The sequence below is a fragment of the Ranitomeya imitator genome, chromosome 4 (assembly GCF_032444005.1).
Source record: "Ranitomeya imitator isolate aRanImi1 chromosome 4, aRanImi1.pri, whole genome shotgun sequence".
NCBI classification, from domain to species: domain Eukaryota; kingdom Metazoa; phylum Chordata; class Amphibia; order Anura; family Dendrobatidae; genus Ranitomeya; species Ranitomeya imitator.
The window spans coordinates 9,960,411-10,032,499 of NC_091285.1; the positions used below are offsets into that span (position 1 = coordinate 9,960,411).

General features: G+C 44.5%; 3 protein-coding genes across 5 annotated transcripts in view; 2 read left to right on the forward strand and 1 right to left on the reverse strand.

Annotated features, from left to right (window-relative positions):
• The first annotated feature begins 16,117 nt into the window (after nt 1-16,117).
• On the forward strand, nt 16,118-46,267 carry LOC138675028 (sodium- and chloride-dependent GABA transporter 2-like). Its single transcript, XM_069762965.1, has 15 exons — nt 16,118-18,009; nt 21,908-22,126; nt 25,821-25,955; nt 26,100-26,240; nt 26,322-26,403; nt 26,663-26,795; nt 27,203-27,337; nt 37,836-37,939; nt 41,432-41,556; nt 42,019-42,131; nt 42,533-42,670; nt 42,985-43,087; nt 44,689-44,789; nt 44,880-45,050; nt 45,658-46,267. The coding sequence occupies exons 2-15, from the start codon at nt 21,913-21,915 to the stop codon at nt 45,763-45,765; spliced, it is 1,803 nt and encodes a 600-aa protein (XP_069619066.1). The 5' UTR covers nt 16,118-18,009; nt 21,908-21,912; the 3' UTR covers nt 45,766-46,267.
• A 2,760-nt stretch (nt 46,268-49,027) lies between these two features.
• Nucleotides 49,028-51,071, forward strand: LOC138675029 (E3 ubiquitin/ISG15 ligase TRIM25-like). The gene has a single exon (XM_069762966.1). It carries the CDS (start codon nt 49,056-49,058, stop codon nt 50,805-50,807), a length of 1,752 nt encoding a protein of 583 aa, XP_069619067.1. The 5' UTR covers nt 49,028-49,055; the 3' UTR covers nt 50,808-51,071.
• An 11,824-nt stretch (nt 51,072-62,895) lies between these two features.
• The window catches only part of LOC138675032 (sodium- and chloride-dependent betaine transporter-like), a 23,390-nt gene continuing 14,196 nt past the window's right edge, over nt 62,896-72,089 (reverse strand). For 2 of the 3 annotated variants that reach the window (XM_069762976.1, XM_069762975.1), the window contains 10 exons: nt 71,572-71,704; nt 71,046-71,180; nt 68,451-68,554; nt 68,162-68,286; nt 67,679-67,791; nt 66,846-66,983; nt 64,760-64,862; nt 64,305-64,405; nt 63,707-63,877; nt 63,255-63,542 (listed from right to left, as the gene is read on the reverse strand). In XM_069762976.1, the coding sequence (XP_069619077.1) occupies nt 63,393-63,542; nt 63,707-63,877; nt 64,305-64,405; nt 64,760-64,862; nt 66,846-66,983; nt 67,679-67,791; nt 68,162-68,286; nt 68,451-68,554; nt 71,046-71,180; nt 71,572-71,704 (1,273 nt within the window). In that variant the 3' untranslated portion in view covers nt 63,255-63,392. Of the gene's footprint in view, nt 63,543-63,706; nt 63,878-64,304; nt 64,406-64,759; nt 64,863-66,845; nt 66,984-67,678; nt 67,792-68,161; nt 68,287-68,450; nt 68,555-71,045; nt 71,181-71,571; nt 71,705-72,089 lie in introns of all 3 variants that reach the window. The other variant, XM_069762977.1, reaches the window with a different exon arrangement.

Sequence of the window (72,089 nt, forward strand, 5' to 3'; positions counted from 1 at the left end):
CGCCTGCATCCACTGTATTGAGTCTAATGTGTCCGAACCGTCTAGTTCAGGACAGGACGATCTGGCAGCAATTTCCCTTTTTCTCTGGAAAGTAGAACAACCCTTGTGTAACCTGGCGATGTCTCACCGGTCTGCTTGGCTGCTTTCTGCAACTTAGATGACCTGTCCTCAGGGTCCGGTGTAAAGTCATCGGAGGACGCGAGTCAGATAAAAATAGCTGTTTTTCTTTTTTTCTTCTTACATTAGTTACCAATCAGGTGAATTTACTTATATATTTTAAAATATCGGATTTTTCTGGGAGCGGCAATACCAGATATGTTTATTATTAATGGAGAAATATATTACTTTTTTTTTTTTTTGTATTCATCGCCTTAGGGGATTTGAACCTGTGATCGTCCAGTCAGTTTTTTTTTTTTTCATATATATAAATATCATCTAATATATAGCGCAATCTCAGTATTGCTGTGTACAGTGTAGATTACGGTCTCTAATGGCGTCAGTGGAGCGTGATTGACCGCGGAATTACGCCTGTGCCATTAGCTGGCACCGACCACGGCCATTAGAGACCGACGCCGGCTATTTATTTTTTTGCAAGGCTAGAAAATGTCAAAATAGAAGACGCAGTGTGAACATACCCTAAGAATTAAAATCTGAGGAAACAGCGGCCTCCGGGGAGCGCCCTACTTATATTGTGTATTACTGAAACGTTATCATTTCATTACATTACTAAATTATCATTTGTCCAATTCTGTCAAAGCTAATAATTAACGCCTTGTGTGCTGCCTGAAGGATAACCAGGAATATAGTTCTATAGGGACACACATTGAATTCTATGCTGATTGTATTATTTTGGGGGGTAGTTCTTGGCTCCTTTCAAACAGAGTAATAGTAACATGGAAATAATTGTAGAATTATATGCGAAAAGACTCTGCCTGACCCAAGACTAGGGTGCAGATTTATACAGCCACCACTAGGGGAGCTCACTGCATACAGATTTATACAGCCACCACTAGGGGGAGCTCACTACATACAGATTTATACAGCCACCACTAGGGGAGCTCACTGCATACAGATTTACACAGCCACCACTAGAGGGAGCTCACTACATACAGATTTATACAGCCACCACTAGGGGAGCTCACTACATACAGATTTATACAGTCACCACTAGGGGGAGCTCACTGCATACAGATTTATACAGCCTCCACTAGAGGGAGCTCACTGCATACAGATTTATACAGCCACCACTAGGGGAGCTCACTGCATACAGATTTATACAGTCACCACTAGGGGGAGCTCACTGCATACAGATTTATACAGCCATCACTAGGGGAGCGCACTACATACAGATTTATACAGCCGCCACTAGGGGGAGCTCACTACATACAGATTTATACAGCCTCCACTAGAGGGAGCTCACTACATACAGATTTATACAGTCACCACTAGAGGGAGCTCACTACATACAGATTTATATATACAGTCACCACTAGAGGGAGCTCACTACATACAGATTTATACAGCCGCCACTAGGGGGAGCTCACTACATACAGATTTATACAGCCGCCACTAGGGGGAGCTCACTACATACAGATTTATACAGCCTCCACTAGAGGGAGCTCACTGCATACAGATTTATACAGCCACCACTAGGGGAGCTCACTGCATACAGATTTATACAGCCACCACTAGGGAGAGCTCACTGCATACAGATTTATACAGTCACCACTAGGGGAGCTCACTACATACAGATTTATACAGTCACCACTAGGGGGAGCGCACTACATACAGATTTATACAGCCGCCACTAGGGGGAGCTCACTACATACAGATTTATGCAGCCTCCACTAGAGGGAGCTCACTACATACAGATTTATACAGCCGCCACTAGGGGGAGCTCACTACATACAGATTTATACAGCCACCACTAGGGGAGCTCACTACATACAGATTTATATATACGGTCACCACTAGAGGGAGCTCACTACATACAGATTTATATATACAGCCACCACTAGAGGGAGCTCACTACATACAGATTTATACAGCCTCTACTAGAGGGAGCTCACTACATACAGATTTATACAGCCTCCAATAGAGGGAGGTCGCTCAATGCAGATTTATACAGCCACCACTAGAGAGAGCTCACTACAGATTTATACAGCCACCACTAGGGGTAGGTCAATACATACTGATTTATACAACCACCATTAGAAGGAGCTCACTACATACAAATTAACATCCCCATTGGTGATCCCCTCTCCCCATCTGCCACTCGCCTTTTATCTCCCCTCCTTCAGATTGTCACCGCTTACTAACTCTCCTACTCATGAAGACGGAAATATGCTGGATTTGATCTTCTCTCGGCTCTGCTGTGTGTGTGTGATTTCACTAACTCGCCTCCTCTGCTTTCAGTGACTGTCATCCTGCTCATGACCCCACCTTTCCACAGTTACAGCAATGTATGCGCTATCAACACGCAGAAACTTATGAAGAATTTGCAGTCATCATTGACCATAATCTCCTCCCTCTCATGTCCTGACTACGCTGAAACATCATGATGAAATACTGCAAAGTGCCCTGGATGAAGCTGAACCTCCTACACATAGAACAACTCTGCGCAGATGACGACAACTCTTGCACTCGCTGCAAACACATTTTCTACAGCGGTGCTCTGGGTCTGCTGAATGTATGTTGAGAAAATCCAATGTGGCTGAAGATTTCGTCCATTATTGGTTTATGCTTAAAACATACAACTCTGCCGTCATCCTCTCCAAACAAACCTACTTCACCGCCCTCGTCACCGCACTCTACAGTCATGGCCAAAATTTTTGAGAATGACACCAAAATTATATTTTCACATGATCTGCTGCCCTCTGGTTTTTATTAGTGTTTGTCTGATGTTTATATCACATACAGAAATATAATTGCAATCATATTATGAGTACCAATAGGTTATATTGACAGAATGAGTTAATGCAGCAAGTCAATATTTGCAGTGTTGACCCTTCTTCTTCAAGACCTCTGCAATTCTCCCTGGCATGCTCTCAATCAACTTCTGGACCAAATCCTGACTGATAGCAGTCCATTCTTGCATAATCAATGCTTGCATTTTGCCAGAATTTTTGGTTTTTGTTTGTCCACCCGTCTCTTGATGATTGACCACAAGTTCTCAATGGGATTAAGATCTGGGGAGTTTCCAGGCCATGGACCCAAAATCTCTATGTTTTGTTCCATGAGCCATTTAGTTATCACCTTTGCTTTATGGCAAGGTGCTCCATCATGCTGGAAAACGCATTGTTGGGCGCCAAACTGCTCTTGGACGGTTGGGAGAAGTTGCTCTTGGAGGACATTCTGGTACCATTCTTTATTCATGGCTGTGTTTTTAGGCAAGACTGTGAGCAGGGTGGATTTGATTTAAATCTAACTGATTTAAATCACGATTTAAATCACTAGTCAGTAAGGCTTGATTTAAATCAGTGATTTAAATCAAAGTTTCTACCTAAACTAGTTCTTGCTACTTTAACATGCAAGTAGATGAAGATTTTTAGAATCACTTTTTATATTACTTTTTTCTCCCCAGTTTAATGGGTTAATCATTCATATTTGGACACCACTGTTCTGTTGTACTTAGGAAGGAGAAAAATAATCCTGACCTTAATAACAATTTAAATAGATTTATTCAACTGAAACAATAACAACATTACAGCATAAGTTATTTGCTTAAACAAACATCCATGTTTGTTAACTAATTTGGCTAAACAAAATATATATATATTTTAAGAAACTTAGACTGTCAGCCCAGCCGACACATGAAAAACTTAAATACTACTGTCCCTGCTGTCCTCTGTAGCTCACTTGTCGTCATCTTCATCACCGCACTTCTCATGATGTTGGTTGCCTCATTCGCGCCACCAGGCCTTGCATCTCTTTGTTGCATCGTTTGCATTTTGCACGCATGCCTGCCTTACCGATAGGCGAAGGAGCTTCATTAATATATTCCCAAACTGGGTCTCTTTTACGGCCTGCTGCCATTATAAGGAAAGAATGTAATAAACCTCAGATCGTACACACAAACAGATCCAGACTTGTCTGTCTGTGGCTATGCTGCAGTATTGTGCTCAAAGTTTCACTTTCATTTTCTTGTCTGCTTGCCCTTCCTCCTCTTCACACTTAGATTCACATTCTTCTTGTGTTGTGCAGATCTATTCCACTCCAAACAATCCGAAACATATTGTCTAACTTCTTGGACTTGGCACTGAAGGGGTTGATTCTGTATTCATAGGTTTGTAGAACAATAGGATTAAGGTCTTTTTCTCAACTCTGTTCATGTTGTAACATTTTTGCCGTGAAGAAGAGGCTGGGACCTCTGCGGAGTCAAATTCAGTTTTGAGAACTGCGTAAGTAAAGCGAGCGTCTGTGATAATATAGGAGAGAAACTGCCCACTAATCCTACAGAAACCTCTGGAAGAGCATGGCATTGTGAATGTTACACATAAACAGCCTTTATTCTACTGAGTTAAACAACTCAGCTTTATCTCATGATGGAAGAACCTTTGGATGGTAAAATATTTTCCTCAAAAAGCAGTTTATTGAAAAAAATCCGATTTAAATAAAAAAAATCCGATTTAAATAAAAAAAATCCGATTTTTTTTTTTTAAAAAAAACATTGATTTTTATCCACCCTGACTGTGAGTGAGCCGATTCCCTTGGCTGAGAAGCAACCCCACACATGAATGGTTTCAGGATGCTTTACAGTTGGCATGAGACAAGACTGGTGGGAGCGCTCACCTCTTCTCCGAATAAGCTGTTTTCCAGATGTCCCAAACAATCGAAAAGGGGATTCATCAGAGAAAATGACTTTGCCCCAGTCCTCAGCAGTCCACTCCCTGTACCTTTTGCAGAATATCAGTCGGTCCCTGATGTTTTTTCTGGAGAGAAGTGGCTTCTTTGCTGCCCTCCTTGAAACCAGGCCTTGCTCAAAGAGTCTCCGCCTCACAGTGCGTGCAGAAGCACTCCCACCAGCCTGCTGCCATTCCTGAGCAAGCTCGGCACTGCTGGTAGTCCGATCCCGCAGCTGAAACAGTTTGAAGATACGGTCCTGGCGCTTGCTGGTCTTTCTTGGGCACCCTGGAGCCTTTTTGACAACAATGGAAGCTCTCTCCTTGAAGTTCTTGATGATGCGATAGATTGTTGACTGAGGTGCAATCTTTGTAGCTGCGATACTCTTCCCTGTTAGGCCATTTTTGTGCAGTGCAATGATGGCTGCACGTGTTTCTTTAGAGATAACCATGGTTAACTGAAGAGAAATAATGATACCAAGCACCAGCCTCCTTTTAAAGTGTCCAGTGATGTCATTCTTACTTAATCATGACTGATTGATCGCCAGCCCTGTCCTCATCAACACCCACACCTGTGTTAATGGATCAATCACTAAAACGATGTTAGCTGCTCCTTTTAAAGCAGGACTGCAATGATGTTGAAATGTGTTTTGGGGGTTAAAGTTCTTTTTCTGGGCAAATATTGACTTTGCAAGTACAGTAATTGCTGTTAAGCTGATCACTCTGACATTCAGGAGTATATGCAAATTGCCATTAGATAAAATGAAGCAGTAGACTTTGGAAAAATTAATATTTGACTCATTCTCAAAAATTTTGTCCATGACTGTACAACAATCTTAAATGACTATTTGAGACTTTTCATTTCCTCTTCAATCCAAGAGTACAGGCCCTGACCTCCAACCTCAGTGCTGACGTTCCGGCCAATTATTTAAAAGAAAAAATTTACCATATCCGACAGGAAATTTCCTTCCGAACCCGTAATACATGCACTGTCCTCCCTCCCCACTGTGTCTATCTCACGCTCTGTCTTTGAACCAGTCCTAGAAGAAGAAGAAGTGATCAAGCTCCTTGGCATCTTCTCACCCTACTACTTTTACTAGTGACCCTATTTACTCACATCTCCTACAGACTCTTCCCGGCTGTCACCACTCACCTAACTAAAATATTAAATCTCTTTCATGTGGTATCTTTCCCTCCTCATTTAAATACGCCATCATACATCCAGTACTTAAGTCCCATCCCTGAACTAGAACTGCGCTGCTAACTACAGACCGGTCTCTAATCTTCCCTTCATCTCTAAACTCCTGGAACCCTTGGGTCCACTCCCATCTAATCCGCTATCTCTCGGATCACTCTATTCGTGACCCTTTACAATCTGGTTTCCGCTCTACTGAAACTGCCCTCACTAAAGTCTCCAATGATCTACTAACAGCTAAATCTAATTGTCACTGCTCCCTGCTGATTCTCCTGGATCTCTGCAGCATCTGACACTATGGATCACCAGCTCCTCCTCACTACGCTCTGCTCCATCGGCCTCAAGGACACCGTTCTCTCCTGGTTCTCCTCCTACCTCACTGACCGCTCCTTCACTGTATCTTTTGCTGGCTCCTCTTCCCCTTATTTTCGGGGTTCCTCAGGGTTTAGTCCTAGGCCCCCTCCTCCCTAAACCCCGCCCCTATTGGACAAACCATGAGTCGATTTGGTTTTGAGTACCATCTCTATGTGGATGACACCCACATATAGACGTCGTCTCCCGACAGCCCCCTGTAGTACTACATATACCAGTGATTGTCTGCTGTCTCTAACATTATGTCCTCCCTCTGTTAGAAACTGGACCTGCCAAAACCTGAACTGCTTGTGCTTCCTCCCTCTAGTAACCTACTGTACCTATTCCTGACATTGCCATCTCCGTGTGTGGCTCCACCATTACTCCCCAGCAACATGGCCGCTGCCTTGGGGTCATTCTAGATTCAGATCTTTCATTCACCCCCCACATCCGGTCACTGGCTCGCTCCTGTCATCTGCATCTCAAAATCATTTGTAGAATTTTACCTTTTCTTACTTTTTTTTATTTTTTTTTTATTCGTTTATTAATCACAAAATGAATCATACGACATACACACTTGCTTTCGTTATTGTTGGATACAGTACAAAGTACAGATGATTGTATACATTATTAAACATACGATAGGATGTGTACTATAACCAAAATATTATTTCTATAGTCTATGAATTCTTTCAAAGGGAAGCAAACTTGTGTACATCGAATCATTCACTGAAATCATGTAAATTATATAGATAGAAGAGAAAAAGAAACATGGAACCATAAATCTTAATTATAACAACAATTACAATAATTAATTGCCAGGTAGCAAAAGAAAAAAAGCAGGATGCACTCACCAATCCTCAAAGTAGCAAATTTTATTGAGTCTTCACAATTAAAACTTCATGGCCGGGGGAGAAGAAAAGGAGCTCGTGCGAGCAGGGGAGACGACGGCCGTTTCGCGCTGTCCTTTCACTTCAACGGGTCTGCATCATGCTACCTGGGACACATATGTTATTTATGGTTTTGCACCCGATATCTTTTTCGCCATGGCTGTTGCTGACATGATATAGCTTTTTAGTACCGGCTTTCCTGAAGATTATGGATTTAGTTGGGGCAGTGCCGTCCATATGCTATTTTCTCTCTTTTATTCGTTACAATAATTAATTCGCTGCTGGAAAAAAACAACCAAACTTTGCATTCCGCTTTCTTGCATGCAATGCCCCCGAGACCAAAAGCCCAACTCCCTGCACTAATGTCTAGTCGATATGGATCTATAGCGTAAGATGAGAGGAATTCCATCTACCCCAGATTTTTTCGAACTTGCCCGGACACCCTCTATTTTGGTATAGTGTCCCTTCATATGGAATAACCGAATTCACCAATTCAATCCAGGCTCTGAGGGACGGATATGAGCCGCCCATCCACCGCATCGCCAGTACCTTCCGTGCCATAAAAAGAGACTCCCGTAGAAAAATGCCGACATAGTGATCCCAAGTCTCCTCATCCCACACCCCAAACAAGCAGGTCAATGGCTCAAGTGGAACTGGAATGGAGAGCAGAGATGTTAATAATGAGGTTACCTCTTTCCAGTAGTGAAGAATGATAGGGCACTTCCATATCATATGGATAAAATCTGCATCCAGTGAGCGGCATCGCAAACATTCTGAAACGTTTTGAAAAGTCGTATCGGTGTCAAGTAAGATTGATATACCATATATAACTGAGTCATCCTGTTATTGATTGATGGGGATACCCTAGTCGGAGATTCTAAAATCTCTTCCCATTCTTCTTCTTGCACATCGGGGAGAAGCCCCTTAATAGATCTTATAGTAGATTCAATTCTCACTGACAGCAGATCGGTGTATAGAGAGGAGATGAGGCCTTGGGGACCTTGCGAATTGAGAATTCCTATTAAAGGTAGAGATGAAATAGCTCGACCTGCATACATACTTCTCATGTGTGATTGAAAGGCCGATCTAAGCTGTAAGTAACGAAAGAATTGAGATCTCGGAATATTGTATCTAACTTGTAATTGTTCAAAAGACCTGAAGGCCCCCTGGTCGTGTAGATCTATTGTGAGATCCAAAAGTCAGTGGATGGGTGATTCAACAGCGCTCGAAAATAGCTATTTCCCCACAAGGGCATCTCAGCCACAGTATCTACAAATCTAATCACTTTCTTAATTTGTCTCCATACTAATCGGGCTAGTCGAAGTAAAGGTAGCAAACGAGGGACACTCATTTTTTCCAATACCAGGAAACTCAACGGACAATCAATTCGGGAAGAATGAAGTAAATGGCTCTCAGAGTTAGGGCTTTCCATTTGCGAGAAACACGTCCGTGTCTTGCATGTGAAAACCGAGCTCTGGCGCCGGCACTCCAGAGCGGAGCGTGCGGCTGCATAGCAACACATGGAGCTGCACGCTCCGCTCCCAAGTGCCGGCGCCAGAGCTTGGTTTTCACATGCGAGACACGGACGCGTTTCTCGCAAATGGAAAAGAGCCCTTAGGAAGAGAATTATTTTGCATCCATTTATTTATTGCTTTAGCCTGACCGGCCAGATAATATATGTAAAAATCTGGTAATGCCGCTCCACCCCCTGTTTGGGCCTCTGCAAAGCGGACAGCGTAAGTTTAGGTTTAGCTTTCCCCCATATAAAGGATGTAATTTGGGAGTTTAGATTCGCGAAGAAGGATTTCGGTACTGGTACCGTGCTAAGTTTAGGGAGTAGTATCATTTTAATCAAGTTAATACGGCCGGCTACAGATAGTGGGAGTTTAGCCCAGATTGCAAATTTAGATTTAACCAAGTCTAGCAATGGATAAATATTAAGTTGTAAATCAAATCTACTGTATTGAGAAGTGTGAATACCTAGATATTTGAAGTCGAAGACAATGGGTAGCGAGGAGAGAGTTTCAAGACGGGGCATTGGAGTATGAGAGAGGCAATAGAGCAGATTTGTCCCAATTTATATATAGTTCCAAGTATTTACTAAATTTATCTATAGTGGCGATCACTTGCGGCAGTGTTTCCTCCGCTCTATCCATAAATATTACCATGTCATCTGCATATAGACCGATAGTATCTACACGGCCTTCTATATCTGTGCCCCTAATATCAGGGGAAGACCTTATGCGTAATGCCAATGCCTCTATCGCTAAGGCAAAAAGAGCCGGGGAGAGGGGGCACCCATGACGGGTTCCTCTGTATAATGAAAAGGGCTCAGAGATAGAGTTATTTACGATTCTACGGGCCTTATATACCAATCCACTTTAAGAATTTATCCCCAAAGCCGGTTTTTTTGTAAACACGTAGATAGAAAGTGCCACTCAAGGGAGTCACAGGCCTTGGCCGCATCCTGCGATGCCAATGCCCAGTTGTTATCTGGTACCAGAGAACTATATTGAATTATCGATTGAACTCGCCTAATGTTAATGGAAGTACTCCTACCAGGCATAAAGCCTGTTTGGTCTGGGTATATTAGATCCGATATAATAGAGTTTAATCTGGTAGCCAGGATTTTAGTGAAAATTTTATAATCTACATTTACCAACGATATGGGGCGATAAGATGCATGTTCCAAGGGGTCCTTCCCCTCTTTCCCGAGCATAATATTTGCCTCATAAAATGTTTCGGTCATAGATCCTCCCTCCCAAACCCCTCGGAACAACTTTAATAGGAGTGGTGCTAGTAGATCTCAATATTTCCTACATAACTCAATGGGAAACCTATCTGGACCAGGGGCCTTCCCAGAGGCCATGTCTGCCATTGCGTACTCCCATCTCCTCCAAGGTAAATTCAGCATCCATAGAGGCTCGCTGGGATGAACTCAATGTGGGAAATGTTACGTCTGACAAATAATCCAAACATTCCAAGACATCAAGGCCGCTCCTAGATTTATATAGCGATTTATAATATTCATAAAAACAATAAAGTATTTTATCAGTCGAGGATACTAGGGAGCCATCCAGTGCTCGAAACCTTTTCTTACTTTGTGCAAAAAAACTTTTACAGTAGCTCGTAATCATTCTCATCTGGACTATTGTAACCCTCTCCTAATCGGCCTCCCTCTTACCAAACTCCTCTCCTCGCCAATCTGTCCTGAATGCTGCTGCCAGGATCATATTTCTCACCAACCGTTACACCGATGCCTCTACCCTGTGCCAGTCATTACACTGGTTACCCATCCACTCCAGAATCCAGTACAAAACTATTACTCTCCTCCACAAAGCACTCCATGGCTCAGCACCACCCTACATCTCCTCTCTGGTCTCAGCCTACCACCCTACCGTGCTCTCCAATCTGCTAATGATCTGAGTTTAATATTCTCAATAATCAGAACCTGCCACTCCCGTCTCCAAGACTTTTCACGTGCTTCGCCAATTCTCTGGAATGCACTACCCTGGACAATTCGATATATATCTACAGTGTTAAGCGTTGCCTAAAAACGCATTTCTTCAGACTGGCCAATCGCCTCAACATATTTATCTATCTCTGTTTGCCCATACAACATGTTCTTTTAAATCAGGACCCTTGTATCTGTTCTCACACTTAGTTCCCCTGTGGGTCTGTACGCACACTGGCCGGTGACCGGTTCATGCAGCGTTATGTGAGCTCCCTATTTATTACATTGATGACTGGACTGTATGAAAGCAATTGTTACCGTCCACCTTCAGTGTCCCCCGTAGCTCCTCATAGATTACAGCTTGGAGCAGCCGGACCCTCACTCCTCTTAATATCTGAGTTATGTCATTGTTATTCTGTAATGTTCTTGTTGTCTGTTCAAGTCCCCACTAAAATGTACAGTGCTGCGGAATATGTTGGCGTTATGGAAAAACATGACTATTATTGTTGTGAAGTGCTTACAGGTTCTTCACCTGCTGCTCCATTCAGTCTCTATGGACTTTGGGGGGAATTTGAGCTTTGTTTCTATCCTGCATCATTATATCTTGTTGAAATTAAGAAGTCTGTGCAGGATGAAGAGGCAGTCTGTTGTACAGTAACTTCCTGTGAGTGATTCTATACACGACACTTTTTGCAGTCGCATAGTAATCACCCAGACAGGAAGTCACGGAAGCCAACCACAGTCTGCGGACTCCACGAGAGGATTGGAAGAAGATCCACGAACATGGAGAAGTATTCTCTAGTCAAAAGAAAGGAAGATTGGCTCACTGGTCAGTATCTGACTGTAAGGCTATGTGCACACTTTGCAGATTCCACTGCGGATTTTTCCGCAGCGGAATTGCAAAATCCGCAGTGAAAACCCATCGCGGTTTTTACTGCGGATTTATCGCGGTTTTTACTGCGTTTTCTTCTGCGGATTTTCAACTGCAGTTTTCTATTGGAGCAGCTGAAAATCCGCAGAAAAGAAGTGACATGCTGCGGAATGTAATCCGCAGCGTTTCCGCGCGGATTTTTCTGCAGCATGTGCACAGCGTTTTTTGTTTCCCATAGGTTTACATTGAAATGTAAACTCATGGGAAACTGCTGCGGATCCGCAGCGGTCAAATCCGCTGCGGATCCGCAGCAAAATCCGCAAAGTGTGAATATAGCCTAAGTGAATGGTGTCCTGAATGATGTCCTACCAAGGCATGCTAGGAGTTGTAGTTCTGCAATAGGTGAATTTATATTAATCTACTTGTATGTTTTTCTTTAATTTGTGGTGTAATCTAAGAACTTTATAAATCTGTATGTAGTGAGCTCCCTCTAGTGATGGCTGTATAAATCTGTATGTAGTGAGCTCCCTCTAGTGATGGCTGTATAAATCTGTATGTAGTGAGCTCCCTCTAGTGGTGGCTGTATAAATCTGTATGTAGTGAGCTCCCTCTAGTGGTGGTTGTAGAAATCTGTAAGTAGTGAGCTCCCTCTAGTGGTGGTTGTATGTAGTGAGCTCTTTCTAGTGGGGGGCTGTCTAAATCTGTATGTAGTGTGCTCCCTCTAGTGGTGACTGTAGGAAGGTAATGTATGTAAATCAGCTGTATGCCAGTGACGCAGAATGTGCTGTTTGGTGGAGACTTTGGCCTTGTGCACTGTGTTTCCAGCCTGCCGCCTCCGCCATGCTCTGCTACCTCTGCTCTGTTCTGCGTTCACATCGGGTCATGCGGCTTCTGTCATGTTTAATGTTAACAGATCAGATGTTCTATAAAGATTTTTTTTTTTATAGAACACAGATCGGGTCACAGCTGCCCGATCCCGAACCTGCAGGAGGACGGGATGAGGACGCGGCTCCACGCTGCGCAGACGCATATATCAACAGCCGCCCACCGAATTCTTTTCTTCATGCTGCGGAGCTGGGGCGAAGATGGAGGAGGATTTCCTTCTATCATATAAAACCCTAGTAAATGTCAGACATTAGTGGGTTAATGATAAAGTTATAGCTATATCTGCACTTTGGAGAGCTTGGTGAGAACTAATATGGCCACTGTTACACCCTTGCTGGTGAACACACAGCTTTCCAAGGCCCCTGACACTTTTGTTTAAATATGACATCGGGATTGCCATTCAGAACCCTGGGAAAGCTTGGTGCCTCCAGCCTGTAATGAGAAATCTGGGTGCTTATCATGTAATTGGAAACATGGGTGCCACTCCTCCCTGTAATGGGAAAGCTGGGCGTCTCCCTGCAGTGCGAAAGCAGGGTGCACACCCTGTAAGCTGGGTGCCCCCTCCCTGTAATGGGAAAACTGGATGTCCCTCTGTAATGGGAAAGCTGGGTGCCCACCCTGTAATGGGAAGCTGCTACCAATGCTTGCTCATTAGAAATTTGCGAGCAGCCCGCGGTACTGAGGGGTTAATGCGGCTCCGCAGCTGTTGGGGGTTGTAGTTCTCTGTCCCTGAGGCTGAGCTTCTTTCCACAGGGCCACCTCTTGTGAAAGCATCTGGATCTTCAGATGTGCAGATGGAACCTGTGAACAGCAGGGCGGCGACACACAGCGAGGGGAAGAGGTCACCACAGGCAGGTGCCGAAATGTGCAGCATAAGCAGAAGATTACATGGAGGAACGTCAGAGGACAGAAAATAAGTATGAGGACCCCACGATACCTATCTGGTGTATGTAAGCCTCAGTACACAGTGTTACAGTCTTATCCAAGATAATGTCTGCTGAGCAGTAGTATCTAAGGCTATTGGTTGTGATATTGTGTGCCGGATGCTGTTTCTAACCTAATAATATGTGATACTGTCTGCTGAGCCGTGTATCTAATCCTATCCTGTGTGATACCGTATGCTGAGCTGTGTATCTAATCCTCTCCTGTGTGATACTGTCTGCTGAGCTGTGTATCTAATCCTATCCTGTGTGATACTGTCTGCTGAGCCGTGTATCTAATCCTATCCTGTGTGGTACTGACTGCTGATCCATGTATCTAATCCTCCTGTGTGATACTGACTGCTGGGCCGTGTATCTAATCCTCCTGTGTGATACTGACTGCTGGGCCATGTATCTAATCCTCCTGTGTGATACTGACTGCTGTGCCGTGTATCTAATCCTCCTGTGTGATACTGACTGCTGAGCTGTGTATCTAATCCTCTCCTGTGTGATACTGACTGCTGGGCCGTGTATCTAATCCTCCTGTGTGATACTGACTGCTGGGCCATGTATCTAATCCTCCTGTGTGATACTGACTGCTGTGCCGTGTATCTAATACTCCTGTGTGATACTGACTGCTGTGCCGTGTATCTAATCCTCCTGTGTGATACTGTCTGCTGAGTCGTGTATCTAATCCTCCTGTGTGATACTGACTGCTGTGCCATGTATCTAATCCTCCTGTGTGATACTGACTGCTGTGCCGTGTATCTAATCCTCCTGTGTGATACTGACTGCTGTGCCATGTATCTAATCCTCCTGTGTGATACTGTCTGCTGAGTCGTTTATCTAATCTGGACCATCCCTTTGCTCAGGAGTCCAGGACCCTTGTCTCCCCGATAATTCAACTGCCACCCTGGAGTCGTGTTATCAGGCAGTCGGGGGGCTCCTGAAGACCCTGTCTCCGCCATATTTCCTCGGTGGTGTCACTATTATCAGGTTTGTACAAGTGATAAAACATCAGAATATTTATCCCGAATGCCAAAAAAACGGAGTGTCAGAATCGCTGTTTTTGTCACCACAGAGCCGTCACCACAGAGCCGTCACCACAGAGCGGTCACCACAGAGCCGTCACCACAGAGCCGTCACCACAGAGCCGTCACCACAGAGCGGTCACCACAGAGCGGTCACCACAGAGCGGTCACCACAGAGCCGTCACCACAGAGCGGTCACCTCAGAGCCGTCACCACAGAGCGGTCACCACAAAGCTGTCACCACAGAGCCGTCACCACAGAGCCGTCACCACAGAGCGGTCACCTCAGAGCCGTCACCACAAAGCCGTCACCACAGAGCCGTCACCACAGAGCCGTCACCACAGAGCCGTCACCAGAGAGCGGTCACCAGAGAGCGGTCACCAGAGAGCGGTCACCAGAGAGCGGTCACCACAGAGCGGTCACCACAGAGCGGTCACCACAGAGCGGTCACCACAAAGCCGTCACCACAGAGCCGTCACCACAGAGCCGTCACCACAGAGCCGTCACCACAGAGCGGTCACCACAGAGAGGTCCCCACACCACCATCACCACAGAGCCGTCACCTCAGAGCCGTCACCTCAGAGCCGTCACCACAGAGCCGTCACCACAGAGCCGTCACCTCAGAGAGGTCCCCACAGAGCCGTCACCTCAGAGAGGTCCCCACACCACCATCACCACAGAGCCGTCACCTCAGAGCCGTCACCACAGAGCCGTCACCTCAGAGCCATCACCACAGAGCCGTCACCTCAGAGCCGTCACCACAAAGCTGTCACCTCAGAGCCATCACCCAGCTTTCCCAGAAGACGCCTTATGTCCGTGCAGTAGGAAGGGTCAGATAGTGACGATGCTGAAGTTGTTTCTTATTTGGCAATTTCTTTTTCTGTTTTTTTACAGGTTTAACGACAAAAGTAAAACATTACAATAATAAAATGCAGTGATGAGTCTGATGTGAATACTCCTAAGAGCATCTACAGAAAATATCAAAGTGCGCAGTGAAGGGCGTTACTGAAAGGGTTTAATGACTTTGGGCCCCTGATCTCACAGCACCATTACACACAGTGACGGCCGCATCACATTCGGGTCAGTCCTGTAACCCCTGGATAACACCAGATACTAATTCACATCTGGGACAATTGTCTATTTGCCCCCTCTGATGCCCAGAACCCATGTGGGCCGGCTGGAGTGACCCGAATGTGATGCGGCCATCACTGTGTGTAATGGTGGTGTGAGATCAGTGGCCCAAAGTCATTTAACCCTTTCAATGAAGCCCTTCTGTGCCCACTTTGATGCCCATTTTTCTGCCAGTTTTATATTTATCGCTTCTTTGTGGGACACAGGAGACCACGGGTGTGTGCTGCTGCCACTAGGATTCTGGCTGTCGCTGCTCTTAGGAGTGGTCACATCAGGCTTCTCACTGCAGTTTATTGTCATTTTTTTATATTTGTCGTTAAACCTGTAAAAAATCTGAAAGAAAAGAAATTGCCGAATAAGAAACCAACTTCAGCATCGTCAGATAGTGACCTTTGTGATGGCTGTTGCTGATGCAGGGGGCGTCTGGTGACCCGACTGGCCAGCCACCTCTGTGCCCTCCTGCTCTGGCTGGACCCAGGAATGTGAGGGCGGAGAAGCTTACAATCCCTTCCTTCATCCTTTAAATAACCCGAAGAACTGTAGAGGCTGGAGACCGAGAAGAGAGGACAGAAGAGAGGACCCTCTGCCACCACTGACCCCAGTCTCTGCTCTCCCTGCACTGACCCCAGTCTCTGCTCTAACTGCTCTGAACCCTATTCTCTGCTCTGCCCCTAGTCTCTGCTCTCCCTGCACTGACCCTGTGTCCCTGCACTGACCCCCGGTCTCTGCTCTCTCTCCACTGACCCTCGGTCTCTGCATGCACTCCCCGCACTAACCCCCAGTCTCTGCATGCACTCCCCGCACTAACCCCCGGTCTCTGCTCTCTCTGCACTGACCCCCGGTCTCTGCTCTCTCTGCACTGACCACCAGTCTCTGCTCTTTCTGCCCTGACCCCCGGTCTCTGCTCTCTCTGCCCTGACCCCCGGTCTCTGCTCTCCCTGCACTGACCACCAGTCTCTGCTCTTTCTGCACTGACCCCCGGTCTCTGCTCTCCCTGCACTGACCCCCGGTCTCTGCTCTCCCTGCACTGACCACCAGTCTCTGCTCTCTCTGCACTGACCCCCGGTCTCTGCTCTCTCTGCACTGACCACCAGTCTCTGCTCTTTCTGCACTGACCCCCGGTCTCTGCATGCACTCCCCGCACTAACCCCCAGTCTCTGCTCTCTCTGCACTGACCCCCGGTCTCTGCTCTCTCTGCACTGACCACCAGTCTCTGCTCTTTCTGCCCTGACCCCCGGTCTCTGCATGCACTCCCCGCACTAACCCCCAGTCTCTGCTCTCTCTGCACTGACCCCCGGTCTCTGCTCTCTCTGCACTGACCACCAGTCTCTGCTCTTTCTGCACTGACCCCCGGTCTCTGCATGCACTCCCCGCACTAACCCCCAGTCTCTGCTCTCTCTGCACTGACCCCCGGTCTCTGCTCTCTCTGCACTGACCCCCGGTCTCTGCTCTCCCTGCCCTGACCCCCGGTCTCTGCTCTCCCTGCACTGACCCCCGGTCTCTGCTCTCCCTGCACTGACCCCCGGTCTCTGCTCTCCCTGCACTGACCCCCGGTCTCTGCTCTCCCTGCACTGACCCCCGGTCTCTGCTCTCCCTGCACTGACCCCCGGTCTCTGCTCTCCCTGCACTGACCCCCGGTCTCTGCTCTCCCTGCACTGACCCCCGGTCTCTGCTCTCCCTGCACTGACCCCCGGTCTCTGCTCTCCCTGCACTGACCCCCGGTCTCTGCTCCCCCTGCACTGACCCCCGGTCTCTGCTCTCTCCGCACTAACCCCCGGGCTCTGCTCTCCCTGCCCTGACCCCCGGTCTCTGCTCTCCCTGCCCTGTCCCCCGGTCTCTGCTCTCCCTGCCCTGACCCCCGGTCTCTGCTCTCCCTGCACTGACCCCCGGTCTCTGCTCTTCCTGCCCTGACCCCCGGTCTCTGCTCTCCCTGCACTGACCCCCGGTCTCTGCTCTCCCTGCCCTGACCCCCGGTCTCTGCTCTCCCTGCCCTGTCCCCCGGTCTCTGCTCTCCCTGCACTGACCCCCGGTCTCTGCTCTTCCTGCCCTGACCCCCGGTCTCTGCTCTTTCCTGCCCTGACCCCCGGTCTCTGCTCTCCCTGCACTGACCCCCGGTCTCTGCTCTCTCCGCACTAACCCCCGGGCTCTGCTCTCCCTGCACTGACCCCCGGTCTCTTGTCTCCATGCTCGGGCCCCTGGTCATCCAGCATTGACCAGATGATCTGTCTCTGCTCTGACCTCCAGGATTTTCTCTTCCCCCATTGACCCCTGTACTCCATTGATCGGATGCTCTGGACTCCATTCACTGACTGCCAGGCTACATTCTCTGTGCACTGACCATCGGACTTCTTCCTATCATGATGGGCTCTCCCTGACCCGACGCTCAGTTCTGGATTTATTGTATTTCTCCACAATCCTGGAAATTGCTGATCACAAAAAGGTAATTATCTCCAGATCATTCTTACTCCACCAGCGAACCAAAACAGTAATAGCATCAATTATATCAGACCATGTCATCCAGAATCACAGGACTGGGACGCTGATACTCAGGGGAAAAGGACAATGACTCTGACACTCGGGGTACAGGATACTGACACTCGGGGTACAGGATAATGACACTGACCCTCGGGGTACAGGATAATGACACTGACCCTCGGGGTACAGGATAATGACACTGACACTCGGAGTACAGGATAATGACATTGACACTCAGGGTACAGAATAATGACACTGACAATCGGGGTGCAGGATAATGACACTGACACTCGGGGTGCAGGATAATGACACTGACACTCGGGGTACAGGATAATGACACTGACAATCGGGGTGCAGGATAATGACACTGACACTCGGGGTACAGGATAATGACACTGACAATTAGGGTACAGGATAATGACACTGACAATCGGGGTACAGGATAATGACACTGACACTCGGGGAACAGGATAATGACACTGACACTGGGGGTACAGGATAATGACACTGACACTCGGGGTACAGGATAATGACACTGACAATTAGGGTACAGGATAATGACACTGACAATCGGGGTACAGGATAATGACACTGACACTCGGGGTACAGGATAATGACACTGACACTCGGGGTACAGGATAATGACACTGACACTCGGGGTACAGGATAATGACACTGACACTCGGGGTGCAGGATAATGACACTGACACTCGGGGTACAGGATAATGACACTGACAATCGGGGTGCAGGATAATGACACTGACACTCGGGGTACAGGATAATGACACTGACACTCGGGGTACAGGATAATGACACTGACAATCGGGGTGCAGGATAATGACACTGACACTGGGGGTACAGGATAATGGGATAATGACACTGACAATTAGGGTACAGGATAATGACACTGACACTCGGGGTACAGGATAATGACACTGACACTCGGGGTACAGGATAATGACACTGACAATTAGGGTACAGGATAATGACACTGACAATCGGGGTGCAGGATAATGACACTGACACTCGGGGTACAGGATAATGACTCTGACACTCGGGGTGCAGGATAATGACACTGACACTCGGGGTACAGGATAATGACACTGACACTCGGGGTACAGGATAATGACACTGACACTCGGGGTACAGGATAATGACACTGGGGGTACAGGATAATGACACTGACAATTAGGGTACAGGATAATGACACTGACAATCGGGGTGCAGGATAATGACACTGACACTCGGGGTACAGGATAATGACACTGACACTCGGGGTACAGGATAATGACACTGGGGGTACAGGATAATGACACTGACAATTAGGGTACAGGATAATGACACTGACACTCGGGGTACAGGATAATGACACTGACAATCGGGGTGCAGGATAATGACACTGACACTCGGGGTACAGGATAATGACACTGACACTGGGGGTGCAGGATAATGACACTGACACTGGGGGTACAGGATAATGACACTGACACTCGGGGTACAGGATAATGACGCTGACACTCGGGGTACAGGATAATGACACTGGGGGTACAGGATACTGACACTGACACTCGGGGTACAGGATAATGACACTGACACTCGGGGTACAGGATACTGACACTGGGGGTACAGGATAATGACACTGACAATTAGGGTACAGGATAATGACACTGACAATCGGGGTACAGGATAATGACACTGACACTCGGGGTACAGGATAATGACACTGACACTCGGGGTACAGGATAATGACACTGACACTCGGGGAACAGGATAATGACACTGACACTCGGGGTGCAGGATAATGACACTGACACTGGGGGTGCAGGATAATGACACTGACACTGGGGGTACAGGATACTGACACTCGGGGTACAGGATACTGACACTGACACTCGGGGTACAGGATACTGACACTCGGGGTGCAGGATAATGACACTGACACTCGGATTGCAGGATAATGACACTGACACTGGGGGTACAGGATAATGATACTGGGGGTACAGGATAATGACACTGACAATTAGGGTACAGGATAATGACACTGACAATCGGGGTACAGGATAATGACACTGACACTCGGGGTACAGGATAATGACACTGACACTCGGGGTACAGGATAATGACACTGACACTCGGGGAACAGGATAATGGCACTGACACTGGGGGTGCAGGATAATGACACTGACACTGGGGGTACAGGATACTGACACTGACACTCGGGGTACAGGATACTGACACTGACACTCGGGGTACAGGATACTGACACTCGGGGTGCAGGATAATGACACTGACACTCGGATTGCAGGATAATGACACTGACACTGGGGGTACAGGATAATGACACTGACACTCGGGGTACAGGATAATGACACTGACAATCGGGGTGCAGGATAATGACACTGACCCTCGGGGTACAGGATAATGACACTGACACTCGGGGTACAGGATAATGACACTGACAATCGGGGTGCAGGATAATGACACTGACGCTGGGGGTACAGGATAATGGGATAATGACACTGACAATTAGGGTACAGGATAATGACACTGACAATCGGGGTGCAGGATAATGACACTGACACTCGGGGTACAGGATAATGACACTGGGGGTACAGGATAATGACACTGACACTCGGGGTACAGGATAATGACACTGACAATCGGGGTACAGGATAATGACACTGACACTCGGGGTGCAGGATAATGACACTGACACTCGGGGTACAGGATAATGACACTGACACTCGGGGTACAGGATAATGACACTGACACTCGGGGTGCAGGATAATGACACTGACACTCGGGGTACAGGATAATGACGCTGACACTCGGGGTACAGGATAATGACACTGACACTCGGGGTACAGGATAATGACGCTGACACTCGGGGTACAGGATAATGACGCTGACACTCGGGGTACAGGATAATGACACTGACACTCGGGGTACAGGATAATGACACTGACACTCGGGGTACAGGATAATGACACTGACACTCGGGGTACAGGATAATGACACTGACAATCGGGGTGCAGGATAATGACACTGACACTCGGGGTACAGGATAATGACACTGACAATCGGGGTGCAGGATAATGACACTGACACTCGGGGTACAGGATAATGACACTGACAATTAGGGTACAGGATAATGACACTGACAATCGGGGTACAGGATAATGACACTGACACTCGGGGAACAGGATAATGACACTGACACTCGGGGTGCAGGATAATGACACTGACACTGGGGGTGCAGGATAATGACACTGACACTCGGGGTACAGGATAATGACACTGACACTCGGGGTACAGGATACTGACACTCGGGGTGCAGGATAATGACACTGACACTCGGATTGCAGGATAATGACACTGACACTCGGGGTACAGGATAATGACACTGACACTCGGGGTACAGGATAATGACACTGACACTCGGGGTACAGGATAATGACACTGACACTCGGGGTACAGGATAATGACACTGACAATCGGGGTGCAGGATAATGACACTGACACTCGGGGTACAGGATAATGACACTGACAATTAGGGTACAGGATAATGACACTGACACTCGGGGTACAGGATAATGACACTGACACTCGGGGAACAGGATAATGACACTGACACTCGGGGTGCAGGATAATGACACTGACACTGGGGGTGCAGGATAATGACACTGACACTCGGGGTACAGGATAATGACACTGACACTCGGGGTACAGGATACTGACACTCGGGGTGCAGGATAATGACACTGACACTCGGATTGCAGGATAATGACACTGACACTCGGGGTACAGGATAATGACACTGACAATTGGGGTTCTAAGCATTTATCTTTCTTGCGGTTCTGCAGGTGCCATGGATAACAAGGTCCCGGGAGCGGTGGGGAATGGGGAGTCGTTTCCGTCTCAGCCGCTAGTGGAGAAGGAGCCTCAGGATGACGGTGGTAAACAGATGACAGAACGGGGTCAATGGAACAATAAGATGGAGTTTGTGCTGTCAGTGGCCGGAGAGATCATCGGATTGGGCAATGTATGGAGATTTCCGTACCTGTGCTACAAGAACGGAGGAGGTAGGTTTAGAGAAAACTTACAATGTTGGTTGCCCCCAGAGTTGAAATACATAGAGGGGGACAGCAGATTGGACTGGTTTCTTTAAGTGACGATCTTACCCAATAATCTGCCCCGGAATTTCTTCAAGCTTAGTTCCTGGAGGATTTTGCTCTTACGGTGGATTTGCATTAATTGTTATGTTTGGTATTAACACTAAAGAAATTAAGTAAACTTAAAGACCCCTTTCCCTTAAAATCCAGAAATTCCCGACTCCTACTTTGCGAGGATTAGTGCTGAATTCTCATGAAAGACAGATACTTCCTTTGCGAGACCCCATACATGTTAGATGGTTGACTGGTCCCACCAAAATGAGGGGTGTAAGCTGTCATCACTTTAAACTGTGTGCAGGGGCAGGTCTTGAGATATATATTTACTGTATATACATGTAACTTTCAGCTGTATACAGTGTCAGTGAACGAAGTGCAGTCGCCATCACCTTTGGGTCACCGCATCACCTTGGATTTTTGGTTGTGTGCTCACTGGTACTGGTAACAGTTTAATGGAGACCTGACCCTGTAATTTATCGTCCCACCAGTGTTTTCTGTTATCAGCCACTTCAGGCCCAGGGCAATGAACCTGTCTTGTACCAATGATGTCTTCCATACACACCCACTGGTGTTCGACCAACGGCTCACATAGGTAGTAATTCTTTCTAGTTTCCTGTAAGAGCTCCTTTTATTCTAAGAACAGATTGAGGCCTGTCTGTGCCCGTCCCATTCCTCCCCCTCTGCTATTGGTCACATTTTTACAAGTCGGTGCCGAATGGGGGTAGAGGAATGAAAGTTGTTTATCCACGACTACTCCTGACGGGTCCAAAGTCTAAGAACGAGGAGATCAACACAAATGTTCAAGTGTTAGTGAATGAGTTTCAGGCTGGAACCGTCCGAGAGGATTAACTTCCATGAATGAAGATATTCATACTGATCCATACTGATCGGTAAACCTTTAGCAGCTGCTTTGTCTAGGTCCTATACAAAAATCAACAGGTCTTCTAAACACTAATCTTTATGGCAAATAGGATGGCACCAGACCTGAGCCAACTCTGTTCTAGGCTTGGTTTGGTTTGAGGCATGAGTATTGTTGGGAAAATCTCTCCCTACCAATTTTGAGGCCATGTCAGTCCTGGTTTTCATGTAGGCATGAGTCTTGTCATTGGAGTTTGATAACTGGTGTCTCCACCAATCTTGAGGATATGTGGAACCTTACTTGGAATTCATAGAGACACAAGCCTTGTTGGTGAAGTCCTTTGGTTACCACCAATCTTGGTTTGATGTTCATGAGAACATGAGTCTTGTTAGTGGCAACTTACAGTTCGGGTTCTATCAGTGATGAAAACAAGAGGGTCCAAGGGTTAATATTCATGGAGACATGTCTTGTTGGTGCGATCTGTTGGCTGTGATCCCAACAATACGTCGTAAAATTGGTTTTATTGGTGGTATGAGACCATGGTGTCGCATGAGTCTGGACACCAAGTGGGTCCTTGTTTTCATGAAAATATGAGTCTTGTCAGTGGCATCTAGCAGTTGCAGTTCTACCAGTCATGAGAACAAGTTGGCCATAGGTTTGGTTTTCATGGAGTATTTTTCTTTGAGATCTGGCAGTTAGGTTGGTCTCTACCAGTGATGATGACGAGAGGGCCATAGGTTTAGTTTTCAATGAGAGATGAGTCTTGTTGATGAGATGGCATCCCTACTACTGATAATGACAAGTGGTATTATGGTTGGTTTTCATGAAGACATATGTCTCCATCTCACCACTGAAATGCCTACGAGTACTTTCTGAAAGATAGGACCCATTCTTCATGAATGATGCACTTACTAATTTCATTGGATGTCGATAGTTTAATTGGTATCAATGCAACTTTCCAATCCACACTATGATGCTGAAGCTACAAAATACTTCTGATTCTGCAACATTAATAGTCCAATACATTTTAGGAAGACATGGGGCAAAAACTTTGCCTTTGTTCACAACAATTGATCCTACACTGACAAGCAAAAGGGTAACAATGTTTTGAACGTTTGACTTTCAGGCTCCATATCTCGTCATCCATTACAGCTTCTAACGTGATACTTCCATCATTTTATAGACAATCATCTTGGTTATCTCATACATAAATTTAACTTGCACCTATTTAGCATGTGATTAGTTATGCAGATTCTTGTGATATGTCATGTCACTACATTATTACTGTTTTGCTCCTGGTGGAAAAATCTTTTCTGCCTGTATGCTACAAATTTACAACCTGTTCTCACATTCCCTAATAGCTCAGTGTATTATTAGATTGATTCCCAAACGAAAAGTCACTGGTTTGAATCGAGGAGCAGCCACAAAGAAGATTGAGTGAGCACCATGACAGTTGGATGAATACGAAATTAAGTCCGTCCATACATTCAGTAGCCAGGAGGTGGATGTCCAGGCAAAATATCAGAATCAACAAGTCGCATCATCACAAGGTCCATCAGTTCCGGCGCAACAAACACAACAGTGGAGGTGGATTATATGCTTTGTATATCATCATAAGAAGTGTCGGCTCGAGTTTGCAACAAAAAAAGGACAAAACATGGACAGTAGAAGATTAGAAGATTAGAAACTGGTGATTTGGAGTGATGAGACAAAAGTTTATTGACTAGGCTCTGATGGGTGCAAATGGGTCCAGAAGAAACGAGGGAAAAATGGGCTAGTGGATCGAGAAATTTAAGGAAATATGAAGTTCGGTGGAGGAAGCCTGATGATATGGGGATGTTTCACAGCCAAAGGAGTTGGATACTTGACCAGGATCGATTATCTCAATACTGAGCTATATGTGAGTTTCCAACAAGATGAGTTACCCCGTACACTCGAGTACTATTGTTATGAAAAGAACGACATAGTGTTCCAGTAAGACAACGACCCAAAGCATAAGTCAAGATTGACGAAGAAATGGTTCAATGACAATGAAGTAGAGGGGCTGGATTGTCCCCCACAATCCCCATACCACAACACAATCCAACACTTGTGGGTAGAAGAAAAAGCTGTATACAGACCCAAGTGAGGTGACCAGTATGCACCAACTTTGGAACGTGTAGACTAGACCTGGGATCAGATTTTGGCCGAGCCATGCTTGATTGTGATTGAGAGCGGGCCCAGATGGATTCAGGCAGTGTTGAAAGCCAAAGGTGGATTTACAAATACTGACAAAATAATAAAATTTAATCATTAGATTTTTAGGAGCAAAACAGTAACAATTAAGTGACATGACAAATATCTGCATAACTAACCATATGCAAAATAGTTGCAAGTCAAATATATGTATGAGATAGCCAGGATGATTGTCTGTAAAATGATGGTAGTCTCACGTCTGACGCTGTAGTGGATGGTGAGATCTGGAGCGTGAAAGTCAAAACTTCAAAATATTGTTACCCTTTTGTTCGTCAGTGTATATAGAATCTGATAATAATAAGGATGGAGAAATTGGATATTCTGGCTGTTCCTTCCCTGATGTGTTGACTCTTTGTGCTAACCAGTCCATCTGGAGTGTAATGTTGCCATGATGGATGTTTGTTTTAAGGCTTATGATTGTTATACAAAGGACGGGTGTCAAGGCTTGAATGTCACATCCTTTACATCACATCATAACATTTTTTCGATTGACTTCGTATTCTCTCTATGCAGGAGCCTTCTTCATTCCTTATCTCATCTTCCTCTTCACCTGTGGAATTCCAGTCTTCTTCCTGGAGACAGCACTAGGACAATACACCAGTCAGGGAGGGGTCACATCATGGAGAAAGATCTGCCCCATCTTCGAAGGTCAGCTTGGACTACTCTTTCACTTTCCATCAACTTGCTTTTCAGTCTGATTGACCACCAAGACCATATTATGAGGAGAACATATAGCACATGCCTATGGGCTGCCAACAGCTACACACACTAAATTTCTTCTTTTTTTTCCAGGCATTGGGTACTCTTCTCAAGTCATAGTCATCCTGCTGAACTTTTATTACATCGTAGTCCTGGCTTGGGCCTTCTTTTATCTCTTCAATTCTTTCACATCTGATCTTCCTTGGGCTTCCTGCAACCATTCATGGAACACAGGTAAGTGGCAGTAGTCATAGTCCTAATAATAAATAGAAATAGCTGATATAATTAACTTTCTATCATTGTTTTTTTCCTTAGAGAATTGCATAGATTTTCACAAGAGTAACAGCACTCATAACATGATCATAAATGGGACATCCAGCGTCATCGAGTTTTGGGAGTAAGTCCTAAGCTGTTTCGTGACCTTCTGTTGGACCTACCTGTCCCTGATTAAATATTTGGGATCACATGTAGTAACATCTATTTCTCCATACGTTAGTCTTGGGACCATAAGTCATGTGGTATATACAGTGGGAACTTTAATGGAGACTTCAATAGTTGTCATCAAATTGTTGGGTGGAAATGTGACCATACTAGATTTCCCAGAAATATGTAACTGGATTCCACACAAACAGAGTAAATTCCTATTATCTCCCCAGGAGGCGAGTACTTAGCATATCCGACGGCATTGATCAGATTGGAAGCTTACGTTGGGAGCTCGCTCTGTGTCTTCTTCTTGCCTGGATCATCTGTTACTTCTGTATCTGGAAGGGGGTTAAATCTACCGGAAAGGTGAGAACATTTTCCTTGAATTACACTGTAGTATGATGCTTTTCATATGTACCTGACCCAAATAAGCTGTGACGTTGGAAAAACTGTTGTGTTTGAAGGCCAAGAAGCCATCAGAATCCTAGGTTCTCTTACCAGACCTTCACCTAAAGGTTTTATCATGCTGCTCTACAAGAGTCCATCCCCATGTTCAAGTGAAATTCCCCTTTAAGTGACCACACACACAGGTTTGGTGCCATCATTAACCGTTGACGATAAGCTCAGGAACCAGACTATTTGACCAACCCTACAGTGGACAATCACATTCATGTTAAATAAGGGGCTATTGAATTCGCACACCATCATGTGACCCGTCCGAAAAGATAGAGGAAATCTTATCAATCCATAAATTGATTTACTTTATTCTGCAGGTTGTATACATTACGGCAACTTTCCCCTACTTGATGCTGATTGTTTTGCTCATCCGAGGGGTCTCGTTACCGGGCGCTCTACAAGGAATTCAATTCTACTTGTATCCGGACCTTAGCCGTCTTCAGGACCCACAGGTGATTAAAGATGGATGTCGCAATGTTAGGAAGATATCAGCTTCTATTGATGACCATTAACAATATGAGTTCTGGTGAAATTATAGGAACCCATTGGGTGGAGATGCCCTTTAATCATGGATATACAGTGGGGCAAAAAAGTATTTAGTCAGTCAGCAATAGTGCAAGTTCCACCACTTAAAAAGATGAGAGGCGTCTGTAATTTACATCATAGGTAGACCTCAACTATGGGAGACAAACTGAGAAAAAAAAATCCAGAAAATCACATTGTCTGTTTTTTTTAACATTTTATTTGCATATTATGGTGGAAAATAAGTATTTGGTCAGAAACAAACAATCAAGATTTCTGGCTCTCACAGACCTGTAACTTCTTCTTTAAGAGTCTCCTCTTTCCTCCACTCATTACCTGTAGTAATGGCACCTGTTTAAACTTGTTATCAGTATAAAAAGACACCTGTGCACACCCTCAAACAGTCTGACTCCAAACTCCACTATGGTGAAGACCAAAGAGCTGTCAAAGGACACCAGAAACAAAATTGTAGCCCTGCACCAGGCTGGGAAGACTGAATCTGCAATAGCCAACCAGCTTGGAGTGAAGAAATCAACAGTGGGAGCAATAATTAGAAAATGGAAGACATACAAGACCACTGATAATCTCCCTCGATCTGGGGCTCCACGCAAAATCCCACCCCGTGGGGTCAGAATGATCACAAGAACGGTGAGCAAAAATCCCAGAACCACGCGGGGGGACCTAGTGAATGAACTGCAGAGAGCTGGGACCAATGTAACAAGGCCTACCATAAGTAACACACTACGCCACCATGGACTCAGATCCTGCAGTGCCAGACGTGTCCCACTGCTTAAGCCAGTACATGTCCGGGCCCGTCTGAAGTTTGCTAGAGAGCATTTGGATGATCCAGAGGAGTTTTGGGAGAATGTCCTATGGTCTGATGAAACCAAACTGGAACTGTTTGGTAGAAACACAACTTGTCGTGTTTGGAGGAAAAAGAATACTGAGTTGCATCCATCAAACACCATACCTACTGTAAAGCATAGTGGTGGAAACATCATGCTTTGGGGCTGTTTCTCTGCAAAGGGGCCAGGACGACTGATTCGGGTACATGAAAGAATGAATGGGGCCATGTATCGTGAGATATTGAGTGCAAACCTCCTTCCATCAGCAAGGGCATTGAAGATGAAACGTGGCTGGGTCTTTCAACATGACAATGATCCAAAGCACACCACCAGGGCAACAAAGGAGTGGCTTTGTAAGAAGCATTTCAAGGTCCTGGAGTGGCCTAGCCAGTCTCCAGATCTCAACCCTATAGAAAACCTTTGGAGGGAGTTGAAAGTCCGTGTTGCCAAGCGAAAAGCCAAAAACATCACTGCTCTAGAGGAGATCTGCATGGAGGAATGGGCCAACATACCAACAACAGTGTGTGGCAACCTTGTGAAGACTTACAGAAAACGTTTGACCTCTGTCATTGCCAACAAAGGATATATTACAAAGTGTTGAGATGAAATTTTGTTTCTGACCAAATACTTATTTTCCACCATAATATGCAAATAAAATGTTAAAAAAACAGACAATGTGATTTTCTGGATTTTTTTTTTCTCAGTTTGTCTCCCATAGTTGAGGTCTACCTATGATGTAAATTACAGACGCCTCTCATCTTTTTAAGTGGTGGAACTTGCACTATTGCTGACTGACTAAATACTTTTTTGCCCCACTGTATAAGTGAGGTGATTACCGGTAGAAATAAGAGGCTGCCTTATTCCCGCTCACTGCTTATTACGAGAAAAATAACAAGAAATAGAGTTTATCTATGTGAGATTTATTTCCACTGATGTGAAATACCCCTTTAAATGACACCAGGCATGGCACCCTGTGGGTACTCGTGACCATCACGAGTCTGATGGACCATGGCCAAATACCACAATGCTGCAGACCCACGATAATTACTTACGGAAGCTGCTGCTATCCCTCATTAACTTTTTGACACTTCTTTGAGTCACGTGATGCAGCGTTGTGACCGGGCCGGGGGGCTGTGCGCGCGCAAAGACGGTTGTTTTTCACTCCACAAGTCAAATGGGCGACCCCTGAGCTGCGCAGATCATGCTGAGCGCAACAGGATGGCATAGACTGAAAGCCGTGAGCTGTCACCATCTTCACATTTACGCACATCTGAGCCCAGTAGGGGCTGACGGCCTCGGGTTGGAAACATTCCACAGGCAAAGCAAAATGCAGAGACAGAGCCGTCCAGGGTCAGAAGTGAGGGAATATTTATGGGATTTTTTTTTGTTGTTAAAATTTTGTATATTTCTTTTGCTTATTTTTTTCCTTTATGTTTATTTTTGCAAAAATTTAATTAATACGGCCCAATCAGAAAAAGGAACGTTTGCCTTCATTTATGTAGTGCCGCAAGTTGGTCAAATGATACAAAAACTACATTTTATTCAGTCGCCATGACAGCACAACGAGAGAGGGGATCCGCCCTTCAGGGACAGGAAACCTCAGACATAAAAAGGGCGGCACCTCACTCCCCCGTCAGTTGGTTTCCTGTCCCTGACAGCGGAACCTCTTCAGACAGACCTCAGGAAGAAGGTTGAAGAAAAGAAGAATCCCACTCCTGACAGGCCGATACAGGTAGCGGGGGTCCCCTGCCTCGGTCTGGTCAGGAGGTTGGTAGCACCACACGGCAGGGGGACTGTTGGTGTAGGTGGCAGCAGGAGGAAGCAACCCAAGGGAGGTGGGTTAGCTTCTTAGGTGTCCGCATACCTGGTAAGTAGGCCGTGCACCATGTCTGTGGGGCCTCTAGGGTCTGTCCACCGCTGCCGCTGTGGTCCGCTTTGGCCGGGGAGCGCTGCCGTCCCTGTCGGCGTGTCTGTCCTCAGCGCCGCAGCCGTGACCGGAAGGGGCGTGTCCGGATGACGCGGCGAGCGGCGCGGGGTAGTGACGCGGCCGCGCATGCGCGGTAGCGCTTTCTTCCCTGGCTAATGGCGGCGCCCAGGGACGGAGGGAGGATTATGGCCACAGGGGGTCCGGCGGTCAGCATGGGGGCGCGGCTCACAGTGGACGGAGCCTATCGGTGTAATACCGATTAGCGGCACCTGGAGGAAGCCCTGCTGACCCCCATCCGGGGGTAGTACCTAGGGGGATGTATTTAAGAGCTGCACAGACGCCTCTACTTGTTCCTGTCCTCGTTTCCTACATGGAGTCACCGGAGGGAACTCCGCAGCTGTGCGGTGAACAGCAGCAACCATTGGAGCAGCCACAGACAGGAAAATCTCTGAGAAGCTCCCAGCGGCGTTCTAGTGGCAGTAGTCGCGCTGGTGGAGCTAAAGCTGCTCAGAAATCTACCAAATCCTCAGGCCGCAAAGATTCTCCGGCTAGAGAGGACCCCCCGATTACGGTACCATTCGTTGCAGGGATGGGTAAGTGAGCTACGTGAAAGTACGCTTTTTTGATTGCTGTCCCTCCTTGTATTCCCTCTCTCCTTATCCAGGGGAGAAAAAGTACTTCCAAAACCAAGCATAGGGAGTGTGCCGTATGTACAGAGCCACTTCCAGATGGGCATAAAAAGAAGCTGTGCAGACCCTGTATACAGCGCTTAATCGAGGAGGAGGCCCCTGACCTGACATCTACCCTTAGGGACATGGTTAAACAGGAGGTCAGGGATTCCTTAAAATCCAGTTCTCACAGGACAAGGTCCCTAAAGAGGAAAGAGATCTCATCCCCAGGTTCAGACGTGGAGTCAGAGGGTGTGAGCTCGGATTCTCATCCTTCATCTTCATCTTCAGAGGACGTAGAATCTAGTCGAGCATGCCTGTCACTAGACAGGATTAATCACCTAGTGAAAGCTGTCAACAACACTATGGGGATTGAAGAGACCCAGTCAGAATGCTCCATCCAGGACATTATGTTTAAGGGCATAGACCGTAAGTCCCGAAGGGTTTTTCCTGTAGTGGAAAAGATCAAATCACTGATTACGAGAGAATGGAAGAAACCCGAAAGAAAGGGCTCACTGCCACCAGCATTTAAAAGAAGGTATCCGTTCGAGGAGGAGGCTTCAGCTTCTTGGGACAAGGTCCCGAAGTTAGATGCAGCGGTGGCCAAGGCGTGCAAAAAGTCTTCTCTTCCATTTGAGGATCTAGGTAGCCTAAAGGACCCGCTTGATAGAAAAGCTGATGTCTTCCTTAAAGGGGCTTGGGAGACTTCTGCGGGATCCTTGAGACCGGCAATTGCGGCCACTTGCACGGCTCGGTCCTTGATGGTGTGGCTAGGCCACCTGGAAGACCAACTCAAGGATAAAGTTCCTAGAAGTGAAATCCTATCATCTATGCCCATGATCCAAGACGCTGCAGCCTTCCTTTCAGATGCGTCAGCAGATTCAGTTAGGCTGGCCGCAAGATCCTCAGCCTTGTCCAACGCAGGCCGCAGAGCGCTTTGGATAAAATGCTGGCCAGGTGATTTACAGGCCAGGTCAAAACTATGTGGCATCCCCTGTGAAGGGGTTCATCTGTTTGGTCCGGTACTAGATGAGCTGCTTGAGAAGGCAGGTGATTCTAAGAAGCGGTTCCCTCTATTGAGAAAACCCTTTTATAGGCGTGATTACAGCAGAGGATGGTCTTATCGCCGAAGAGCTGATAGAGAACCAAATAGAGATTCGTCCAGATATTACAGCAGCAGAAGAAGAGGTAGGGGGTACATGTTTAACTCCCCTCGGGACTCTAAGAAAACTCAATGACTGGCGGTCCAGGTGGGCGGTAGGCTTTTGGCCTTCTACCCAGCCTGGCTCAGGATCACCAATAGTCCATGGATACTCAGTATCATTAAAGAGGGATTAAAGTTCCAGTTCCATCAGATCCCTCAGGACAAATTTAAACTAACTCCTATCCGTTCTTCTCCTGCAGAACAGTTGGCATTGGAGTCAGAAGTTCAAGATCTCCAACAAAAGGGAGTTCTTATTAGAGTACCCACGGAAGAGCGAGGTATGGGGTTTTATTCCCCTTTATTCCTGGTTAAGAAGCCAGATGGGTCATATCGTACCATCATCAATCTAAAAAGCTTGAATGAATTCTTGCTGATCCCATCCTTTAAAATGGAATCTGTGAAAACAGCAATAAAGCTTCTTTTTCACAATTGCTTCATGGTGGTCTTAGATCTGAAAGACGCCTATTACCATGTCCCGATACATGTAAATCATCAGCGCTTTCTCAGGGTGGCGGTTTCTCTTGCCGGCACAGTAGAGCACTTTCAATATCGGGCACTCCCCTTTGGTGTTGCGGTCGCACCACGGGTTTTCACCAAGATTATGGTAGAGGTTATGGCACACCTTCATGAGCAAAACATACTAGTAATTCCCTACCTGGATGATTTATTGATTGTTGGGCATTCAGAGTCACACTGTAAAGACCAGTTGGAGAAGGTGATGGCAGCATTACATAACTTAGGATGGATTATCAATCTTAAAAAATCGCGTCTTCAGCCCTTAACATCACAGCAGTTCTTGGGTCTTATTGTAGATTCAAGTCAGCAGGAATGTCGCCTGCCGGACTCAAAGGTTGATAGTATTCATCGTCTAGCCTCAAGAGCAATTAATAATCCCGTTATCTCCTTAAGAAGTGCAATGTCACTTTTGGGTTCCCTTACTTCTTGTTTTCCGGCGGTGCTGTGGGCACAGTTTCACTCCAGGTCTCTACAGTGGGATGTTCTGCATAATTTTCGTCGGCTGGGCGCTAACCTTGATAGAAAATTTTCTCTATCTACGGAGACCACTGATTCACTAATTTGGTGGACGCACATTCCGAATCTGCGTAGAGGGGTACCTTGGACAAATCAAATAACACGAGTAATAACTACTGATGCTAGCCCCACGGGTTGGGGGGCACACTGGGAAGATGATTGCATTCAGGGTCTGTGGTCCCAGTCTGAGCGGGACACGTCTTCCAATCTAAAGGAATTGTTGGCGGTAGAACGCGCCTTGAATGCATTCCTTGTACCTCTGCAGGGTAGACATGTTAGACTACTCTCTGACAACCAGGTGACCGTTGCTTATGTGAACCACCAAGGAGGTACACGGTCTAGGTCATTAATGAACGTTACAAATCGTATTTTTCAGATGGCCGAAAATCACCTACTCTCCCTTACGGCCCTTCATATAAAGGGAAAACTAAACACCATGGCCGATTATTTAAGCCGCAACGAGCTCAAACAAGGGGACTGGTCTCTAAAACCGGCTGTCTTCGATCAGATCATACGTCTATGGGGTTGTCCAGAGATGGATCTGTTTGCCAGTCGAGGAAACAAGAAACTTCATCAATTCTGTTCCCTAGACCCAAGAGACAACCCGTACGCGATCGACGCTCTTCTGATCTCCTGGAACTTCAGTCTCGCCTATGCGTTTCCCCCTCTGAATCTAATTCCTTTAGTGCTGAGGAAGATTCGGGAAGACAAAGCCCGAGTTATATTAATAGCTCCATTCTGGCCCAGAAGGTCTTGGTTCCCGTGGTTAAGAAGCATGTCCATTTCCCAACCATGGATTCTCCCAGAAATTCCAGACCTCCTCTCCCAGGGTCCAGTTTTGCATCCACGAGTAGCCAACTTACATCTGACAGCGTGGAACTTGAGAGGTCACTTCTGAAAAAGAAGGGATTCTCTCAGAACCTTGTAAATACGCTGCTTAAAAGTAGGAAAGCCTCCACGACTAGCATTTATGTTAGGATATGGAGGAAGTTCCTATCAAGCTCAGGAGCACAGATCGATCAGAAACCTGATATTGCTCAGATCCTAGAATTTCTACAGAAGGGCCTAGATTTAGGCTTAGCCACCAGCACCCTTAGAGTTCAGGTTTCGGCTCTAGGGGCACTATATAATTCCAACATAGCTAGTAATCACTGGATAACAAGGTTTTTCAAAGCGGTCACCAGATCCAGGCCGGTTATTAAACAGAGAATAGTTCCATGGGACCTAAATCTTGTGCTCTCGGCTCTAACAAAAGCTCCGTTCGAGCCTATTGACTCTCTCCCAATCAAGATCCTGTCGGTCAAAACAGCCCTCTTAGTTGCCCTCACATCGGCTAGAAGGGTTAGTGATCTACAGGCATTGTCCAGACAACGTCCATATATGCAATTTACGGAAGATAGAGTGGTGATGAGGCCTGACCCTCTTTATCTTCCAAAGGTTGCGTCAAAATTTCATAGATCTCAGGAGGTGGTCCTGCCTTCATTTTGTCCTAATCCCTCTAACGATAAGGAACAGAGATTTCATTGTTTAGACGTACGTAGGTGCCTTCTCAAATACATTTCAGTAACAGACACCTGGAAGAAAGATCACTCCTTATTTTTATCCTACCAGGGAGTTAGGAAGGGGCTTAGAGTATCAAAGAATACGCTAGCCAGATGGATTAGGGAGGCGATATCTCTTGCTTATACCGCAGGTGGCGTGGAAGTTCCAGAAGGAATAAAGGCTCACTCCACTCGTGCGGTAGCCACATCCTGGGCTGAGAGAGCAGAAGTGTCGATTGAAGACATCTGTAAGGCGGCCACATGGTCTTCTCCATCCACCTTTCTTAGACACTATAGGTTAGATCTAGGTGGCTCCTCCGACCTCACGTTTGGGAGAAGGGTGCTGGAGGCTATTATCCCTCCCTAGTCACTTTTCACTTCTCTGAAAGTCTCTCGTTGTGCTGTCATGGCGACTGAATAAATACGTACGCTACTCACCTGGTAGCAGTGTTTTTTCAGGAGCCATGACAGCACCCTTATATTCCCTACCCTCTTTGCTTTATGGGTTCAACACTTCCTTTAGTTAATTCCTAAGTTTATTCACTGGGTGAATTGTACCATATATTAATATTGTTTATGTGCTAATAACCTAGAAGGTCCTTTCATACTCTGTAAACCAACTGACGGGGGAGTGAGGTGCCGCCCTTTTTATGTCTGAGGTTTCCTGTCCCTGAAGGGCGGATCCCCTCTCTCGTTGTGCTGTCATGGCTCCTGAAAAAACACTGCTACCAGGTGAGTAGCGTACGTATTTCAACACCGAAATGGAATTGCGGCTCGAAATTATATCGTTCACCATTTTTGACCAAATTATTAATTAACCTATTTGTGACCATATTACATCAATGTACATGATTTAGGCACAGGGGGACATATGGAACGGCTCAGGAACTAAGGTCGCACCAAATCTGGTAGCTGCTGGCTGTGTTATACAGCTTTCATCTGCCTGTAACAGCCGTGATCGAAGCTAGAACTGATCACGGCTGTTTAAACATTTAGATGTAGCTGTCAGTCGCTGATAACGGCATTTAAATTGGTGGGCAGCAGGGGTGCACTGGAAGCTTTTGGTAACCCCATGATGCCATCGCAGGGTGCTGATGGCTTATTATGTCAGCAAGGAGCCTACTAATAGTTCACTGCCATATTAGTCCTCCTTAGAAACGCAGCTGAAAACTTCATAAAAACACATAATTTATATGGAAATTCCTGTGTTATTACAGTACAGAGAACAAACAATCAATCACAGGCTCCCTAAGTCCTCTAAGAAAACTACAAAATAAAGTAAAAAACAAAGTTTTAAAAATTGAAAAAAAAAGTTTAAATCAGCACCATATTCCCTGTTAAAAAAATAAAGAAACAAAACAATATGCATAATACAATATGTCAATAAGCGTCCAATCTATCAAACTATAAAATTGTTTAAACCGAACATTAAAAGGCAATATATATATATATATATATATATATATATATATATATATATATATATATACATACAGTACAGACCAAAAGTTTGGACCACCTTTTGCTTTGATGACTGCTTTGCACACTCTTGGCATTCTCTTGATGAGCTTCAAGAGGTAGTCACCGGGAATGGTCTTCCAACAATCTTGAAGGAGTTCCCAGAGATGCTTAGCACTTGTTGGCCCTTTTGCCTTCACTCTGCGGTCCAGCTCACCCCAAACCATCTCGATTGGGTTCAGGTCTGGTGACTGTGGAGGCCAGGTCATCTGGCGTAGCACCCCATCACTCTCCTTCTTGGTCAAATAGCACTTACACAGCCTGGAGGTGTTTGGGGTCATTGTCCTGTTGAAAAATAAATGATGGTCCAACTAAACGCAAACCGGATGGAATAGCATGCCGCTGCAAGATGCTGTGGTAGCCATGTTGGTTCAGTATGCCTTCAATTTTGAATAAATCTCCAACAGTGTCACCAGCAAAGCCCCCCCACACCATCACACCTCCTCCTCCATGCTTCACGGTGGGAACCAGGCATGTAGAGTCCATCCGTTCACCTTATCTGCATCGCACAAAGACACGGTGATTGGAACCAAAGATCTCAAATTTGGACTCATCAGACCAAAGCACAGATTTCCACTGGTCTAATGTCCATTCCTTGTTTTCTTTAGCCCAAACAGGTCTCTTCTGCTTGTTGCTTTTACTTAGCAGTGGTTTCCTAGCAGCTATTTTACCATGAAGGCCTGCTGCACAAAGTCTCCTCTTAACAGTAGTTGTCGAGATGTGTCTGCTGCTAGAACTCTGTGTGGCATTGACCTGGTCTCTAATCTGAGCTGCTGTTAACCTGCGATTTCTGAGGCTGGTGACTTGGATAAACTTATCCTCAGAAGCAGAGGTGACTCTTGGTCTTCCTTTCCTGGGGCGGTCCTCATGTGAGCCAGTTTCTTTGTAGCTCTTGATGGTTTTTGCCACTGCACTTGGGAACACTTTCAAAGTTTTCCCAATTTTTCGGACTGACTGACCTTCATTTCTTAAAGTATTGATGGCCACTCGTTTTTCTTTACTTAGCTGCTTTTTTCTTGCCATAATACAAATTCTAACAGTCTATTCAGTAGGACTATCAGCTGTGTATCCACCAGACTTCTGCACAACACAACTGATGGTCCCAACCCCATTTATAAAGCAAGAAATCCCACTTATTAAACCTGACAGGGCACACCTGTGAAGTGAGAACCATTCCCGGTGACTACCTCTTGAAGCTCATCAAGAGAATGCCAAGAGTGTGCAAAGCAGTCATCAAAGCAAAAAGTGGCTACTTTGAAGAACCTAGAATATAAGATATAATTTCAGTTTTTGTTAAGTATATAATTCCACATGTGTTAATTCATAGCTTTGACGCCTTCAGTGTGAATGTACAATTTTCATAGTCATGAAAATACAGAAAAATCTTTAAACGAGAAGGTGTGTCCAAACTTTTGGTCTGTACTGTGTATATATATATATATATATATATATATATATATATATATATATATATATATATATATATATATATATATATATATATATATATATATATATATATATATATATATATATATATATATATATATATATATATACACACCAGAATTGACGTTTTACAATTGTTATTTGCCATTGTACTGTTAGAGACGTGCAGTTAGGGACATGGGGAACAGATGTGGCCTTTATCAACTGATTTTATATTTGCCATTCACCAGACTGTCCTCGGCAGGTCTGGATGGACGCTGGGACGCAGATCTTTTTCTCGTATGCCATTTGTTTGGGATGCCTGACCGCATTGGGAAGCTACAATCAATATCACAACAACTGCTACAGGTAATCTGAAGAATAAAATGTGACTGGTGCCTTAAGTGAGAGGAGTCAGCGATGATAAAATACATATAATATGCGTATATATCTAACAGAAACAAATGAGTAGAAGGCAGTGATAGAATTGACCTCAGTTGTTGCTTCCATGCTGCACCCCTCCAAGGTTAGAGGCAGGAAGTCTCACCAAGCGGTGAAGACAGTAAGACAGCAGAGAGTCTAAACTTAGCCTTCCTTTCTTTAATGGCCAGAGCGATTTATCAATAAATTAGACTGATTTTTTGTTTTGTTTTCTTAAGCATGTGGGGAAAATGAGTATTTGATATACTGAAGATTTTGCAGTTTTCCCACCTACAAAGACTGTAGAGATCTGTACTTTTTATCATAGACACACTTCACCTGTGAGAGACAGAATCTACAAAATAATCCATAAAATCACATTGTATGATTTTTACATAATTAATTTGCATTTTATTGTACGAAATAAGTATTTGATACACTAGAAAAACAGATCTTGATATTTGGTACAGAAACCTTTGTTTGCAATTGCAGAGGTCAGACGTTTCCTGTAGTTCTTGACCAAGTTTGCACATACTGCAGAGGGGATATTGGCCCCCTCCTCCATACAGATCTTCTCCAGTTCTTTCAGGTTTCATGGCTGTCACTGGGCAACATTGGGTTTCAGCTCCCTCTAAAGATTTTCTATTGGGTTCAGGTCTGGAGACTGGCTAGGCCACGTCAGGACCTTGAAATGCTTCTTACGAAGCCACTCCTTAGTTGCTCCGGCTGTGCGTTTCAGGTCATTGTTATGCTAGAAGACCCAGCCACGATCCATCTTCAATGCTCTTACTGAGGGAAGGAGGTTGTTGGCCAAAATCTCACAATACATGACCCCATCCATCCTCCCTTCAATACGGTGCAGTCGTCCTATACCCTTTGCAGAAAAGCACCCCCAAAGTATGACGTTTCCCCACCATGCTTCACGGATGGGATGGTGTTCTTGTGGTTATACTCATCCTTCTTCTTCCTCTAAAGATGGTAAGTGAAGTTGATACCAAAAAGTTCTATTTTGGTCTCATCTGATCACATGACCTTCTCCTGTGCCTCCTCTGGCTTATCCAGATGGTCACTGGTAAACTTCCAACGAGCCTGGACATGTGCTGGTGTGAGCAGGGGGACCTCGTGTGCCCTGCGGGATTTTATTCCATGATGCTGTAGTGTGTTGCTAACGGTTATGTTTCAGCCTGTGGTCCCAGCTCTCTTCAGGTCACTGACCAGGTCCTCCTGTGTAGATCTGGGCTTATTCCTGACCTTTCTCAGAATCATCTTTACGATCTTGGATGGAGCCCCAGACAGAGGAAGATTGACAGTCATCTTGTGTGTCTTCCATCTTCTAATAATTGTGTCATCAGTTTTTGCCATCTCATCAAGCTGCTTGCCTACTACCTGTTGCCCATGCCAGCCTTGTGCCGGTCTACAATTTTTTTTCCCAGTGTCCTCAGACAGCTCTTTGGTCTTGGCCATGGTGGAGATGGTGTAGAGTGATTGTGTGTGTGTGTACAGGTACCTTTTATACAGGTAACGAGGTCAAGCAGGAGCACTTAATCCAGGTAATGAGAGCAGAGTAGGAGGCTTCTTACAGAAAACTAACCGGTCTGTGAGAGCAGAATTCTTGCTGGTTGGTCGGTGATCAAATACTTATTACATGCAATAAAATTCAACTTAATTATGTAAAAATCCTACACTGTGATTTTCTGTATTTTATTTTTAGATTCTGTCTCTCACATGTGAAGTGTACCTACGATAATAATAATTACAGATCTCTCCACTCTTTCTAGGCGTGAAAACGTGGTTAATCGGCAGTGTATCAAATATTGTTTTTTCCTCACTGTATATGTATTTGAGAAAGGTTTTTTAATTTGGTCTTTTTTTTTTAATCAAATTATTTTTATTGAAAACCTCCAAATACAAATGTTCCATCTTACACATAACATAAATCACATGATTCCATAGAATAAAACATAAAGTAACTCCACTTCAATTCCTTTACCCACCCTAAACCCAAATCCCAACATCCCAGAGAGGAGCATTTTCATTTTCAGAGCAGTTCTAGAATAACGGGGTATAAAATGTGTGGAAGTGGGGAGAAGAAGAAAAAAAAAAAGAGGACGAACAATTAAGGGAAAACATTGTAAATATTCAGTCTCTAATTAGAAGACTTGTGGGCAGCCCTGGAGTATCCAACCAAGGATTCTTCATCTTTACAAATTTGTGAATCGAGTTACATTTATGATAGACTTCTCTTTCCAACCAGATAATATTATGTTAAAGTATTTTTTCTTAAAACGAACCCATCACCACGTTTCATCTTTCAGGCCTGATATACGGCATTCTATAATGGTTTGTATCTGCCTCCAACCCGACCTGCAAGACAAGAAAAACACCTTTTATTATATTCTCCTTTGGCGAGAGTCCAGTCCAAGGAGTGTCTCTGGTTTTGGTCCGGCGCCTCCCTTCTTCTTTTGATGCCGTCCTCCTTCTTTTTTCATAAGGTTGACTCTTCCCTACGTCATCCACACATTCTCCCTGGCATCACGCTCCTGTGCAGGCGTACTTCTGAGCCCTGACTAGGGCAGCGCAATGTACTGCAGGGCGCCAGCGCTGGGGCTCTTTGACCTTTCCCGGCGCCTACGCACTTCAGTACTTTGCCCTAGTCAGGGCACAGAAGTACGCCTGCACAGGAGCGCAATGGCGGGGAGACTGTGGAAAGCATCATTATCCTGAAGAAGGACGGCATTGAAAGAAGGGAGGCGCCGGACCAAGATCAGCGACACCCCTCGGACCGGACCGCCCGCAGGTGAGTATAATAAAATGTGTTTTTCTTTTGCTGCAGGCCGGATCAGAGACATACTGTATGTACAGCATTATAGAATGCCGTATATCAGGTCTGAAAGCTGGTGACCGTACCTCATCTTGGTGAAACCTGGTGACAGGTTCCCTTTAACAAACAGTGGATTCTGAGAAGCAAATGATCAGTCAATATTTTCTGTGAATTTTCCCATTCTATTCTACTTGTCACAGACATAAAGTGCCTCCTTTTCCCAAACTTTCTGTTGCACTTTTTGTTTTGGATTTTTTCTTATTGATCTCCCCTATGCGTATTCCCCGGTCATATACTTTCATGACATCCTATATAAATCTTGTAGATAACGACCCATTGTTCAAACGAAAATATTCTAAAGTTCTAGATTTAAGTATAGGGCCAATTAGGATTGAAGCGCCATGTATATTCCCCGGAAACACTCAGTTGTACCTGTATAGGCGAGTGGTCAGAGACCCTCCTTGGCCGAGGCGTCACCGGTTTATTACAGGGTATGAAGCGTGATATTATATATTAATACGATTAGGCTGTCTCAGCGGGAAGCGACATCTTTTCAGTTTCCCCCCTTTGTTACAAGGCGCGGTGCTTAGTAGATCTGACTTATTCTTACATTCCGGCAGAGACTGCGTCGCTTTATGCTTTCTAAATAGCGGCACAAGTTTCGTGGCTGGATTCGCCATTTTTTCCATCTTGGGCTTTATGGCAGAAGAGCAAGGGGTACCAATATCAGAGGTGGCCGAATCTGGTGAGTTAATGAAGATTTATTTTTTTTTCATGTGTGCAATATGTTCCCAGAATGCATTTTATTAGCAAACTTTTGCGTAATATGATCAGCTATTGTCATGGGTAAGACATACAGTGTAGCATATTACATAGCTTTAGTCCCTATGGCCAGAGAGAATGCATGGAGGCAAAGACTTGACCAATATTTTACAAAATACTAATTAAAATATCTTTAAAATTGGGGTCCTTTCTCGGTAAAATTGCAATAAAAAATAGAAATATTGTTTGGAGCACGGGCACATGTTTTTGTCTGTATTGGCATCTAACTTTCTCACTCCCCTACCTGGAGAATTGGCTGATTGTACCGTTTGTTTTTTATCTGACTACTCATATTAAAAATATTGGCACTCAAAGCAAACGAAATACAAACATTTCATGCTTTCAGCAGCTCCTTAGGTGGTGATCTCTATCTTTTTTTTTCCAGGCCCAGGCTTAGCATTCATTGCCTACCCCCGAGCTGTGTCCATGATGCCATTCTCTCCCCTATGGGCTTGTTTCTTCTTTATTATGGTCATTCTTCTGGGTCTGGACAGTCAGGTACCCATTTATAACATCTCAGGTGGCTTAAAAGACCATATCCATCCAAGTTAATAATGCATCTATGAGTTTCCATGGTAACAGACAACAAATCCACCTCCTCCTTGACTCCCATCCACCTCCTACTTTATACTGACATGCATTCAGTAGGGTAGTATGAGTAGAGAAAAAGTGGGAGAGATTATGACTCCAGGTTCTGACTACATATGGTTTGTTGTCTGTTACCATGGAGACACATTAGCTTGCATAGGATGTGTATACACAAAATGTGTGGGTGTTGTTTTTTTAATACAGAAGGAGACATTATATCTATATAAAGAAGCAGTAAAACATACACAGTGACTGCCTTAGATATGGGATCCCCTGACTGTTTTCCTCTTTTTGGCCTGTCTTTTCCTCAGTTTGTATGTGTGGAGAGTCTGGTCACCTCTTTGGTTGACATGTATCCCAGCATCTTTCGTAAGAAGAACTGCCGCGAGCTGCTTATCCTGGTGGTCTGCATCTTCTCCTTCCTTATTGGGCTCGTCATGTTGACAGAGGTATGGAGTGGGGCAGTAAAATGTGAAGATTCCCCATTATTGTTGACGCCCCTACTACCAGGAATGGGGTGTTAAGGACTGGGTTCCCCAACAAACTTTCCATTTAATGTCGGAGATAAGAAGACATGGTGAAAGTTGGTTTCCACGTTTCTTGTCTGAAAGACGGTAAACCATCTATCGAAACGGGTAAAGGTTCAACTTATGTTAGTGTTCCCGTCTTGGTTCACTCTTGAGCGCTGCTTCCGATAGGATTATGGACTGTTTTATATTATTATTTGAAAAGTCCTCACAGTTATTTACTTGTATCCACCCAGGGTGGCATGTACGTATTCCAGCTGTTCGACTATTACGCTGCCAGTGGAATGTGTCTGCTTTTTGTCGCCATCTTTGAGACCCTCTGCATTGGTTGGGTTTATGGTGAGTGGCAATACTTGGAGATAAGCAAAACTGTTCGGAAAACGTACGCCAGTCTCAATTCAGGCATGAACGTTGCACATTCAGAGTCCCGAGCTTTTTCCTTAAAATCGGCAAAAATTGGCCAAAGTTCGGTAAAGACGTCAGCGTATCCGGTTGCAGCACGGGCCACAAAATATCCCGCACATGTGCACACTGATGACACACGGATTACATCCCTGTGTCATCAGTGTGACACATATCAGCGCCTGGGAATCAGATGTACTGTTCGCGCAGTTCCCCGGCGCCGAGTGCTGAAGTGAAGACAGCTCACATCACTGTCCCCTGCTCTCGCTGTGTTCAGGACTAGCAGGGGACAATGTTGAGAGTTCTATTCAACTGTTAACATGGAGAGCAGGCGGCGGCTGATGGGAGTATTCATCAGCTGCCGACTGCACTATAAATAAATAAATTAAAAAAAATGACGTGGGGTTCCCCTGTATTTTTGATAATCATCCAGGCAAAACTGACAGCTGCGGGGTGCAACCCTCAGCTGTCAGCTTTAGCAAGACTGGTTATCAAGAAAAGAGGGGTCCCCACGCCGTGTTTCTTAATTATTTAAATAAATAATTTAAAAACCTGCATGTTCGCCTCCATTTTTGACAACCAGCCAAGCTAAAGATGACAGCTGGGGGTTGGTATTCTAAGGCTGGTAAGGGGCCATGGACATTTCCCTCCCCAGCCTAAAAATAGCAGTTCGCTGCTGCCCAGAAATTATCAGATGTGCCAATTATGACGCTTTGCCTGGCTCTTCCCACTTGCCCTGTGGCGGTGGCAAGTTGGGTTCACATTTATGGAGTTGATGTAGCCTGTGACATCAAACTCAATGATTCTAAATTAAACCATACTCACGTCATCGCCCATTCCACTGAAGCCATCGTCATCTGTAATAAAACAAAAATAAAGAACATCAATATCCCTCACCTGTCCGACGTTCTGTCCCACGACGTAATCCATGTCTGGGGATAAACAGTTCTGAATCTGGATGGTTCCAAGATGCGACCGTGTCCAGGCTGAGAACAACTGAGGAATGAGCTGCAAGCGCAGCATCAGTTACCTAAGGTGACGTCATTGAGGCTGCGATCACATCCGGACCCCAGAACTGCGGTGACCTCAGTGAGATCAGTGCTGCACCATGAGACCTTTTTCTCACTGTGGTAATTATTTCTTTAATAATTAAAAAACAGCATGGGAACCCCTCTATTCTTGATAACTAGCCTTGCTAACGCTGACAGCTGAGGGTTGCAGTCCACAGCTGTCAGTTCTGCCTGGCTGGTTATCAAAAATACAGGGGAACCCCATGTCAATTTTTTTTTAAATTATTTATTTATAGAGCAATTGATGGGTCAATTGATGCCACTTTTCCTGGTGTCTTTCCCTAATTTTAGTTGGTTTGGCAGCTTTTTGGCCAAGTCATGGTGTTCAGGTATGTTTGGCGAACATTGGGACGTTCACTGATCCGAACCAAACAGAACCTTGAAAGGTTCGCTCATACCTAACAATACTTAACCGACATGCTTACATCTTCTACTTTCACTGAACTTAATAAACTCTCGTTTGCATAGGTGCCGATAACTTCTATGACAACGTTGAGCATATGATTGGTTACCGTCCCCTGCCCATCATCAAGTACTGCTGGTTGTTCATTACTCCTGCTGTGTGCCTGGTGAGATGGCGGTATTAATAATTTGTGGAAGGGGTTGAGCTGCTGTAGTATGTCTATCGAATTCTCACCTGATGTCTTCTCTTCTACCAGGCCACATTTATCTTCTCACTGGTAAAATACACTCCTCTCCAGTACAACAAGCGTTATACCTACCCCTGGTGGGGGGACGCTGTGGGTTGGCTGCTAGCGCTTGCGTCTATGATTTGTATCCCACTATGGGTTTGTTATAAAGTGTCGACAATCAAAGGACCGATAGCAGAGGTAAGTCGTGGAGACACAAAATGATCTGTAATTGTTAGTGTGTCTGGTGGTACATACCGGTTAGGCCAAAGTAACATTTTGCTCAGTGGGCATTCTTGGCTATAACATTGCTTCATGTCCATCATCATCATCATCATCATCATCATCATCATGTCCAGGTACAGTCCAGATCATTGGGACAGAATATTAGGACACAGCTCAGCCCTCATTGTTTTGCGAGGGGTGAGCGGTAGTTTTAGATGGTACCATTTTGGCCTGCATAGAACATTAATAAACATTTACGTACCCTTTTTATATACTGCATTCAGAGTGTGGAATTTATAATGTGATATTTTAATCATTTGGACTTGTATACATTTTTTTTTCTTTTATAGATTTTATTTTTATTTTGCCAAGTGAAAAAAAAAACTGGGGTTTCATTTGTTGTTTTTATTTAATTTTTGCTTACATTTTTAAAAACTTTTTTTATGATTATTCTAGTTGCCCCCAGGGATATGAACCTATGATCACCTGGTTATTTGTACAATACACGGTTTACCAGTCTCCTGTTAAGTGTTACATGTGGATTCAGTCTCCAGCTGATTTGTTTTACGTTTTTACATTTCAGAGGTTTCGACAGCTGACCTGCGCAGACCCCGACCTGCCTCAGAAACCTTTACGGGACCATCACATACTACCAACACTTGTAGCTCAACTAGATGAATCACCGTGTTAGGACATAGCTATATGTATGGACATGATTTCTACCCGTTGGCTCTGCACGTGGAGTGAAAGACGGGATCACACGCATATCTGACCATTGTGTATGAAGGAGATTTGCTAATTTGGAGCAGACCGGTGTTGTTCCATTTAGTCCGTTTTTTTGGGGGGGTTTTTTTTACTATGTGACTTATGATGAACCAATAGCAATTCTTTGAGTATAATGTAGTGTAAGATGTGATGGGGCCACCTAAACTAAATTGGTGAGTTGGCCGCATGCTGTGATCTCCACCGAAATAGTATCCGATCCGGCACCTTATGCCCGAACACCTCGGTTCTGGATATTGGGTAACGCTAATTGTACAGACCACCGCTAGTTATTCGCACACCTCTAGTTGAAAGGTCAAATACAGTGGAACCTCAAAGATGGGAACCCCACCCTGATCTAGACCTAATTTTTTTGTGTGATGGATTTTCTATTCTGTCCTTAATAATAAATTCCAACACTTTGAAACGTTCTTATTGTCTAAATGACCAATTTTGACTGCAATTTTCTAGTTTCACGGCACATCATTAATCAGTTTGGTGAACCTTGTCAGAAACAGTGGAAGATGGCATGGGTCTTAGAGCTGCTAAGACAGAAACTTGCTCTATTGAGATCAGTTTTTGCAGATGTATCATGATGATCGTACATTTTTCATCATATTAGAAGTCATCTCTGAGATTCTTGGGTTTTGTCTTGCCCTTCCAAAGGATCAAATGTGAAATGAATTTCCACATTACAGAAAAAGAACAATTCTTAAAAGATGTTAATGACATAAAATACAGTATATAACACTAAAAAGTATCAGATGAAATAAAATAGTTCTGATACCCATGAGGCTTGTGGATCATTTGCAAATTGTGCCAACATGTTTCGCTGAGGGGTCACCAAGGTTGCATCTCCTGTACCTAGAGAGTCACAGTTATATGTCACGGCATATACTCCACTAGGTGTTGCAGGAATATTGGCCGAAGAGGACAAGATTGTGTCTTGTAGTTGCCACACAACAAATGGATATATTGACGGCATGTTGTGCCCGTGCTACCTCACACTAAAGAGTGCTATAGGATTAAGATATTGGTACTGTGGAGGCCAGAAAAGCCACGTATCAAAAGAACCAGGGTGTCACGGGGCTACCGCGACAGAGAGGTTCCAGAGAACCGCAGCGCTCTGGGCCTCGTTCACACACAGGGAATAGAAGCTCTTCACCTGTATTCTGACCTAGCTGCTTTGTGCCAGCAGTACAGGAGTTAACCTTATTACTGAGTTGCTGAGAGCTGGGTCTCTCAGCTGAAGTGGATCTTGTAATCTGATCCTCTATATAGACCAAGTCCTGACTTCAGCTAGTGTCAGTGATCAGTTCTACTGCCTGGCTTGGAGGTTGAAGGAGAGTGGTGTTGGTGTTGGAGGTTTATTTACAGAGATTGGTGTCTGCGGTTTTGGTTGCATGTTTAACCTGTTTTCCTTCCTAGTTTATTCCTTCTCTTCCCTTCTCTGTGTTTCCTCTGTGGTTGTGTGAGCGTTTGGTGAGTTTGAGTCTTTTAGTTACCTTGTCTGTTTACCCTGTTATTTGTTGTATAATTTCACTGGTGCAGTCCACCTCATTTGGGGGGAGAGGGGGCCACTAATGGGGCCTGCACAGGAGACAGGGAGACGCTGGCAGCTCGGGCCTCCTAACCATATGTACCCCCGAGATAAGGGAAAGCCAGGGCCCTATTAAAGTGGTAGGGACAGGTGCAGGTCCCAGTACGCCGTCCTGCCCCTTTAACGCCGCTTACGGCATGACACAGGGTTTGTCAAGAAACCTAACCACCATTTTTTCAGCTCTAGATGCTTGAACTGTTCTTCCCTGAGAGGTGTAACAGAAATCTGGCTTGATCTGTCCAGACAATGTTTTTCCAGTGAGTAAATAAGACATGAGCACTACTGGAAGGGTGCAGAGGTAGGTTCCCACACCATGTGACGTAAATATAAAGAGAACCTGGCACTCAACTTAAGTGTATGCAGCTTAATTTATTGTGTAGTACCAATAAACGTTTCGGTCTAAATAGACCTTCTTCAGTAATGTACTGTTAAAGTTGTGGAGAGGTAATGATGGTTTATCAGATTAAACCTGATCAATTCTCAGAAGTCATGCTGGATAGTCCATCAAGCCGGATGGAGAGTAGTTAAACAACTTAGCTCACTGGAGGTCCTAGATGTGACGCGGCATCCACCGCTAGTCAGCCGAGTACAGAGTGACTAGCGGTGGATGCCGCGTCACATCTAGGTAGTGTTCGTGACGCCACCTGTGGTATTCGGTCAGGGTGACCAAGTAGTGGCGAGCATGCTCGCTCATAACTAATTATATAACTGGTTGGTTGGCAGATCAGTGGGGGCGCCTCTACCTATTGTTGTGCATTTCTTGTATCGATGTTGATATAGAAAGTTGTAGACATCTGGGTGAAGTCAGAATCAGAACACACAAGTGGGAATTCGAGAGATGGATGCACAATAACAGGATGGTTATTAGATTGCAGAAATAGATTACTTTGGGCCCTTTTGCAACAAGGGTTGTTATTGGATTGTTTTTTTATTTTTTTTCATATTTTTTTCTCTGATGAATAATGATTTTTCTGACCAGAATCACAATAGATCTAGAATAACAGAGAAGTGAATTGTGATGTGTTGTTGGCCAAAATATACACAAACTTGTCAAGAGAAGCAGATTTGCTGGGACTGGTCTAATGTTGAGGAAACAGTCTTGGTAAATTCAGGGGATGACCCAGGCAGTGAGGAGTGGGTTTTACATATACTCATGAATGGGTATTCCTTGGTGCTATCCAGAGCAAGACCAAGGGGCTCAAATTAGCACAAGGACCCATGTACCGTAATTAAATAGCGCTTGTCAGACGAGAGTTTTTTTTCACACGGACCAAGTGTGTGAACTCAGTTATAGGCTCAGATGAATTGTGAAGGCTGCAGTCGATCATTGACAGTAGCGGTCACATGACAATTCCAGCAGATGTTGACTCCAGGAGACTGGCAGGCAACACTTCCCTGAGTGCAGAGGATGAGCACCTGTCCAGAGGTTATCATGATTTTTTTTTTATAATTATGCAACACACCGGGGTCATTAGAAAGTCTTTCCAGTAGTAGACAACCCCTTTAAGTTTTTTGCAAGAGAATGATCCTGGTCTCACTCATATGTGAAATGTTAATCACACCCATTCTTTTCTGAACTTTACAGACTTTCACTTTCATTTCTTCCGACCGCGTCAGCGATGGCGTCTGCTGGTTTAAGAAAGGAGCTGGAATGTTCTGTCTGCCTAAACATTTATACGGATCCTGTAACCCTGAGATGTGGACACAGCTTCTGCGGGGTCTGCATTGATCAGGTCCTGATTACACAGGACAAGTCTGGAGTTTATTCCTGTCCTGAATGCAGAGAAGAGTTTCAGGAGCGGCCGGCCCTGAAGAGGAACGTAACATTACACAACGTTGTGGAGGATTTCCTGTCTAGTCATCCACATCAGGGGGAGATCACCGGGATCTGCTGCACTTACTGTGTGGACTCTCCTGTACCTGCTGTTAGGTCCTGTCTACACTGTGAGGCTTCTCTGTGTGATAAACATCTGAGGGTTCACAGCAAAGGACCAGAACACGTCCTCACTGATCCCAGCACTTCTCTGGAGACCAGGAAATGTTCTGTCCATAGGAAGATCCTGGAATATTACTGCACTGAGGACGAGGCTTGTATCTGTGCGTCCTGCAGTTTGGCCGGAGAACATCGGGGACACCGGGTGGAGCTGGTGGATGAGGCCTCTGAGAAGAAGAAGGAGAAACTGAGAAATGTTCTCCAGAAACTGATCACGAAGAAGAGCGAGGAAAGAGTCCGGAGTCTGGAGGAACGCAAGAGAAAAGCTCAAGAAAAAGCAGCTGGAGAAGCCGAGAGAGTCACTGCCCAGTTTACAGACATCAGGAGACGGGTGGACGACCTGGAGAAGAAGGTCCTGAGTGACATCTCCAGGTGGGAAGAGGAGGTGTCACTGTCACTGTCTGATGTGATCCGGAATCTGGAAATAAAGATGGACGAGCTGTCCAGGAAGATGAGGCACATTGAGGAGCTGTGTAACATGACGGATCCACTGACTGTTTTACAGGAACTTGATACCGGTGACTTGTGTGATCCTGAGGAGGAGGAAGGTGATGAGGACACAGGAGGACATGATGGAGGTGATGAGGACAGACACGGACATGATGGAGGTGATGAGGACAGAGGGGGACATGATGGAGGTGATGAGGACAGAGAGGGACATGATGGTGGTGATGAGGACAGAGGGGGACATGATGGAGGTGATGAGGACAGATGGGGACATGATGGAAGTGATGAGGACAGAGGAGGACATGATGGAGGTGATTGGGGTGCGGAGCTGATCTCACATATATCACACACATTATCTACTATGATAAGAGATATAAATGTGATCTTTCATGTGCAGGATCCTGCAGACATATTACTGGATGTAAACACAGCAGGTAATAATCTCCTTATATCAGACGACCTGAAAACTGCGACCTGGACACTAACAACACAGAATCGTCCAGAAACGGCAGAGAGATTCCAGTATAATCAGGTGATGAGCGGGAGGAGATTTACCTCAGGACGACATTACTGGGATGTGGAGATCAGTAGATCTGTATTGTGGATGGTGGGGATGTGTTACCCCAGTGTAGTCAGGAGGGGGCGTCAGTCACACATTGGAGATAATAACAAGTCCTGGGGTTTATGTGGAGGGGAGGGTAATAATATTCTGTATTTGGTGACACATAACAGTAAAGAGATCCCGTTACCTCACCAGATCTCCAGTGATCGGTTCAGGATATATCTGGATTATGAGGGCGGGCAGTTGTCCTTTTATGAGCTGTGTGACCCCATCAGACACTTACACACCTTCACTGCCGCCTTCTCCGAGCCCCTACATGCTGCGTTATATGTTTGTGGAGGTTCTATAAAGATATCGAGGAGCAGCTGAGAGGAGCCGTCATTATAGAAGAAATCTACCAGTGACATCACAGAAATTAAAATCTGATTGGTGACCAGCAGTGGACATGGCTACAGGTGATCTCCTTTTCTCCAGGTGTCTCTGGTCAGTCCCTAGTCTTCTCCGTTGCAGGCTATACACTGTACACTTTATTTTCTCTGTTATCTGCCATTTTGATTCGGGGAGAGGATGAACATAGAAATGAAAACTGATGAAGAAAATAATCATTGCAACTATTAAAATCCACTTGTTATATTATGTGTTATGTGTCAGCTATATATCAGCTTTATAAAATCATGTCTTATATCAGATAAGAGAAATCAGGGCTGTTCTGTAAGATGCTGTCTGTACAGTAGATAAGATGTAATCACAGAAATGAGACGCCCCAAAGTCTTTCACCACAGAATTAGCCTAGAAAACTAATAATTGTTTAGTTTTTTTTGTGAATTGTTTCATTATTATTTATGTTTATTACTAGATGGTGGCCCGATTCTAAAGCATTGGGTATTCTAGAATACGTATGTAGTTTATTTATGAAGTTTTCCGAATAATGCAATTTATACACAGGATTCAGCCGGCCGGACGCGACCAATTAGCGAAGCGTGGTTCAAATTCCGCGCCAATTCGCAGGCGGACTGCAACTGTTGCTGATTGATCGCGGCCAGGCGTGACCAATCAGTGAAGCCAGGGCCGGCTCCAGGTTTTTGAGGGCCCGGGCGAAAGAGTCTCAGTGGGCCCCCCTCTTTCACACATGCCACGATTCATGATGCACAGATACAGCAGAGAAATATAGCACAGCCAAGTAGCATATTACACAGCCCACGTAGTGTATAACACAGCCACGTAGTATATAGCACAGCCACATAGTACATTGCCCATCCACATAGCATATAGCACAGCCCACGTAGTATTTAACACAGCCTACGTAGCATATAACATAGCCCACGTAGTATATAACACAGCCACATAGTATATTGCCCAGCCACTTAGTATATAGCACAGACACGTAGTATATAGCACAGACACGTAGTATATTGCCCAGCCACGTAGTATATTGCCCAGCCACATAGTATATTGCCCAGCCACGTAGTGTATAGCACAGACACGTAGTATATTGCACAGACACGTAGTATATTGCCCAGCCACGTAATATATTACCCAGCCACGTAATATATTACACAGCCACGTAGTATATAGCACAGCAACGTAGTATAAAGCACAGAGATGTAGTATATAACACTGCCCATGCAGTATATTACCCAGGCCACGTAGTATAGAGCACAGCAATGTAGTATATTGCCCAGCCACGTATATATACCACAGCCACGTAGTATATAGTGTTATGGCTGGCAATCAGGCAACACAGCGTGCAGTAATCAGCGCACATACAGAGATCTGGCAATAACCAAAAACAATAGGACGAGCTCTGAGACGTGGAATCTCTGTAGACTGCAGTACCTGATCTATCCTCACACAACTATAAGCAGCAGTGGATTGCGCCTATCACTACCTATGCAACTCGGCACTGCCTGAGGAGCTGACTAGCCTGAAGATAGAAATACAAGCCTGACTTACCTCAGAGAAATACCCCAAAGGAATAGGCAGCCCCCCACATATAATGACTGTTAGCAAGATGAAAAGACAAACGTAGGAATGAAATAGATTCAGCAAAGTGAGGCCCGATATTCTAGACAGAGCGAGGATAGCAAAGAGAACTATGCAGTCCACAAAAAACCCTAAAACGAAAACCACGCAAAGGGGCAAAAAGACCCACCGTGCCGAACTAACAGCACGGCGGTGCACCCCTTTGCTTCTCAGAGCTTCCAGCAAAAGTTAATAGCAAGCTGGACAGAAAAAACAGAAAACAAACTAGAAGCACTTATCTAGCAGAGCAGCAGGCCCAAGGAAAGATGCAGTAGCTCAGATCCAACACTGGAACATTGACAAGGAGCAAGGAAGACAGACTCAGGTGGAGCTAAATAGCAAGGCAGCCAACGAGCTCACCAAAACACCTGAGGGAGGAAGCCCAGAGGCTGCAATACCACTTGTGACCACAGAAGTGAACTCAGCCACAGAATTCACAACAGTACCCCCCCCTTGAGGAGGGGTCACCGAACCCTCACCAGAACCCCCAGGCCGACCAGGATGAGCCACATGAAAGGCACGAACAAGATCTGGGGCATGGACATCAGAGGCAAAAACCCAGGAATTATCTTCCTGAGCATAACCCTTCCATTTGACCAGATACTGGAGTTTCCGTCTAGAGACACGAGAATCCAAAATCTTCTCCACAATATACTCCAATTCCCCCTCCACCAAAACAGGGGCAGGAGGCTCCACAGATGGAACCATAGGTGCCACGTATCTCCTCAACAACGACCTATGGAATACATTATGTATGGAAAAGGAGTCTGGGAGGGTCAGACGAAAAGACACTGGATTGAGAATCTCAGAAATCCTATACGGACCAATAAAACGAGGTTTAAATTTAGGAGAGGAAACCTTCATAGGAATATGACGAGAAGATAACCAAACCAGATCCCCAACACGAAGTCGGGGTCCCACACGGCGTCTGCGATTAGCGAAAAGCTGAGCCTTCTCCTGGGACAAGGTCAAATTGTCCACTACTTGAGTCCAGATCTGCTGCAACCTGTCCACCACAGAATCCACACCAGGACAGTCCGAAGACTCAACCTGTCCTGAAGAGAAACGAGGATGGAACCCAGAATTGCAAAAAAATGGAGAAACCAAGGTAGCCGAGCTGGCCCGATTATTAAGGGCGAACTCAGCCAACGGCAAAAAGGACACCCAATCATCCTGGTCAGCGGAAACAAAACATCTCAGATATGTTTCCAAGGTCTGATTGGTTCGTTCGGTCTGGCCATTAGTCTGAGGATGGAAAGCCGAGGAGAAAGATAGGTCAATGCCCATCCTACCACAAAAGGCTCGCCAGAACCTCGAGACAAACTGGGAACCTCTGTCAGAAACAATATTCTCAGGAATGCCATGTAAACGAACCACATGCTGGAAGAACAAAGGCACCAAATCAGAGGAGGAAGGCAATTTAACCAAGGGCACCAGATGGACCATTTTAGAAAAGCGATCACAGACCACCCAAATGACCGACATTTTTTGAGAAACGGGAAGGTCAGAAATGAAATCCATCGAAATATGTGTCCAAGGCCTCTTCGGGACCGGCAAGGGCAAAAGCAACCCACTGGCACGTGAACAGCAGGGCTTAGCCCTAGCACAAATTCCACAGGACTGCACAAAAGCACGCACATCCCGTGACAGAGATGGCCACCAGAAGGATCTAGCAACCAACTCCCTGGTACCAAAGATTCCTGGATGACCGGCCAGCACCGAACAATGAAGTTCAGAGATAACTTTACTAGTCCACCTATCAGGGACGAACAGTTTCTCGGCCGGACAACGATCAGGTTTATTAGCCTGAAATTTCTGCAACACTCTCCGCAAATCAGGGGAGATGGCAGACACAATGACTCCTTCCTTGAGGATACTCGCCGGCTCAGATAACCCCGGAGAGTCGGGCACAAAACTCCTAGACAGAGCATCCGCCTTCACATTTTTAGAGCCCGGAAGGTACGAAATCACAAAATCAAAACGAGCAAAAAATAACGACCAACGGGCCTGTCTAGGATTCAAGCGCTTGGCAGACTCAAGATAAGTAAGGTTCTTATGATCAGTCAAAACCACCACGCGATGCTTAGCACCCTCAAGCCAATGACGCCACTCCTCGAATGCCCACTTCATGGCCAGCAACTCTCGGTTGCCCACATCATAATTACGCTCAGCAGCAGAAAATTTCCTGGAAAAGAAAGCACATGGTTTGAACACTGAGCAACCAGAACCTCTCTGTGACAAAACCGCCCCTGCACCAATCTCAGAAGCATCAACCTCGACCTGGAACGGAAGAGAAACATCAGGTTGACACAACACAGGGGCACAGCAAAAACGACGCTTCAACTCCTGAAAAGCTTCCACGGCAGCAGAAGACCAATTAACCAAATCAGCACCCTTCTTGGTCAAATCGGTCAATGGTCTGGCAATGCTAGAAAAATTACAGATGAAGCGACGATAAAAATTAGCAAAGCCCAGGAATTTCTGCAGACTTTTTAGAGATGTCGGCTGAGTCCAATCCTGGATGGCCTGAACCTTAACCGGATCCATCTCGATAGTAGAAGGGGAAAAGATGAACCCCAAAAATGAAACTTTCTGCACACCGAAGAGACACTTTGATCCCTTCACGAACAAGGAATTAGCACGCAGTACCTGGAAAACCATTCTGACTTGCTTCACATGAGACTCCCAATCATCTGAGAAGATCAAAATGTCATCCAAGTAAACAATCAAGAATTTATCCAGATACTCACGGAAAATGTCATGCATAAAAGACTGAAAAACAGATGGAGCATTGGCAAGTCCGAACGGCATCACCAGATACTCAAAATGACCCTCGGGCGTATTAAATGCCGTTTTCCATTCATCTCCCTGCCTGATTCTCACCAGATTATACGCACCACGAAGATCTATCTTAGTGAACCAACTAGCCCCCTTAATCCGAGCAAACAAGTCAGATAACAATGGCAAGGGATACTGAAACTTAACAGTGATCTTATTAAGAAGGCGGTAATCAATACACGGTCTCAGCGAACCATCCTTCTTGGCTACAAAAAAGAACCCTGCTCCCAATGGTGATGACGATGGGCGAATATGTCCCTTCTCCAGGGATTCCTTCACATAACTGCGCATAGCGGCGTGTTCGGGCACGGATAAATTAAATAAACGACCTTTAGGGAATTTACTACCAGGAATCAAATTGATAGCACAATCACAATCCCTATGCGGAGGTAGGGCATCGGACTTGGGCTCTTCAAATACATCCTGATAATCAGACAAGAACTCTGGGACCTCAGAAGGGGTGGATGACGAAATCGACAAAAATGGAACATCACCATGTACCCCCTGACAACCCCAGCTGGATACCGACATGGAATTCCAATCCAATACTGGATTATGGGTTTGTAGCCATGGCAACCCCAACACGACCACATCATGCAGATTATGCAACACCAGAAAGCGAATAACTTCCTGATGTGCAGGAGCCATGCACATGGTCAGCTGGGCCCAGTACTGAGGCTTATTCTTGGCCAAAGGTGTAGCATCAATTCCTCTCAATGGAATAGGACACCGCAAAGGCTCCAAGAAAAACCCACAACGTTTAGCATAATCCAAATCCATCAGATTCAGGGCAGCGCCCGAATCCACAAACGCCATGACAGAAAACGACGACAAAGAGCATATCAAGGTAATGGACAGAAGGAATTTGGACTGTACAGTACCAATGACGGCAGACCTATCGAACCGCCTAGTGCGTTTAGGACAATTAGAAATAGCATGAGTAGAATCACCACAATAGAAACACAGTCTGTTCAGACGTCTGTGTTCTTGCCGTTCTACTTTAGTCATAGTCCTGTCGCACTGCATAGGCTCAGGTTTACTCTCAGACAATACCGCCAGATGGTGCACAGATTTACGCTCGAACAAGCGACGACCGATCTGAATGGCCAAGGACATAGACTCATTCAAACCAGCAGGCATAGGAAATCCCACCATTACATCCTTAAGAGCTTCAGAGAGACCCTTTCTGAACAAAGCCGCTAGTGCAGATTCATTCCACTGAGTGAGTACTGACCATTTCCTAAATTTCTGACAATATACTTCTACATCATCCTGACCCTGGCATAAAGCCAGCAGATTTTTCTCAGCCTGATCCACTGAATTAGGCTCATCGTACAGCAATCCCAGCGCCTGGAAAAATGCATCAACATTACTCAATGCAGAATCTCCTGGTGCAAGAGAAAACGCCCAGTCCTGTGGGTCGCCGCGCAAAAAAGAAATAATAATCAAAAGCTGTTGAATAGGATTACCAGAAGAATGAGGTTTCAAGGCCAAAAATAGCTTACAATTATTTCTGAAGCTCAGGAACTTAGTTCTGTCACCAAAAAACAAATCAGGAATCGGAATTCTTGGTTCTAGCATCGATTTCTGATCAATAGTATCTTGAATCTTTTGTACATTTACAACGAGATTATCCATTGAGGAGCACAGAGCCTGAATATCCATGTCCACACCTGTGTCCTGAAGCACTCTAATGTCTAGGGGAAAAAAAAGACTGAAGACAGAGCTAAGAAAAAAAAATGATGTCAGGATTTCTTTTTTCCCTCTATTGGGAATCATTGGTGGGGCTCCTTGTACTGTTATGGCTGGCAATCAGGCAACACAGCGTGCAGTAATCAGCGCACATACAGAGATCTGGCAATAACCAAAAACAATAGGACGAGCTCTGAGACGTGGAATCTCTGTAGACTGCAGTACCTGATCTATCCTCACACAACTATAAGCAGCAGTGGATTGCGCCTATCACTACCTATGCAACTCGGCACTGCCTGAGGAGCTGACTAGCCTGAAGATAGAAATACAAGCCTGACTTACCTCAGAGAAATACCCCAAAGGAATAGGCAGCCCCCCACATATAATGACTGTTAGCAAGATGAAAAGACAAACGTAGGAATGAAATAGATTCAGCAAAGTGAGGCCCTATATTCTAGACAGAGCGAGGATAGCAAAGAGAACTATGCAGTCCACAAAAAACCCTAAAACGAAAACCACGCAAAGGGGCAAAAAGACCCACCGTGCCGAACTAACAGCACGGCGGTGCACCCCTTTGCTTCTCAGAGCTTCCAGCAAAAGTTAATAGCAAGCTGGACAGAAAAAACAGAAAACAAACTAGAAGCACTTATCTAGCAGAGCAGCAGGCCCAAGGAAAGATGCAGTAGCTCAGATCCAACACTGGAACATTGACAAGGAGCAAGGAAGACAGACTCAGGTGGAGCTAAATAGCAAGGCAGCCAACGAGCTCACCAAAACACCTGAGGGAGGAAGCCCAGAGGCTGCAATACCACTTGTGACCACAGAAGTGAACTCAGCCACAGAATTCACAACAATATAGCACAGCCCACATAGTATATAGCACAGAGAAGTAGTATATAACACAGCCCACGCAGTATCTAACACAGCCCACGTAGTATATAGCAATGTGGGCACCATATCCCTGTTACAAAAAAGAATTAAAATAAAAAATAGTTATATACTTACCTTCCGTCGGCCCCTGGATCCAGCCCAGGCGTTTACCGATGCTCCGGTCCCAAGAGTGCATTGCGGTCTCGCAAGATGATGATGTAGCAGCCCAAGGTTTAATTATAAAAACGGAGTATCAGTCCATACTAAAATAACAATTTTATTGAATACAAATAGATAAAAAATCCAGTATTAGTTACATTAAGAAAATGAGTATACAACAAATAACAAGCAAAAGAAACAGTGACGGTAGCACAGATGAAAAAACAGCGTGGAGGAAAACTGATGCCACATGTATAAGTAAAGTGCCTAGTGCTAAAGTATATAAACCCAGGGAGACGGGGTCAGGGGGTATAGGGCCTCATCAATTAATCATAAATCCATGTGGACTTCCACAGAGCCCTGTACACAGGCTCAAATCAATCACAGATACCGGTGCTATAACCCAAAACCCCCCCATTTCCTTACCCCTGGAGCTGGCACTCAGAGATGATCCACGCTGCAGCCCCAACGCGCGTTTTGCGTCAGCTTCGTCAGGGGGCGGTCCCCTGACGAAGCTGACGCGAAACGCGCGTTGGGGCTGCAGCGTGTGGGGGGGTTTTGGGTTATAGCACCGGTCTCCCTGGGTTTATATACTTTAGCACTAGGCACTTTACTTATACATGTGGCATCAGTTTTCCTCCACGCTGTTTTTTCATCTGTGCTACCGTCACTGTTTCTTTTGCTTGTTATTTGTTGTATACTCATTTTCTTAATGTAACTAATACTGGATTTTTTATCTATTTGTATTCAATAAAATTGTTATTTTAGTATGGACTGATACTCCGTTTTTGTCTGTATTATGCTAGTTGTGGGAGTGTCCTAGATGTATCTATTGGGATACTTCTCCCTGAGTAAGTCTCCCCCACTGTGGTTGTGAGCATGTGGGAGAGATTTGGAATTATAATTTTCAGTTTGAGCTTGTTATACAAGGTTTAATTATATTCTTAATCACGTTAAGGGAACACAAGACAATACACTATATACAATGTTTATACATATACAATGGTCAGGTATGCAAATATGGGTGAAGTTCAACATATATAAGCAGATAGATCTTGTCAATTAATCGGTGTGATGTTTTACTATGTTTGCACTGGGCTGCAGGGGGCATGGGCTGCCAGCTGGCTCCAACCTTCATAGCACGCTACTTGACGTGGACCCCACTTTTAAAGTGAATAGCAAGCATACCAGAGAAAGACACCACATGGCCGAGTTTATCCCCTTTAGGTCACTTCTCTCCTGCCCTCTGGGCTGAGCCTAAATCCCTACCCCTCTCCTTGTCTTTAGCAGCTAAAAACTCAAGAACCTAAGATGGGTCATAACTTCTTAATAGAAGGTCCTTAGGAGGTGGTTTTTACATCATCTGATCTGGCCGGCCCCTTCTACATGTTAAAACATACACAGCTTTGCTACCTGGCTCCATTCTAGGCATCTCCCCACCCTGTGGTGCTAGAGCCGATTGAGACCCTGTAAGGGTTTGAGAGAACTCGAAAATATAGCCGATGTGTGACCAGGACGTACGATAAGTACATATTCTCCTTATGAAATCATAGCTGACTCAACAAAGCAATTACAGTACATGGATTTCATATTGCAAGCAAGCCTTTTGTCCTGAGCTTAACTGGCTCAGTGTGTGAGATCTGTCACTCACAGCCTTTCGAGGCTGGACCACCTGTGGAGCTAGGTGTCCTATTACAGCTGCACAATTGAATGGGGTTTTTATAATCCATTGCCAAATAGCATACAAATGATTGACATGAAATTATATCTCCAATATTTTTCACATGGTCCTCATCCTGGTATATGGCCTCCATCGTGGTATATGTCCCTCATATATTCAATGCAAAGAAAAAAAAATCAAACTCTTCTACTCACCTTCCTTGATCTCACATGCAATGCTGTGTCTTCTGTGTGCTCTGAACGGGTCGGCGGTGAGCAGATACTCACCAAGCCCCGCACCTCCGCTCCCTGCAGGCTCCTGTTATTGCTTGCACTGACTTAGCAATTTGTGCAATGACTGGGAAAATGGAGCCGAGAAAAAGATGGCCAAGATCTCCTCCCACAGCTGAGACATGGACATGCAGCACCCCAGGGTCCTGGTCGTTGCAGTAATGTCATTCTTCCACCAGGGGGAGTGATGTTACGTCTGAAGGCAATAAAGGAGATCACTTTACCAGGTATCACAAACCATTCAACACTCTTCACAATTAGGTAAAACTGGTGGTCTGGATAGGAAGTTAGGCAGAAGCTGACTGGGCTTCACCCAGGCAGCACCTGTCAGGCAGCCAGTGGGAAAGGAGGAACATCTAACAGCTGCAGACAGGAGGGTCCCTGACAGGGGTGGGATACTGTCAGAGGCCTAGACAGAAGGCCACGGAGCTGCATCGGCCCGGCGTGCGGCAGCATCCTAAGGAAGGACACGAAAGAGAATTGTATTGTAGAGGGTGAGAAACGAAGTCATAGCAAAAGGAGAGGAAACCAGAAGGAGTTCTGCCCTGTAAAAGGCTGCCTCCTTCTGAGGCGTAGGATCCGGTGGCCGGAACACCGAGGGAGCAGTCATCTCCATGCCTTGCTCCAGAGACCGGCAGGACAGATAATTCCACGTTACCTGCCCGACCTATACCCAGGAGGCACGGTGGCAACTTGTGGGGGCTGGGGCGTGCTAGAGTTCCTGTAAAAAGTCTCAGGCCATCAGTCATATGGGTTGTTCCTATCCATCTGGGGGACAGAGAGAAAGACATAACATCTAGAACATCTAGAACAGTTGGGAGGACCTTACGAGAGGCTCAGCAGTAAGGTACTACAACGTCCAGGCGCTAGAGGAAGTCTATTGATTTCCACCTGGATAAGGGGACTCTGGATTTGCCTTCAGACCGGCCGGACTCTGCCTGCCCTGTGATCTGGTGCTCTGGACTGTGGACGCTGAAGTCTTCAGTAAAAGGTAAAGAGACTGCAACCTTGTGTCTTCGTTCTTCACTGCACCTCACACCATCCACCATCTACACACTGGGAAGCCCTGGGGACATACTTCACCTGTGGGAAGGTATACCATCTAGCTGCCATAACATCACCCCAGCGGTCCCCTAAGCAGCGTCGGTCACCCTGACCGAACACCACAGGTGGCATCACGAACATTATCCCTTTAAAGACCTTTCCCCCCATTTACAACGGACGTCCCTAGGGCCACGGACCGGGTCAGCCACCGTGACATCCCCCTTGAGAACCGAAGGGCCCGGCTCCGAGTACCCCACTGCCCTACGGGGGCGATCCAGACAGCCTTGGGGCCTGCCCAGGTCACAGCTAGAGGCAAGAGGAGCAGCCTGAATACAATAGATGTAGTCTCCATCATACCGCAGTCTCTTATGCCCAGGGGCTGCCATATTTGAAATGCGTAAGTGTTGTGCTCATACATTTACACCCCCCTAAATGAAAATGGCAGCCCCCAGTGGTTAAAGTAAAAATTAAAAAAATTAAAAACTAATAAAATGGTACATTAAATTTTGTTTTAAAAATAATTGATTATTAATGAAAGATTAAGAATAGCGGCACGTTCCCTTTAAGTACGAAATGGGTGGGTAATTGTTGGATCTCAGTAATTTCCCTGTCTAGTTGTTCATTAACTTTACTAATACACAGTTTTTCATAATTAAGTAAATGACTTTTATTAAATTTCAAATTAAAAAGTGATCAATAAGGTTGACTTTAACATTTGCAAAAGTCATCCTGTATTTTCCTTCTATTTAGATTAGATTTCCTATCACCTGCAATAATTATCAATCTCTAGCAGTCTAAACTGATCGGCCATGGCTGCATTTCGTGGCTTTAAAATAATTCATAAGGTAAGTATCTGTGTTATTGCTGTGAACAAACTTATCCCGACCCCCAGAAAACCTATCCAGTAGAGTGATTTAGGGCTCCACGAGGGGTTGCCCGAGAACCGCAGGCCTTAAACCTGATGTGTTAGGACATCGCAAAACAACGGTGTGTAAGTCTGCCACCTCTAGGCTGAGTTGCTCCAGTTGCCCTACCAGAGCATCCTCTGGGTCCATAATGGATCAAAAAGATGTGAGCCAGTGTTAATCCTATGATGGTGTTGGAACTTTGGGCGCTTACCAGGTCCCTAGAAGTAGGGGTGCCCTAGTCTATCCCTGTGCCCCAGATTACTCCTGAAGGTGGAGATGCGGGGTTCTTGTTCCTTGCTATGTTGCTATATCTACCCTGATCTATCCCCTCCCCCTCCCATGGAGTGGGAAGCTGAAGTGTATAGGCACACACTAACCAGACAACCAAGACGGATAGGGATAAATGAAAATACTAACCATACAAAATGCACTCACCAAACAACAAAGTGGGAAACAGCGGAGTTAAATAAAGGAGAAACAAAACAGGAGAGGATGAGGATGTGCACAAAGAAAAATCTCCAAGCAACAATCTCGAGACTAATCTCCAAATGCTACCTCCAACCACAAACAACAAATCCAACTCCGGAACCAGGCAGTAAGAACAAACACTGGCAATCCCTAAGAGCCAGAGGCAAGCACATATAGCAGAGGGAAGTGGCCAACACTGAACAGCTGAGACAATTCAAGTAGGAAATCTCCCAGAGGTCCAACTGAACAGATTAACCCATGCACTGCTAGCAAGGAAAAAAAACTGGACTGTTTAATTCAATGATGGAGTACTTCTAACATATGCAGGAGTTCATGAAACCAGACACTGCAGTCTTCTGGCCCCTCTTTGTAGCAGTATCCCCTTGACATATAATATTTAGTCCTCATGTTTATAATATAAGAAAATACACAAAGCCATATAACCGTATAATACTTTGATACCGCAACTTGCTAGCCAACTGAAATGATGACACAACGCATGAAAATAGGTGAAAAATTCAGTGCTGACTAATTTATTAATACATTTCTCATTAAGGCCGGAGCTGAAGTTATCTAATCCAGAGCTCCGAGACTATGTCATCGATATCAGATCGGTGGTGGTCCGAATCCCAGTAACTCCCACCAATCAGTCAAGTGCTGGGGCCACAGTGCTCTAGAGAAGGCTCAGCTCCGTTTAGAGGGCTTTAAATGGAACTGTAAGCTCAATCTTCTTCACGTCAATGGAACTAGACTGGCGGTGCCATCCACAGCCACTGCACAATGCCACAAGTCTGACCTCCATCGATTTCATATTATTGATATAACTCAAGGATAGGTCATCAATATTACATTTCCTGAGAACCTTTTAAACGTTCCCTGAAGACAGTTCTGAGGGCAATTCCCCAAAAGCAAATCTTGAGAGTGATGTTCCTCCTGGAGATGTGGGAATATAAGCCTGCCATATTCTATCCTACAAAATGATGACGTCCTCCAAATCCCAAAATTATTGGCAAGTGTTCTGTGAGGGAGCTTCACAGTTTATATCAAGTGTCTTGGATCTCCGTTTCATACAGATGGACCAGGTATTGGTTGGACGGACGCTTACTTTAGGCTGAGGTAGGTCTTCTGCTGGGGTGACTACTTTACGTAATCTCTGCAGAGAAATAAGTACATGAAATTAGAGTCAAGTCGTCACATCATTCTTTCTATCCATTTGTCTCATTTGCTTACGGAATATAAGACAACGGGTAGAGCAATAGGCAGCGTTAGTGTTATAGTAAGTACGGTCACTACAATGTCTTTATGGTAACACTTTACCTCCTTCAAGGACCCTTTCGACCTCAGGACTATATAGATGGCGTATAGAGGAATGCAGATCATAGAAGCGATGGACATAAGCCACCCGATGGCGTAACCCCATGGTGGATACATATAGTAGTTATTGTACTTCAAGGGAACATATCTGATTAATGAGAAGAGGAATGTTGCCTGCAGAGAAAAAGAACCAATCAAAAATCAGGAAAGTGACTCCTCGGGGGTGGAGTTTTCCGAAATATTGACACCACCCCCCCTAATTTTGACTCTGTAACTTCTGTATATTATTTTTTACACTTAGCAATATGGGCGATAGACACTATTGTGGGTGCTGGAGGCTGAGACATGCCCTCATCATGGCCCGAGCAGGGTATGTAGGTGGTCCCTGGCCACAATGACTGTGAGGAGCCCCGCTCTATTGGTGTTAATAATACTTCCATACAATATACAGAGTAATATCAGCTTGACAGGCAAAACACATAGCTATATGGTGCCCAAATAATGATCCCATAATAATACCGCCATACATGCAGTTCCTGTTAATCATCCTCACTATGTTGGTGGAGGCACACGGTCAAGTCACAAGACTGTTGCCTCTTACCACACAAACAGCCGGGGTCACAGCCACCCAACATATCTTCATCAGGGGCCACGGGCGGTACCCGATCATATCTTGTATGACGTCATAGAAGCGATTCGCCCCTACAAACATAAAGAGAAAAAGCAATACATGACAGTGAAAATGTTTGTTTTTTTTTTTTTAAATTTATTGGGATAAAGAAGTTGATTCAAACTTTTATATACTTTTCACATTTTTTTAAAATATTTTTTAAATTTTTAAATTTTCCCTTTTTTGGGGTCTCCCTAGGGGATATAAACCTGCAATTGTTTGTACTGCAGTGTATATGCTACAATACTAGAAAATTGCACTATATAATTACATTGATGACATCCCATGAAGCCTGGCCACTAGCTGGGCTTCATCAATACCCCCGGTAGAAAGGTTGACTTGCATGCCCCTGACCATACTGGTACCTGGGTAGTATTAATACTCACCATACACCCATCCTATACAGATACACTCAGCTACCCCAAAAAAAAGGAGGCAGATTCCGCTGGAAGCAAAGTAGTCGAAGAGCTGGAATATGTATATCCCTCCCTGTAAAACATAGAGGGTTGTATGATGGCAGGGACTGGTGGCTGGAGATCATTTACTTCCAATACCTTGTAGGACACATAAGACTATGGCCCCAATTCACCACGTTCATTATTTTGGCATGTTTTTGTCTTCTCTTTCTGCTTTCCCCGATGAATTTTGTGCCACATTCTTCAAAATTGTACCAAAATTTCATTGAATTGTGTGTAAATATAAATGTTTTATTTTGCGCTTTTGAGACTTTTTTTGAGGTCCTTTAAAGAGCAGTGAAAAAGTTTGATGTTAATAATAATAATAATAATTTTTATTTATATAGCGCCAACATATTCCGCAGCGCTTTACAAATTATAGAGGGGACTTGTACATACAATAGACATTACAGCATAACAGAAATACAGTTCAAAACAGATACCAAGAGGAGTGAGGGCCCTGCTCGTAAGCTTACAAACTATGAGGAAAAGGGGAGACACGAGAGGTGGATGGTAACAATTGCTATAGTTATTCGGACCAGCCATAGTGTAAGGCTTGGGTGTTCATGTAAAGCTGCATGAACCAGTTAATTAATTTTTTTTTTTTTTTAATATAGGCCACACAGGGATCGTTAGGTTAATGCATTGAGGCGGTAGGCCAGTCTGAACAAATGAGTTTTTAGGGCACGCTTAAAACTGTGGGGATTGGGGATTAATCGTATTATCCTAGGTAGTGCATTCCAAAGAATCGGCGCAGCACGTGTAAAGTCTTGGAGACGGGAGTGGGAGGTTCTGATTATTGAGGATGCTAACCTGAGGTCATCAGCGGAGCGGAGGGCACGGGTAGGGTGGTAGACTGAGACCAGAGAGGAGATGTAGGGTGGTGCTGAGCCATGGAGTGCTTTGTGGATGAGGGTAGTAGTTTTGTACTGGATTCTTGAGTGGATGGGTAACCAGTGTAATGACTGGCACAAGGTAGAGGCATCGGTGTAACGGTTGGTGAGGAATATGATCCTGGCAGCAGCATTCAGGACAGATTGGAGCGGGGAGAGTTTGGTAAGAGGGAGGCCGATTAGTAGAGAGTTACAATAGTCCAGACGAGAATGAATAAGTGAAACAGTAAGAGTTTTTGCAGAGTCGAAAGTAAGAAAAGGGAGATGTTAGTCTTCAGCTACTTAAAAATTTTAAATTTTGACAGATAAAAAAAATAATTTCTGAAAATTGAAAATGACGAATTAGCTGAAAACCTCTGGATAATTAAACCATTCAAGCAAACCCGAAAAATTATGAGGACTGAAAAACGAGCTTAAAAATGGCACAAAAGCATTAATATATTTGGCACAAAAAATAAAGATGCGTAAAATGAAAACATTCACTCGATAAAGAATGATGAATGGAGCCGATGTTCCATTAGATAAACCAAGCAAATGTTGTAGGAATGGCAGTGAGGTCACATGATTCATAGAGAATAAAAAGGGGTCAATCTAAATTAAGCCCCCTATCTATGAACTCATTGCAGCCACATACTGTGCGTACGCTTTGGACCTGGGCATATTGAGAGCTGCAAAAACTACATAAACCATGCAAGTATGAACAGCTCTATAAACTCTGTGCAACATTAGAAGAAAGCTGAAAATGTAGTTTCCAGAGAATAGGTGCAGCATGAGAGGAAACCTGAGAGTAAACACTTTCCAGAGAATAGGTGCAGCATAAGAGAAATACTGAGAGTAAACACTTTCCAGAGAATAGGTGCAGCATGAGATGAAACCTGAAAATTTAGGCTTTCCGAAGAATAGATGCAGCATGAAAGGAAACCTGATAATATAAAGTTCCAATGGAATATGTGCAGCGTGAGAGGAAACCTGAGAATATAGGTTTCAGAGGGAATAGGTGCAGCATGAGAGGAAACCTAAAAATTTACTCTTTCGAGAGAATAGGTGCAGCATAAGAGAAAACATGTAAACATGAAGCGATTCAAGAAAAGGGAATAAATATGTAGACTGGCTATGATATGTACCTGAGTAACAATAGGCAGACCGAACAGGAAACAGACTACAGATATAGTTAGGATAAGTATCTCCCTTCTGTACCCCTTACGCAGGACTGTGGGATAACGATCAATGATGGACAAGCAGAGAGCCTCAACGTAAATGAACTGTAACAAGAGAAAAATAACAGCATGAACTTATCTAAAACAGAAAAAATCCAACAACTTCCCACAATGTTAAATTGTTTCCAAGTCCTTATGAAAAGCCATGAAAGTTTGATTGCATGGGACGGATATTGCCATTTTGTCGACTCACTGGCCCACAGAATGCAATGGGAGAATTGATTCATCTATTATACTCATAAATTCGCCATAAGTAAACCTCTAACCAGGGTGCTGAACTTTACCTACGACTGAATCTTGTTATATCAGCCAAGTAATAAGATGTTACTTTGAATAATGAACATTACATAAAAGAGGAAAATTCTGCTTCTATAAGGTTAGTTTGAAAAAAGAGGACATTGCTGCTTGTGAAGGAGGTAATCTCCAAAAGGAGGACAAAGCTGCCTGTAAAGGAGGTAATCTCCAAAAGGAGGACATAGCTGCCTGTAAAGGAGGTAATCTCCAAAAGGAGGACATAGCTGCCTGTAAAGGAGGTAATCGCCAAAAGGAGGACATAGCTGCTTGTAAAGGAGGCAATCTCCAAAAAAAGGACATAGCTGCTTGTGAAGGAGGTAATCTCCAAAAGGAGGACATAGCTGCCTGTAAAGGAGGTAATCTCCAAAAGGAGGACATAGCTGCCTGTAAAGGTTTAATCTGAGCCATGTTTTTCATGTCTGGGGTCATTTGTGTTTATTCAGTACCTGACTGTCCAGCCCAAGGAGAATCACCATGATAAAGAAGAGAATGGACCAGAGCTGGGACACCGGCATCATCGTCACGGCTTTAGGATACACGATAAAAGCCAGACCAGGTCCTGTAACAAGCCATGTAATTACCCCACATGTACACACCGATCACCATCCACAGGGCATGTCATATGCAACATATAGAAAAAGAATTTGTCATGCATTCATCACCTCTTGAACACTAGTCACATCCAGAGCTGCATTCATAATGCTGCTGTCTTCTTTTAAACCAACTGCATTACATTCGCATTAATATTCTATATAGCATTATTATTATTGGTGATGTTGTGAGATAAGTGAAGTACGAAAAGTCTTTTGGTTCATTCTGCTCCATAAAGTGCCAAAAAAGGCTGTGCACCATGAAGAAGTAGTCTGTTATATAGCAGGTAGGATGTTGTGTTTCTTATTGATTCCTACAAAGGTTGAATTCTTTCTTACCAGATTCAGCAACTTCAGATATTGGGACCCCCTGCTCCTGCGCCATGAAGCCCAAAACAGAGAAAATAGCAAAACCTCCCAAGAAGCTGGTGAGACTGTCAAAGAAGCACAAAATGACACAATCCCTGCAGTAATAAAAAAAAAAAAATTACTTTAACTACTATTTTATTGTGAAATTCTAATAGCTTTTCGTGACATTCAGCTGTGAAGTTACATGAAGTTTTAGGTCATCTCCTCCCACGGCCCCCGAAGCATTACCTGTGTAGTTGTATCACCGCCGTACACTTACCTATAGCAGTTGTAACTATAGGAGTTATAACTACCAATACCAATAGTGAACCCCATAGTTATAGCTAAGGAATAAAAGATCTGCGTCCCAGCGTCTATCCAGACCTACGGCAGAAAATTAATTAGTTCTAAAATGTATACAAAGCCATATGTGCAAAACTGTATTTATACGTAACCCAAATAAGAAACAAACTAAACAATAATCAAAAGTAGAGGAACACAACTACTTATATCAAATAATATAACTGCTATAATACTGCCCCCTGTGTACAAGAATATAACTACTATAATACTGCCCCTATGTACAAGAATATAACTACTATAATACTGCTCCTATGTACAAGAATATAACTACTATAATACTGCTCCCTATGTACAAGAATATAACTACTATAATACTGCTCCTATGTACAAGAATATAACTACTATAATACTGCTCCTATGTACAAGAATATAACTACTATAATACTGCTCCTATGTACAAGAATATAACTACTACTATAATACTGCCCCTATGTACCAGAATACAACTACTATAATACTGCCCCTATGTACAAGAATATAACTACTATAATACTGCTCCCTATGTACAAGAATATAACTACTACTATAATACTGCTCCTATGTACAAGAATATAACTACTATAATACTGTCCCTATGTACAAGAATATAACTACTATAATACTGCTCCCTATGTACAAGAATATAACTACTATAATACTGCTCCCTATGTACAAGAATATAACTACTATAACACTGCTCCTATGTACAAGAATATAACTACTATAATACTGCTCCTATGTACAAGAATATAACTACTATAATACTGTCCCTATGTACAAGAATATAACTACTATAATACTGCTCCCTATGTACAAGAATATAACTACTATAATACTGCTCCCTATGTACAAGAATATAACTACTATAACACTGCTCCTATGTACAAGAATATAACTACTATAATACTGCTCCTATGTACAAGAATATAACTACTATAATACTGCCCCTATGTACAAGAATATAACTACTATAACACTGCCCCTATGTACAAGAATATATCTACTATAATACTGCCCCTATGTACAAGAATATAGCTACTATAATACTGCCCCCTATTTACAATAATATAACTACTATAATACTGCCCCTATGTACAAGAATATATCTACTATAATACTGCCCCTATGTACAGGAATATAACTACTATAACACTGCTCCTATGTACAAGAATATAACTACTATAATACTGCTCCTATGTACAAGAATATAACTACTATAATTCTGCCCCTATGTACAAGAATATATCTACTATAATACTGCCCCTATGTACAAGAATATAGCTACTATAATACTGCCCCCTATTTACAATAATATAACTACTATAATACTGCCCCTATGTACAAGAATATAACTACTATAATACTGCCTCTTATGTACAGGAATATAACTACTATAATACTGCTCCTATGTACAGGAATATAACTACTATAACACTGCTCCTATGTACAAGAATATAACTACTATAATACTGCCCCCTATGTACAGGAATATAACTACTATAATACTGCTCCTATGTACAAGAATATAACTACTATAATACTGCCCCTATGTACAAGACTATAACTACTATAACACTGCTCCTATGTACAAGAATATAACTACTATAATACTGCCCCTATGTACAGGAATATAACTACTATAATACTGCCCCTATGTACAAGAATATAACTACTATAACACTGCTCCTATGTACAAGAATATAACTACTATAATATTGCCCCTATGTACAAGAATATAACTACTATAATACTGCCCCTATGTACAAGAATATAACTACTATAATACTGCCCCTATGTACAAGACTATAACTACTATAACACTGCTCCTATGTACAAGAATATAACTACTATAATACTGCCCCTATGTACAGGAATATAACTACTATAATACTGCCCCTATGTACAAGAATATAACTACTATAATACTGCCCCCTATATACAAGAATATAACTACTATAACACTGCTCCTATGTACAAGAATATAACTACTATAATACTGCCCCTATGTACAGGAATATAACTACTATAATACTGCCCCTATGTACAAGAATATAACTACTATAATACTGCTCCTATGTACAAGAATATAACTACTATAATACTGCTCCTATGTACAAGAATATAACTACTATAATACTGCCCCTATGTACAAGAATATAACTACTATAATACTGCTCCTATGTACAAGACTATAACTACTATAATACTGCCCCTATGTACAAGAATATAACTACTATTATACTGCCCCTATGTACAAGAATATAACTACTATAATACTGCCCCTATATACAAGAATATAACTATTATAATACTGCTCCTATGTACAAGAATATAACTACTATAATACTGCCCCTATGTACAAGAATATAACTACTATAATACTGCTCCTATGTACAAGACTATAACTACTATAATACTGCCCCTATGTACAAGAATATAACTACTATTATACTTTTATTCCTTATAATAAGTGCAATATGTAGATCCTGACGATACCGATGCTCTCGTCTCCCTGGTTTAGGACATTGCTCACCTGCGGGTCCTTTAGTCGGGAAGTATCTGGTTTTAGATAGAACAAGATGCCGTTAGAAGCCCTGGGCAGTGTGACGCCGCGGATCAGCAGGATGATGAGCATTACATAGGGAAATGTTGAAGTAAAATACACAACCTGTGGACGGCAGAACAGGAGGTGCCAAAATGGAAGAAATCTATATTTTTCCTTTTTTTCTGGAGAATCTCATGTTAATTACATGTTTTGTTGCACATAGGGGTTAAGCTGCTGATTTTCCTGAAAAACATTCCAGGATTTTCCTAGAAGATCTATTCCAAGATTATCATTTAAAAGATTTTTCTGAGCTTTAGTTATATATCTCATCAATATCAGATTGGTGAGCGGAGACATCCGGGACCCCAACCATCATCATCATCAGCATCGGCCATATGTGAACATTGGTGCTGTGTAGCGGCCGCTCCTGGGTACTGGAGCTCAGCTCATAGGTAATCTAATATTGGCTCTCACATCCCCCCGCGTGCTACATTTACACCTGTTTTGCACTCACCTTTCCTGTGGTTTTTACTCCTTTCCAGATACAGAAGTAACATATGATCCATCCAAGGAGAAGACACAGAGCGAGCTCCCATCGAATGGATCCAAGGTTATCAATGCCGTCTGTTAGGCCCAGAGTCCTTCTCCTGAGGAGATCAATTATTGTAGATCATTAAAAGTAATGAAGTCGCGACAGTGAGAATCTGTGGGACGGAGGTTGCCGACATCTTCACTGTCAGTTGCCGACATCTTCACTTTCAGTTGCAGAGGGAACCTGACCAGAATTGTTCTGAATGCCAAGGGCATCCATAGCGGGGAGATAGACCGGGCTACTGCAGTGGGGTCCTTTGGGAGAGAGGTCCTTGCCTTGGCAAGAAGGAGTCAGGAGATGAGAATTAGTGTCATTGGCACACTGGGCCAACTCATTGTCCCAAGGGTCTACGAGGAGACACAGGTAACTAGGAGGGTTGTTTACACTGAAGATATATCAGTGTGGAGGGCATGGGGGTGGGTGACTTGGGCTGGGATGTT

Bases quoted from the DNA above. Each gene is read 5' to 3' on its own strand.
- LOC138675028 (XM_069762965.1), top strand. From the start codon at position 21,913: ATGGATAACAAGGTCCCGGGAGCGGTGGGGAATGGGGAGTCGTTTCCG. The intron at 37,940-41,431 runs GTAATCTGAAGA...ACATTCCGGCAG, and splicing joins TATCACAACAACTGCTACAG to AGACTGCGTCGCTTTATGCT. The intron at 41,557-42,018 runs GTGAGTTAATGA...TTTTTTTTCCAG, and splicing joins ATCAGAGGTGGCCGAATCTG to GCCCAGGCTTAGCATTCATT.
- LOC138675029 (XM_069762966.1), top strand. From the start codon at position 49,056: ATGGCGTCTGCTGGTTTAAGAAAGGAGCTGGAATGTTCTGTCTGCCTA.